General features: G+C 55.0%; 1 protein-coding gene across 5 annotated transcripts; it reads left to right on the forward strand.

The window, feature by feature from the left end:
* Positions 1-26,710: 26,710 nt before the first annotated feature.
* On the forward strand, positions 26,711-57,264 carry CEP170B (centrosomal protein 170B). 5 transcript variants are annotated; one of them, XM_007988007.3, is made up of 19 exons: positions 26,711-26,940; positions 29,881-30,012; positions 36,987-37,076; positions 39,091-39,169; positions 39,650-39,708; positions 41,495-41,633; positions 43,970-44,074; positions 44,277-44,750; positions 45,070-45,788; positions 46,125-46,298; positions 46,798-46,888; positions 47,045-48,748; positions 50,386-50,524; positions 53,495-53,654; positions 54,046-54,189; positions 54,286-54,374; positions 54,827-54,920; positions 55,079-55,130; positions 55,253-57,264. In XM_007988007.3, the coding sequence occupies exons 2-19, from the start codon at positions 29,908-29,910 to the stop codon at positions 55,498-55,500; spliced, it is 4,665 nt and encodes a 1,554-aa protein (XP_007986198.3). In that variant the 5' UTR covers positions 26,711-26,940; positions 29,881-29,907; the 3' UTR covers positions 55,501-57,264. The 5 variants fall into 5 exon arrangements, with proteins under 5 accessions (XP_007986198.3, XP_007986197.3, XP_007986199.3 ...); XM_007988006.3 differs by having other exon boundaries at positions 26,724-26,940; positions 50,281-50,524; positions 53,495-53,705; XM_007988008.3 differs by lacking the exons at positions 26,711-26,940; positions 29,881-30,012 and adding an exon at positions 30,019-31,287 and having other exon boundaries at positions 50,281-50,524; positions 53,495-53,705.
* The last annotated feature ends 12,351 nt before the right edge of the window (positions 57,265-69,615 follow it).

Consider the following 69,615-nt stretch of genomic DNA (forward strand, 5'->3'; position numbering starts at 1 on the left):
TCCCTCCCCTAGCCCCCCAACCCCCGACAGGCCCCAGTGTGTGATGTTCCTCACCCTGTGTCCAAGTGATCTCATTGTTCAATTCCCACCTATGAGTCAGAACATGCGGTGTTTGGTGCTCTGTCCTTGTGATAGTTTGCTGAGAGTGATGGTTTCCGGCATCATCCATGTCCCTACAAAGGACATGAGCTCATCCTCTTTTATGGCTGCATAGTATTCCGTGGTGTATATCTGCCACATTTTCTCAATCCAGTCTATCATTGATGGACATTTGGGTTGGTTCCAAGACTTTGCTATTGTGAATAGTGCTGCAATAAACATGTGTGCATGTGTCTTTATAGCAGCATGATTTATAATCCTTTGGGTATATACCCAGTAATGGGATGACTGGGTCAAATGGTATTTCTAGTTCTAGATCCTTGAGGAATCGCCACACTGTCTTCCACAATGGTTGAACTAATTTACACTCCCACCAAGAGTGTAAAAGCGTTCTTATTTCTCCACATCCTCTCCAGCATCTGTTGTTTCCTGACTTTTTAATGATTGCCATTCTAACCGGCATGAGATGGTATCTCATTGTGGTTTTGATTTGCATTTCTCTGATGACCAGTGATGATGAGCATTTTTTCATGTGTCTGTTGGTGGCATAGATGTCTTTTTTTGAGAAGTGTCTGTTCATATCCTTTGCCCACTTTTTGATGGGGTTGTTTTATTCTTATAAATTTGTTTGAGTTCTTTCTAGATTCTGGATATTAGCTCTTTGTCAGATGGGTAGCAAAAATTTTCTCCCATTCTGTAGGTTGCCTGTTCACTCTGATGGTAGTTTCTTTTGCTGTTCAGAAACTCTTTAGTTTAATTAAATCCCATTTGTCAATTTTGGCTTTTGTTGCCATTGCTTTTGGTGTTTTAGTCATGAAGTCTTTGCCCATGCCTATGTCCTGAATGGTATTGCCTAGGTTTTCTTCTAGGGTTTTTATGGTTTCAGGTCTAACATTTAAGTCTTTAATCCATTTTGAATTTATTTTTGTATAAGGTGTAAGGAAGGGATCCAGTTTCAGCTTTCTACATATGGCTAGCCAGTTTTCCCAGCACCATTTATTAAATAGGGAATCCTTTCCTCATTTCTTGTTTTTGTCAGGTTTGTCAAAGATCAGATGGTTGCAGATGTGTGGTGTTATTTCTGAGGCCTCTGTTCTGTTCCATTGGTCTATATCTCTGTTTTGGTACCAGTACCATGCTGTTTTGGTTACTGTAGCCTTGTAGTATAGTTTGAAGTCAGGTAGCGTGATGCCTCCAGCTTTGTTCTTTTTGCTTAGGATTGTCTTGGCAATGCAGGCTCTTTTTTGGTTCCATATGAACTTTAAAGTAGTTTTTTCCAATTCTGTGAAGAAAGTCATTGGTAGCTCAATGGAGATGGCATTGAATCTATAAATTACTTTGGGCAATATGGCCATTTTCATGATATTGATTCTTCCTATCCATGAGCATGGAATATTCTTCCATTTGTTTGTGTCCTCTTTCATTTCGTTGAGCAGTGGTTTGTAGTTCTCCTTGAAGAGGTCCTTCACATCCCTTTTAAGTTGGATTCCTAGGTATTTTATTCTCTTTGTACCAATTGTGAATGGGAGTTCACTCATGATTTGGCTCTCTGTTTGTCTGTTAATGGTGTATAGGAATGCTTGTGATTTTTGCACATTGATTTTGTATCCTGAGACTTTGCTGAATTTGCTTAGCAGCATAAGGAGATTTTGGGCTGAGACGATGGGGTTTTCTAAATATACAATCATGTCATCTGCAAACAGGGGCAATTTGACTTCCTCATTTCCTAATTGAATACCCTTTATTTCTTTCTCTTGCCTGATTGCCTTGGCTGGAACTTCCAACACTATGTTGAATAGGAGTGGTAAGAGAGGGCATCCTTGTCTTGTGCCGGTTTTCAAAAGGAATGCTTCCAGTTTTTGCCCATTCAGTATGATATTGGTTGTGGGTTTGTCATAAATAGCTCTTATTATTTTAAGATATGTTCCACCAATACCTAGTTTATTGAGAGTTTTTAGCATGAAGGGCTGTTGAATTTTGTTGAAGGTCTTTTCTGCATCTATTGAGATAATCGTGTGGTTTTTGTCATTGGTTCTACTTATTTGATGGATTGCATTTGTTGATTTGCATATGTTGAACCAGCCTTGCATCCCAGGGATGAAGCCCACTTGATCATGGTGGATAAACTTTTTGATGTGCTGCTGAATTCGGGTATTTTATTGAGGATTTTTGCATCAATGTTCATCAGGGGTATTGCTCTAAAATTCCCTTTTTTTGTTGTGTCTCTGCCAGGCTTTGGTATCAGGATGATGCTGGCGTCATAAAATAAGTTAAGGAGGATTCCCTGTTTTTCTGTTGATTGGAATAGTTTCAGAAGGAATGGTACCAGCTCCTCTTTGTACCTCTGGTAGAATTCGGTTGTGAATCTGTCTGGTCCTGGACTTTTTTTGGTTGGCAGACTATTAATTATTGCCTCAATTTCACAGTCTGTTATTGGTCTATTCAGAGATTCAACTTCTTCCTGGTTTAGTCTTGGGAGGGTTTATGTGTCCAGATGGAGTCTCACTTTGTCACCCAGGCTGGAGTGTAGTGGAGTGATCTCGGCTCACTGCAACCTCCACCTCCTGGGTTCAAGCAATTCTCCTGCCTTAGCCTCCCGTATAGCTGGGATTACAGGCGCGTGCCACCACGCCCAGCTAATTTTTGTATTTTGGTAGAGACGGAGTTTCACCATGTTGGTCAGGCTGGTCCCAAACTCCTGATCTCATGATTTGCCCGCATCGGCCTCCCAAAATGCTAGGATTACAGGCGTGAGACACTGCACTCGGCCTTATTCTACTCTAAAAAACATATATCTTTTTAGAGACAGGGTCTCATTCCATTGCCCAGGGTGGAATGCAGTGGTGCAATCTTGGCTCACTGCAACCTCCACCTCCTGGGTTCAAGCCAATTCTCCTGCCTCAGCCTCCTGAGTAGCTGGGATTACAGGCACGTGCCACAACACCTGGCTAATTTTTGTATTTTTAGTAGAGACAGGGTTTCACAATGTTGGCCAGGCTGGTCTCGAACTCCTGACCTCAGGTGATTCACCTGCCTCAGCCTCCCAAAGTGCTGGGATTATGGGATTATAGGTGTGAGCCACTGTGCCCGGCCAAGTTTTATAGTTTTAGTTCTTAAGTTTAGGTTTTTAAATCCATTTTTGAGTACATTTTTGTATATAGCATAAGGTTAGGATCCAACATCATTCTTTTGCATATGGATATCCAGTTTTCCTAGCACCATTTGTTGAACAGATTGTCTTCCCCCATTAAATGGTCTTGGCAACTTTGCCAAAAATCATTTAACCAAATATGTGAGGGCTTATTTCTAGATTCTCTAGTCTACTCAATTGGTCTATATGTCATTCCTTATGCCAATACCACACTGTTTGAATTATTGTAGCTTTGTAGTAAGTTTTGAAGTGAAGACATGTGAGTCCTCCAACTTTATCTTTCTCTTTTACAAACGATTTTGACTGTTTGTGGTCTCTTGCAATTCTATATGAATTTGAGGAAAATTTCTATTTTTGAAAAAGTAAAAAAGGCTGTTGGAATTATTTTTTATTTTCTTGGAGATGGAGTTTCACTCTTGTACCCCAGGCTGGAGTGCAGTGGTGCGATCTCAGCTCACTGTAACCTCTGCCTCCCGGGTTCAAGCAATTCTCCTGCCTCAGCCTCCTGAGTAGCTGGAATTACAGGCATCTGCCACCATGCCCAGCTAATTTTTGTATTTTTAGTAGAGATGGGGTTTCACCATGTTGGCTAGGCTGGTCTCGAACTTGTGACCTCAGGTGATCCGCCTGCCTTGGCCTCCCAAAGTGCTAGGATTAAAGGCATGAGCCACCACATCCAGCCCAGGCTATTGGAATTCTTATAGAGACTGAGGTAAATCTGTAGATCACTTTGGGTAGTAGCGACATCTTAACAATGTTTAGTCTCTCTACCCATGAATATGAAATATCTTTCCATTTATTTCTCTCTTCTTTAATTGTTTTCAGCAATGCTTTATAGTTTTCAGCATCTAAGTCTTTCACCTCTTTGGTTAGATTTATTCTTAAGTACTTAATTATCTTAGATGCTATTGCATGCAGATGGAGTTGTTTTCTTAATTTTCTTTTCTTTCCTGGATTTTTTTTTTATGTTAGTACCTGCTACTACTTAACATTTTAAATATATTTATTTGTTTATTTCTGTCTCATTTACTGAATAAATCTTCCATAAGGGCTAAAGGTTTTTTATTTGCTTATTGCCTTAGTCTGGGATCTTAAAACAGTGTCAGGCACATGGTCTAGTACATATTTGTTGAGTGCACTAATGATGAAGGTACCATTAACTAATATTGGCATTTTCTTTATTTATGATTTTTTTTTCTTTTGCCACTACAAAAAAATGCCTCAGGGATTGCTGGGTCAATGTCCATCTGTCTTCTTAATTGTGTTTGCAGTTGAGAGACTGCTTCCCAAGGTGATTGTTGTAATGATTCTCATTTCTGCCATCAGCAAATGAGGGTCCCTGGGCCCTCACACCTCTGGGAGCACTAGGTGCTAGGCTGTCTTCTATGTCCGGCACCTGGGGGTAGATCCCTGTGTCAGCAGTGCTTTAGCTGACACTTCTCGGATGACTAGTGAATTAGAACCTCCTCAAATGTTTGTCAACCATTTCATTTTGCTCTTCTATGAGTTGCTTATTTATACCCTTTGCTCATTTTTCTATTTCCCTCCCTCCCTCCCTTCCTTCCTTCTCTCTCTCTCTTTCTTTCTGACAGGGTCTTGCTCTGTCACCCAGGTTGGAGTGCAGTGGCACGATCATGGCTCACTGCAGCCTCAACCACCCAGGTTCTAGCAATCCTCCCATCTCAGACCCCCAGATAGCTGGGACTAAGGGTGTGCGCCATCGCACATGACTCATTTTGGTATTTTTTGTAGAGATAGAGTTTTGCCATGTTGCCCAGGCTAGAACTAGTCTCAAACTCCTAGACTCAAGTGATCTGCCCACCTCAGCTTTCCAGAACGCTAGGATTACAGGCGTGAGCCACCACGCCTGGCCACACTTTGCTTTTTTGTTCTTTTCTTGACTGTTCTTCAGCATTTATTCTTCCATATACACTTTAAGGTAGTTTTAGTCATTGAAAAGATCTGAGGTTCTACCTGGTATTGCTCTTCTTTTGTCCGGATATTGTTTCATATCATTCCATATTTTCTTCCTATAGGTTCTGTGCCTTCCTTAGTGATTTTCTTAAGCTTTTAATATTTTTTTGTCACTCTTCTGGATGGAATAGATTTCCCATTGCCTTTGCCAGAAGTTCATTATTGGAATGGAAAGAAAGATCGATCATTGAACATACTTCTCTTGCCAGTTTACCAGATTATTTTATTAAGGCTAGTAGTTTCTACTTGAGTCTCTTAGATCGTTCAGGTATTCAAGCATATCATCATCAAGAAGGAGAGCTTGGCCGGGTGCCATGGCTCACACATATAATCCCAGCAGTTTGGGCTGCGGATAGAGAAGGATCACTTGAACCTAGGAGTTTGAGACCTGTCTGGGCAACATAGTGAGACCCCCATCTCTATTTAAAAAAAAAAAAAAAAAAGTAAAAGTAAAAGTAAAAAAAGAAGGGGAAGCTCTGAAATCCTTCTTTTCCAATGTTTGTGCCAATTATTTCACCTTTATTATGTGCACAAGTGAGTGACCACCTTCTCCTTTTCTGTACCATCTATTATTGGGGGCTGGGGGCTCTCGCCTTTCCTTATGTTGTGGAATAAGTGCATTGGGTCAGACCTGTCTGTTGTCTGCAGGTAAGCAGAGCCCTGCTCCTCCTCCTCCTCACTGCCTTTGCTCATCGCCTGGGCCGGGCCCTGCTGGAAACACCAGGTGCTCGCTCCAAGCAGAGGTTTGAACCTCTGTCCCTGCAATCTTGGGGGTTGGGGTCCTGGGAGATGAGGTACCAGGAGGCCCTTTGGGGGCGGCCCAGGCTCTTTGACTGATGGTCTGTGGGTGTGAGCCCCCAAGTTCTAGGCCTGGGGGGCGAGAGGAAGAATCTTCGAGAAAGAGTCAAGCGGGCCACCTTGGGCACACGTGCTGTCACCCCGGGATGCCCGCCCAGCACGCCAAGCCCCCCACACTCACCTGTAAGTGCAGGCGGTGCTGGACGCCCGGGGCCCTGCAGGGGCAGGTACACAGGTCGCCGCAGTGCCCCGGCGGCCTCCTCCTGGCCGCTGGCCCTCCCCTGCAGCTTCCTCATCCTAAAAAGCAAGTGAAGCCAAACGAAAGCCCTGTCCCTCCCGCTGTCCCCTCCCTCCTGGCCTCCGTCCCCCGGGCTCGCCTGCCCTGCCGCCCAGCGGACCGGTCCCTTCCTGCTTTCCCTGGCGGGTGCTTTCGGCTGCTCTGTTACCAGGAGCCGGGACGCGCACATATTCCCAGAATCCGCGCTCAGTGCGTTCCGTCCCCCAGGACACCTGTTCTCTGCACAGGCGCGTCTGGGCCCAGCCAGGGCAGGCACGCGTTCCCGGGCAGCCACTCCGGAAGGCCCGAGGGAGTAAATCTGGCCCTCCTGGTTCAGCACAAAGCTCCCCTGGCCTCCTTTTAAAAACGACCGCCTCCCAACTCCCCGCGGGCACGAGTGGCGGCTGCCTCCCCTCCCCTGGGGCCGCGCGCGCCTCCCACAGGGTCTCAGTGCCTCCTGGGTGGGGGGCAATTCCTGTCCCCACCGGTGCCCTGCGCCCGCCGGGTCCCGGGAGTAAGTTCTGGGTCCCGGGCTGGCTCCTTAGTGAGCAAAGGCGCATCGCTCGAATTCCAGAAACCCTTCTCGCCCAGCGCCTGCCTGGCTGCTGAAAGCCTGGAGACCGCGCTCTCGGAGGTGGATTCCGGAACTCAGGAGAGAAGAATGCGACGCTGGTCCGCTGGGCTTCCTAGTCCCCCAGGGGTGGGAGGGGGCTGTATCTCAAAATAAGATTCTGCAACTCGACTCTTATAGGGGAAACCAGGCACGCATTTCAAAATCTTCTCATCCGTCCCCACCTCCTTGTGCCACTTTTCCGCGCCTCCTGTGCCTCGGAAGCTGCTCTCTGCTCCTGCTGTTTCCAGCCCTGCAGCCCCCAGACAGGAACTGGCTTGGCCCAGCCGGGCCCGCTTCCTCTCCCTGGGGTCCTCAGGCCATGCAAGTGAGGAAACCCAGGATCAGAGGGGCCATGTAACTCTCCCCAAATCACCAACAAGCCTGGTGCAGCCATGGTGGCGCGCATTCGCCCACTCGGAGACCGAGAGGCAGGATTTCTGCCTGCACAGCCTCCCACCCAACCGCCAGACCTGCTGGAGGCCCGGGCCCTGGAGGTGGCTGTCTTCAGGGAGACTTTTTTTTTTTTTTTTTTTTTTGAGACGGAGTCTCGCTCTGTCGCCCAGGCTGGAGTGCAGTGGCGCGATCTCGGCTCACTGCAAGCTCTGCCTCCCGGGTTCACCCCATTCTCCTGCCTCAGCCTCCCGAGTAGCTGGCACTACAGGCGCCCGCCACCACGCCCGGCTAATTTTTTTTTTTTTTTTTTTAATTTTTAGTAGAGACGGGGTTTCACCGTGTTAGCCAGGATTGTCTCGATCTCCTGCCCTCGTGATCCACCCGCCTCGGCCTCCTAAAGTGCTAGGATTACAGGCGTGAGCCACCGCGCCCGGTGAGACTCCTTATGCCAAAGTCATTCACTCCCGAGCGCCTCTTGCTGGCAACGGATGTGTCGGGCGTTCAGGTCTCTTAACTTAAGGTCTCTGTTTTTCCAAGTTTGGAAATAAGCTCAGAGCAGAGCAGGCAAAGAGGGACTTTCACTGGTGCTCAGAGCACCCTGGCTGCCTACTGCTGGCTGGCTGACCCCTCCCCTGCAGATTCCCCCTCACCCAGCCCTACACAGGCTGAGGGCCTCACTAACCCGGACCATACGGTGTGACAGATGCACACTGAGGGGTTATGGAGGAAGAGCAGAGTTGGGATCAGAAGGCATTTAGGCTGAGAAAAAAGGGCACATGGCACGCAACCCATGAAGGGAAGGGAGAGGAACAGCATGTGCAAAAGCTCAGAGTCAAGAGTGGTGGCCTGGAGCTTAGTTAGAGTCAAAGGCGATGGCAGGAGTTGAGGGTCTGGTGCAGGTGGTTCTCCGAAGCTGGGCTGAGCTGTATGACTTGACCCTGAGGGGCACGCGGGCCAGGCTGTGTTTTGGGGGGAGGCAGGAGCCAGGACACAGACTGGGGGAAAGGGGTAAAGGAGCCTGGTCCCTGCTGCCACCTGCTTACCTAGGACCCCAGGACTTGGGGGGTAAGTGGCCATCCTTTGGAATGTTCTCAAGGGGTCTCAGATAAGTAGAAGCAGTAGAGCGTTCTGGAGAAAGCAGGGCCCATCCTCCACCCCACAACCCTCTCCCCATGTCCCTGGAGCTGCCTCCTCTCCCACAAGCCAGGCCTGTCCAGCCTCTTGTATGTCACCCTGCCAAAGAGCTGAGCAGTGGTAGGTCCACACCCTGTGCCCGCCCCCCACCCCACTCCTCCCACAGTGAGGACCCCCTGTGTTGGGGACACTCTGGGTCTGTGAGATTTCTCCAGAAGCAGACTCAGACAAGGATTGGAGCCCACACTGAGAAGTTAACAGTCTAAATGTGTGTGTCCCTCCCCAAGTTCACTTGTGATAGTGCTATTAGGGGGTAGGGCCTTTGGGAGGTGATTTGGTCATGGGAGCAGAGCCCTCAGGAATGGCAATAGTACCTTTATAAAAATGGCCCAAGAGAGATCCCTCATCCCTCCCACCATTTGAGGACACTGTGAGAAGCCCCATCTATGGACCAGATAGCAGCCCTCGCCAGATACTGCTGGAGCCTTGATCTTGGGCCAGTCTCCAGAACAATGAGAATAAATTTCTGTTGTTTATAAGTTGTGCAGTCTGTGGTTTTTTTGTCATAGCAATGCCAGAAGGTGGTGGATGAGTAAGATGGGGATGGAGAGGTAGCTATGGTAGACAACTGGAGTATAACCTCCAGGGGAATTTTGGGAAAAATGTAAAACATGCAGAGCTAGGAGGAAGGGAACTGGGGTGTTTATACACCAACTTCCAGCCTGTGGTTGAGAGCTCTCCAAGGTGCCAAATCCCCACCTCCAGTCCCGAGCAGAACCACAGGGGCCTTTCCTTCCCAGGACTTAGCCTCTAGGTGATGAGATGTTGCTGCCGGTGGGTGACAGGCAGGACAGCTGAGGGAAGGCCCCAGGAATCTGGCCACCAGCCAAGTCTGCTGTAGCACATTTGTGCTCCGAAGCCCAACGCAGTCAACAGATGACTAATAACAGCCAAATGGGAGATTTGCCCTTTTTGGCCCCAAAATGTAATTGAGTTCTTTGTTATTCAGGGTTCTCCAGAAAGACAGGATATAAGGAAGGGGGTTTATTAGGGGAGCTGGCTCACAGGCTTACAGAGGTGAGGTCCTATGACAGGTGGTCTGCAAGCCGGAGAACCAGAACATGGATCAGTCCAACTTCCAGAGCCGCAGAACCAGTGAAGCCAGCCGGGTTCAGGGAAGCCAGCTCAGGTCCAAGAGCTCCCAAAAGGCCGCTAGCACAAGTCCCAGAGTTCAAAAACAGAAGAGCGTGGAGTCCACTGTACAAAAGCAGGAGGAGAAAAAGCACTGCTCTCCGACAGGTAGAGAGGAAGAGCAGAGAGAGAGTGAATCCCCCTTCTTCTGCCCATTTGTTCCAGCTGGGCCTCCAGCCGATGGAATGGTATTCTGTCCACACTGAGGATGGGTCTTCCTCTCTCAGGCCACTGACTCACAAGTCCTCCCAGACACACCCAGATACAATGCTTCACCAGCCATCTAGGCATCCCTCAATCCAGCTCAGCTGACCCCTAAAATTAACCATCATAAGCTCCCTAGAGGGACAGATTGGGGAAGGAGGACATTTCAGGGTCTAGGTCTATGCAGAAGTTTCCCAAACCATTTGAGAACACAACAGTTGAAAACCAAACATGAAAATCAGGGCTCTACTTCAGCCTGAGAAACAGAGCGAGGTTCTGTCTCTTAAGAAAAAAAGAAAAAGAAAAACCAGGGCCAGAAGCGGGGGCTCACGCCTGTAATCTTAGCACTTTGGGAGGCCGAGGTGGGAGGATCACTTGAGGTCAGGAGTTCAAGACCAGCCTGACCAACATGGCAAAACCCCATCTCTAACAAAAATACAAAAAATTAGCCAGGTGTGGTGGTGGGTTCCTGTAATTGCAGCTACTCAGGACGAGAATCTCTTGAACCCAGGAGACGGAGGTTGCAGTGAGCTGAGATCTCACCCCACTGCACTCCAGCCTGGGTGACAGAGTGAGACAAGAAGAAGAAGGAGGAAGAAGAAAGAAGAAAGAAGAAGAAGGAGAAGGAGAAGAAGGAATAAGAAGGAAGAAGGAGAAGGAAGAAGGGGAAGGGGAAGGAGAAGGAGAAGGAGAAGGAGAAGGAGAAGGAGAACAACCCAAGACTGACCGTGGAAATGTGCATTCAGAAAAGCAGAACCACCACAGATGTACAGTTCAATTAATTTTCATAGCCTAACACTCACATGTAACCAGCGCCCAGATCAAGACAAATGTACAGTTCAATTAAATTTCATAGCCTAACACTCATACGTAACCAGCGCCCAGATCAAGACACAGAACATTTTTAGTAGTCCAAAAGCCCCTGTTAGATGACTGACTTTTGGCTCTTCTTTTTATCTAATATAACTATTCAGGGCTATAAACTTCCCTCTAAACATGGCTTTAATGGTATCCTTGTATCCCACTTTGTTTTAGTTTTTATTTTTTTACCGACAGTCTTGCTCTGTCACCTAGGCTGGAGTCCAGTGGCATAATCATAGCTCACTGTAACCTCAAGTGATACTTGTGCCTCAGCCTCTTCAGTAACTAGGATTACAGGTGCCCGCCATGACTCACAGCTAATTTATTTATTTTTGTAGAGGTGGGGGTCTCCCTATATTGCCCAGGCTGGTCTTGAACTCCTGGCCTCAAGTGATCCTCTACTTCGGCATCCCAAAGTGCCGGGATTACAGGCATGAGCCACCATGCTTATCCCCATCCATCCCACAGTTTATAACATATCTTTGTTATCAGTTTAAAATATTTTGTAATTTCTACTGTGGTTAATTCCAGACCTGTGGTTTATTTAGAAGTATTTTTGCTTAATTTTCAGATACTCAGGAATTTTCTAATTATCTGTTAGTTTTTTAAAGCTTAATTTCACTGTAATCAGAGGACATATTTTATTATTTCAGTCCTTTAAAAAGTGTTGAAACTTGCTTAATGTCTCAGCATATGGTCAATTTTGGTAAAATTTCTACACATGCTTTAAAAGAATGTGTATTCAGCAGTTTGTTGGATGAAGTGTTCTATATAAGTAAATTACATCAAGTTTGTTAAAACTTGTGGTTTAAATATATTGTATCTCTATTGGTATTTTGTCCATTTATTCTATCAGTTACTGAGAGAGATGTTTTAAAATTTCCCACAGTAGTTGTGGATTTGCTGCTACTTTTTTAGTTCTATCAGATTTTGTTTTCTATGTTTCAGGGCTGTGTTATCAGGTGTATACAGATTTATGATTGTTAGATCTTCCTATTCAATTGACCCTTTTATAATTGTGAAATGGTTTTACCATCACTGCAACCTCCGTCTCCCGGGTTCAAGCGATTCTCCTGCCTCAGCCACCTGAGTAGCTGGGACTACAGTTGCGTACCACTATGCCCAGCTAATTTTTTGTATTTTTAGTAGAGACAGGGTTTCACCATGTTGGCCAGGATGGTCTCAATCTCTTGACCTCGTGATCCGCCTGCCTCAGCCTCCCAAAGTGCTGGGATTACAGGCACGAGCCACCATGCCTGGCAATATTATTAAATATCAAGTCAATGTTCACTTTTCCAATTGTTTTATAAATGTTTGTTTGAATCAGAACCCAAAAAATTTTGACACTTTATGACTGGTTGGTAAGTCAGGTCTTCTTTAATCTACATTTTTCTTATTCACTCTTTTTTCCCCTCTAGCAAAGGAAACCAGGTTGTTCCCCTGTAGCTCACCAGTGTGGATTTTGCCAACTGTGCCCCCTGCTGCTGTTTAACATGTGTCCATGCCTCTGTATTCCCTATAAGCTGGTAGTTTGTATTGAGGAGTTGGACTCAATTTCTTAACGTCTGGCTACTGACAGCTTTTTTTTTTTTTTTTGAGACAGAGTCTCACTCTGTCTTGTTGCCCAGGCTGGAGTGCAGTGGCACCATCTCGGCTCACTGCAAGCTCTGCTTCCTGGGTTCACCCCATTCTCCTGCCTCAGCCTCCTGAGTAGCTGGGAGTAGAGGCGCCTGCCACCATGCCGGCTAATTTTTTTGCATTTTTATTAGAGACGGGGTTTCACCGTGTTAGCCAGGATGGTCTTGATCTCCTGACCTCATGATTTGCCCACCTCAGCCTCCCAAAGTGCTAGGATTACAGGTGTGAGCCACCGTGCCTGACCTGGCTACTGACAACTTTTAAGTTTCACCCCTCCCTCTTCCCGTTGAGCCCATACTTGGACAAACTGATAAGACAGCCTGGGTTCTCCCCCTTTGGTGCAGGCGGGAGAGTCAAACCAAGCGAGCTGCTGCCCTGTGTGAATTCTCACCTGGCCCCACCTCCCAGCCCCAGCCTCCAAAGCCACCCAGGCCTGTCTCCTTTCCTGGCTCTCACAAGCCATTTTGGACCTGCTTGCAAGGCCTGCCCTGCTCTCCTGCGCCACCTCCATTATGTGAGTCATAACCCTCTTCATACCTTCTTGGTGTGTGCGACGTCGTCAGTTTTGGGATCGCAACCGAATGTTGGGTAGCAGATCCCTGCTGCTTTTGCAGGGTTACGGTGACACTGTGGAAGCTAGAGCTGGGCTGTTCACTCTGGTAGTCATTAGTTACAGGTGGTTTCTAGTTTGCTGGAATGTCACATTCCAGGGACCTTATCTGAAAGGCTGAGTGGTTTACGGGGTCCCTTCTTCCTGATGCCTGGACCCCAATTCCTTTCTCCCTAACACCGTCAGACAGCTAAAGCTTTTTTTTTTTTTTTTTTTTTTGAGGCGGAGTCTCGCTCTGTCGCCCAGGCTGGAGTGCAGTGGCGCGATCTCGGCTCACTGCAAGCTCCGCCTCCTGGGTTCACGCCATTCTCCCGCCTCAGCTTCCGAGTAGCTGGGACCACAGGCGCCCGCCACCACGCCCGGCTAGTTTTTTGTATTTTTAGTAGAGACGGGGTTTCACCATGTTAGCCAGGATGGTCTCGATCTCCTGACCTCGTGATCCACCCGCCTCGGCCTCCCAAAGTGCTGGGATTACAGACTTGAGCCACCGTGCCCGGCCAGCTAAAGCTTTAATTAAGTTAATAACATTAAATAAAAGTAAAAATTCAATTTTTGGCACCAGCTGCTAGTGCAGTAGCCATATGTGGTTAGAGCCTCTAGTTTTTTACACAGTCTCACTGTGTGGCCCAGGCTGGAGTGCAGTGGCACAGTCATACATAGTTCACTGCAGTCTTGAACTGCCTGGCTCAAGGGATCCTCTGACTCGGCCTCCAGAGTAGCTGGGACTACAGGTGCACACCACCACATCTCACTAATTTTATTATTTTCTGTAGAGATGAGGTCTCATGGCCCGGCGTGGTGACTCACGCCTGTAATCCCAGCACTTTGGGAGGCCAAGGTAGTTGGATCATTTTAAGTCAGGAGTTCGAGACCAGCCTGGCCAACATGGTGAAACCCTGTCTCTACTAAAAATACAAAGAAATGAGCCAGGCGTGGTGGTGTGCACCTGTAATCCCAGCTACTTGGGAGGCTGAGGCACGAGAATCACTTGCACCGAGGAGGCAGAGGTTGCAGTGAGCCGAGATTGCACTCCAGCCTGGGTGACAGAGTGAGATCCTGTCTCAAAAAAAAAAAAAAAAAAAAAGGATTAAAAATGAGATGAGGTCTCGAGGTCTTACTGTCTCAAGCTCCTAGACTCAAGCAATCCTCCCACCTCAGCCTCCCTGAGTGTTGAGATTACAGGCATGAGCCACTGCGCCTGGCCTGTGCATGAGAAATTGAATAGGGCTGGGAAGGTTTATTTGGTTCCTAGTTTGCTGAAGTGTCACATTCCAGGGATCTTACCTGAAAGGCTGAGTGTTTTACAGGGTCCCTTCTCCTTGGTGCCTGGACCCCAATTCCTTTCTCCCTAACACCGCCAGACAGCTAAAGCTTTAATTTCGTGGGCTTTCAGCGGCCATTTTCTGCTTGACTTTGTAACCTCCTACCCAAAACAGCTTAGAGACTGGCAAATATCTTGAGGGGAAAAGCAGCACAGAAGATTGAACGGTAGTTTCCAATGCCAATATTTGCCTCCCCAGGCCTGTAAGAATCCCAGAAGATCTGAGCTGCCACTTCCCGCTTGGTCTCTAAGCACATGCCAGGCTCATCTCAATGTGATTCCCTCGTCTCAGGTTGTCAGTCCCTCAAGTCCTGGCCGACCTGGTTGCTCGCCAATGCCTTCAAACAGCTGTTGATGTTGTTGCCGTTGTTTTGAGATGGAGTCTCGCTCTGTTGCCCAGGCTGGAGTGCAGGGGCGCCATCTCAGCTCACTGCAAACGCCGCCTCCTGGGTTCACACCATTCTCCTGCATCAGCCTCCCAAGTAGCTGGGACTACAGGCACCTGCCACCACGCCTGGCTAATTTTTTGTATTTTTAGTAGAGACGGGGTTTCACCATGTTGGTCATGCTGGTCTTGAACTCCCATCCTCATGATCTGCCTACCTCGGTCTCCCAAAGTGCTGGGATTACAGGTGTGAGCCACCGCGCCCGGCCTGTTGTTTTAAACCTAGTTTTTAGAGTTGCTTTTGGTATACGATACTCGTTATTCACCACAGCCACAAATAGGAGTTTTTGCTTTGTGGGAGGCTTTATTTTTGAGTGCATAGAGGTTCCTGATTACCATAAAGAATTAAATGGGCCGGGCGCGGTGGCTCATGCCTGTAATCCCAGCACTTTGGGAGGCTGAGGCGGGCACATCACCTGAGGTCAGGAGTTTGAGACCAGCCTGACCAACATGGAGAAACGCCATCTCTACTAAAACTACAAAATTAGCTGGGCGTGGTGGCACATGCCCGTAATCCCAGCTATTCGGGAGGCTGAGGCAGAAGAATCGCTTGGACCCCGGAGGTGGAGGTTACGGTGAGCCAAGAACCGCCATTGCACTCCAGCCTGGGCAACAAGAGCGAAACTGTTTCAAAAAAAGAAAAATTAAATGGCCTAATAAATGATAATGCGTACTTATAGACTTGCCTGGTAGACAGGAAGAATGATCTACTAGATGATTTGATTGATATAAGAAATTATTAAAATTAGGGCCAGGCGTGGTGACTCACAGCTGTGATTTCAGCAGTTGTGGGCTAAGGTAGGAGGATCGATTGAGGTTAGGAGTTCAAGACTAGCCTGGGTAACATAACAAGACCTCATCTCTACAAAAAACTTTAAAATTAGCCAGGCACAGGCCAGGTGCGGTGGCTTATGTCTGTAATCCTAGCAATTTGGGAGGCAGAGGCGGGTGGATCACCTGAGGTCAGGAGTTGGAGACCAGCCTGGCCAACTTGAAAATCCCGTCTCTACTAAATATACAAAATTAGCCAGCGTGGTGGCACACGCCTGTAATCTCAGCTACTCAGGAGGCTGAGGCAGGAGAATAACTTGAACCTGGGAGGCAGAGGTTGCAGTTAGCCAAGACCATGCCATTGCACTCCTGCCTGGACAGCAAGAATAAAACTCCATCTCAAAAAAAAAAATTGTACAAAGACTGCATGTGCATGAGTGAAAAAACACAGGGGGAAATGTAGTGATATGAAAGGAATATAAAATCTGAGACATGAACAGTTCTATCTGTGTTGTTTTGGATAAAATGAAAAGGCATTTCGCTTACTACAAAGGTGATATTTCAATATTCTAAGAAGACGTTGATTAGGAATATAGCAGAAGACTTTTCTGCAACTGTCCATCAAAAGATCAGATCCTGGCCAGGTGTGGTGGTTCGCGCCTGTAATCCTAGCACTTTGGGAGGCTGAGGTGGGTGAATTGCCTGAGCTCAGGAGTTTGAGACCAGTCTGGGCAACACAGTGAAACCCTGTCTCTACTAAAAATGGAAAAAATTAGCTGGGTGTGGTAGTGGGCACCTGTAGTCCCAGGTACTCAGGAGGCTGAGGCAAGAGAATCGCTTGAACCTGGGAGGCGGAGGTTGCAGTGAGCCGAGATCACGCCACTGCACTCCAGCCTGGGTGTCAGAGCAAGACTCAGTCCCCCCCCCCCAAAAAAAAAATTTTTTTAAAAGATCAGATTCTGTCTCCCCGAATATAGAATGGATGTTCTGTTATCTTACCAGCCCTGGCAGGCCACTACGCGTGTGTGTGTACATTACCGCGTCTGTGGGGCATTGCAAGGAATACATTTTTTTAGCCACTCAACACCTGTAGATGTCACTGTCTCGGCATTCAATGGGAAGACCCCGTCTCCAGCCACTGTTTTCCTCCATGACCCTCAGCGAGTGTTTTCCACATTTAATGATGTGGGACCCACGGCTCTGGGGACAGCTTTGTGCCATCTTGTGTTTCTTCAGACCCTGCCTGAGTTTCAGGAGAATTTGTGTGACCATGGGAAAGGTTACCGGTGTGTCCAAATGCTACCAGGTCTCAGGCACCTGACCTCGGGCGTTAGCTCCCTTCTGCTGCTTCCTGAGGGAACTCTCAGAAACCCTGTAGCAGGCCTCACCCAGGAGAGTCTGAGGGAAGAGATGGGCAGTGCCACCAGAAGCCCCTGGGAGAGGCGCTTCAACAGCTTCATTTATGCTGACAAAGCAGCCGTGGTCAGCGCCGTCGTTAAGGCGAGTGGCCATCAGTGGCGGCTGGCATGCAGCATGTGCACGAATTAACACATCAAACACAAAAACCACCAAAAGCAGTAAAGTGAATGAGGATGGTTGGCTGCTCCTCACCCCTCCGATGCCAGTGCCCCATCCCCTCTCAGTGCCTTCGTTCACCTCTAACTCCTTTGTCCACAGTGATGTTCCAAAGAGGAGCTCCACAGGGTGGACACACAGAAAGTCCTGCTTACTTCGAATGTGTCGTCCTCTGCCCTTCCTTCCTAGGCTTGCCCTGGCCATGCGATGTGCATGGCTGCTGGAATGAGCATTGCACAAAGGTTCTTGAGAGCTCAGGGCCCCCATGAGTGTTCTCTGGGTTTCTGGCATGTGGTGAAGGAGGTTTAAAGGAGTCTTCTCTAACTTCACCATCCTCAAAGAAAAGACACCTCACTGGGTGGCTCCTGACTCCATGGTCAGTGGCTTTGACTGCAGGGGTGGAGGTGGGGGGGGGCGTGGAGCAACACATTTTTATTTTAAAAAATTATATATACACACACACACACACATCTCTCTCACAAAATATACTTTTTTTCATTGAAAAAAAAAGTTGTTTTTTTTTTTTTTGAGATGGAGTTTCGATCTTGTTGCCCAGGCTGGAGTGCAATGGCGTGATCGCAGCTCACCGCAACCTCCGCCTCCCGGGTTCAAGCAATTCTCCTGTCTTAGCATCCCGAGTAGCTGGGATTACAGGCATGAGTCACCACACCCAGCTAATTTTGTATCTTTAGTAGAGACAGGCTTTCTCCATGATGGCCAGGCTGGTCTTGAACTCCTGACCTCAGATGATCCGCCCACCTCTGCCTCCCAAAATGCTGGGATTACAGGCATGAGCCACCACTCCTGGCTCATAGAAATATTTATTACCAATATTCCAAAGAACAGAACTTGGAGAAAGCATATCTAAGCACATGTGCAGGGCGAGGTACAGTGGTTTACATCTGTAATCCCCAGCACTTTGTGAGATTGAAGCAGGAGGATCGTTTGAGGCCAGGAATTCAATAACAGCCTGGGCAACATAGTGAGGCCCCATATTTACAAAAATTTAAAAAAATTAGCTGGCGTGGCAGAGTGCACCTGTAGCCACTTGGGAGGCTGAGGTGGGAGGATCACTTGCGGCCAGGATTTTGAGGCTGTGGTGAGCTGTGATTGTACCACTGCACTTCAGCCGGGGTGACAGAGCAAGAGCTTGTCTCTAAAATAAATAAATAATAAATAAATAAAAACATCCTATGCTACATGGGTGATTCAGCTGTAATTAACAGAACATCCAACCCAAGGTAGCTTAAACAACACCGTTTAAGTTTGTTAGCTTGATCTGCTTCATAAGATTAAGAAGTCTATGGTGCAGGGCCCAGTTCAGCTGTGGCAGGGATCTTGGTCAGCTTGTCTGCTCTGCTCCTGGTCTTCTCTTAGTCTCAAGATGACTCTGCAGTCCCAAGAATCATGTCCTCACCCAGCAGAGGCAGTGAGCGGAGGCAGAGTGTCGTACCCCACACCAAATCTTTAACAGAAGGACGGCATTCCTAGAAGCACCCTTTCCCACACTCTCCCCTGCAACAGCACACTTCCTCTCATATCTCCTTGGCCCCAAATTGGTCATGTGCCCTTGCTCAGTCCTGGACCTGGCCCCTTCCCCGAGATCAAGAGAGCACCACAGATGGCTGAAAGCCCCTGGTTCTGTTGGAAGGAACAAGGAGGAAAGGCTTCAAGGCAGGTGGCCCACAGTGCCTGTCACGCTGGAGAGCTGATCTGTAGAAGGCGTGCAAAAAAAATTCCATTTTCCCTGAAGAACCACAAAGAAAGGATTCCCACTGAAGTAGGAAGGAGATGACAACCTCAGTTCTCCTCATCTTGTCCACCATGGGTCCTGCAGAGCTTAGGGGGTGTGTGGGTGCTGAATGGCAAAGATCCAGGACCTGGGCAGAGATGGGATCCACCCTTAGCCCAGGGTTATGACAATACACTCGGAAATTCCACTCGATTGTTCTTCTGCCTCCTCATCATTGTCCTACTCTGTGCCATGGGACACAGAGCACTGCTCCACAGGAGGCAGCCAGGAGCAGTGGAGGGATGAATGGAGGGGGCAGTGAAGGGATGAATGGAGTGAGGGAGTGGAGGGATGAATGGAGTGGGCAGGGGAGAGATGAATGGAGTGGGCAGGGGAGGGATGAATGGAGGGGGTAGGGGAGGGATGAATGGAGGGGGGAGTGGAGGGATGAATGTAGGGGGAGTGGAGGGATGAATGGAAGGGGAGTGGAGGGATGAATGGAGGGGGGAGTGGAGGGATGAATGGAGGGGGAGTGGAGGGATGAATGGAAGGGGAGTGGAGGGATGAATGGAGGGGGAGTGGAGGGATGAATGGAGGGGGAGTGGAGGGATGAATGGAGGGGGGAGTGGAAGGATGAATGGAGGGGGAGTGGAGGGATGAATGTAGTGGGTAGTGGAGGGATGAATGTAGTGGGGAGTGCAGGGATCAATGTAGGGGGAATGGAGGGATGAATGGAAGAGGGAGTGGAGGGATGGAGGGGGAGTGGAGGGATGAATGGAGAGGGGAGTGGAGGGATGAATGGAGAGGGGAGTGGAGGGATGAATGGAGGGGGAGGGGAGGGATGAATGGAGGGGCGAGTAGAGAGGTGAATGCAGTGGGCAGTGGTGGCTTGAATGCAGTGGGTGGGGGGCTGGTGTGTGTCTGGGAAGGCTACTGTGCTCTCTGCTCTTTGTAACCCTGTGTCAGGGTGATTTCTAAGAAGGGTGCAGGCAGACACTGTTTTCTTCAGCAGGGAAGCTCCAAGTGGGATGTAGGGAACACAGCCCCAGAGCTAGGAAGCACTGAGCTGGTCCCAGCCAGGCCCTGGAGGGGCTGTTGGCACCATTCTGGAGCTGGGGGGTGTCCCACACCCCTCAGCTGCACTTGGGTCTCAGCTGGGATGAATAATTGGATGTGGACACAGTGCCGGGCAGGCGATTATCTTTATGGGCCTGGGCGCTCCTGCTGTTGTGGATAATTACCTTGGCAGTAAGGCTGGGTCCAGTAGTCCGGGTCTCAGAAGGGAAAGCAGGGAAGCCTGGGAGAGCAGCCAGGGAGAGGGGAGGGCTGAGGGGAGGGCCTGCCCGGGCCGCTTTCCCTCTTTGAGTCCTGTTTCTGCCCCAGGTGCACAGGCTGGCGACCGGCAGAGAAAGACCAGTCCCACCAGGGCCTCTCCCTGGGGCTGACAGGGGCCCAGGCTACAGATGACTTCTGTTGTCTCATGGGCTGGACAGGCCTGCACAGACCTGGGCGGCCACACAGAGGACACTTGTAAAACGGGGGAGCGGGTCTGCTCCAGTGCCTGCTCCCGGAGGAAGCAGAGCTTGCCCTCACCTCCAGGAAGCCCCTGTTCCTAGCCACAGATGATCTCGGCTAACCTGTGGCTCCTGGTCACTTGCAGAGTTGTGAAAGGCCCAGACAGAAGAGGGCAGGAAGAGTGGGTGTCACGGCCTGACTGTGGGGACCTGCACGTCTTTTGTGGCCTGTCGTGGTGTGGTGTATCGCCAGCAGGAAGCCTCCTTTTCCCGTTAGAGCAAATGCTCCAGTTCCAGGACTCTGCAGGTGGCTTGAAGCTTTTGCTGCCTGAGACTAGCAGCTAAGCACAGAAACGCAAATGCAAAGGGACATCAGGGGTCCCACAGTCTTTGCTCGCTGTGGAAGGCGGGGGCAGGCGCTGATGCAGGCAAACTCCTGCCATCTTCACCAGAGCCCTGGACCAAATCCTGCAGAGCATGGGTTCAACAGACAGGTGGGAACCTGAACCCATGTCCCTGAGAGTGGTCACAATCTCAGCCCCAGGTGGAGTCTGCTGAGTGCTGTGGCTGCAAAGCAGGACTCTGGGTCTGGGGGTCAGCTGTGCGGGGCAGGGAGGCCTCTGACCCGCACCGCACCCGACTTTTTCCCTCCCTCCTCTCACCCCCTGGGCCTCACCCTTGTTCACAGAAGGGGGCACCTACACCTTCTGCCTGTACCTCCAGGCACTCACTCCGGCCTGCCAGGCCCCAAAACCTTGGCATCCTTGTCCTTAAGCCCAAGGGGCCTGCTGGGCACTCCCTTGGCGCCACCACATTGCACAGGGGGTCCCATGCCCCTCCTGACCCTCTCTCCCCTACAGAGTACTGTGAATTTTGTAATTGTTAGTACAGCTGGTGTCCTCATTTAAAACCTTCTAGCAGTACCAGGCTACAGTGGAAACAACATTCCAACCCCTCACACCCCAAATTCACACACCTGCTGGGAGTTGTGGGAAGTGCCTGTCTCCCTGCTCCTTTCCTCCCAGTCTCTCATGAAAACGTCTGACAGGTGAAAATACCATCTTCGGGTAGGGCCAATTTGCTCATCCCTGATTACAATGGAGGTTCAGCATCTCGCAGTCAGCAGCCATTGGGGCTTCCTTTGTGCAGCGTGTCCGGCGGCCTGGACCTTTCCTCGTTGATTGATAGCAGCCCTTTGTTGGGAGAATCGGCCCTTTGTTAAACCCTGAGTTATCACGGGTTCTCCCCAGCTTGTTGCACATCCTTCGATTTTAAACATGTGGTCTAGGCAAAATGTTGCCATTTGTAATTTAATTAAACTTTCCAACAATGTTCTCAGTAGCTTCTGCTTTTTTGTCCTGCTCAGAAAAGCCTTCGGGATCCTGAGATTATTAAATAGTCTCCTGTGTTTTTTTCAAATGATTTCTGTGGTTTTGGGTTTTTGTATTTATATTTCTGCTCCATAAGGAATTTATTTCTGTGCGAAGAGTGGGATCAGGATCCAATATCATGTTTTTCCAGACACCAGTGCTGCCCAGTTGTTCCACCACCCTTTATTATTATTATTATTATTATTATTATTATTATTATTCTGAGATGGAGTTTCGCTCATTGCCCAGGCTGGAGTACAATGGCACGATCTCAGCTCACTGCAATCTCTGCCTCCCTGGTTCAAGCAATTCTCCTGCCTCAGCCTCCCAAGTAGCTGGGATTACAGGCACCTGCCACCACGCCCGGCTAATTTTGGACTTCTTTTTTTTTTTTTTTTTTTTTTTTTAGTAGAGACAGAGTTTCACCATGCTGGCCAGGCCATTCTCGAACTCCTGACCTCAGGTGATCCACCTGCCTCGGCCTCCAAAGTGCTGGTTATAGATGTGAGCCACCGTGCCCGGCCACACCACCCTTTTTAAAATGATGTCCTTTTCCTCACGAATTGATTGATTGAGACAGAGTCTCACTTTGTTGCTCAGGCTGGAGTACAGTGGCACGATCTCGGCTCACTGCAACCTCCACCTTCCAGGTTCAAGTGATTCTCCCACCTTGGCCTCCCCAGTAGCTGGGATTACAGGCGCCCACCACCATGCCTGGCTATTTTTTGTATTTTTAGTAGAGACAGGGTTTCACCATGTTGGTTAGGCTGGTCTTGAACTGCTGATCTCAGGTGATCCACCTGCTTCGGCCTCCCAAAGTGCTGGGATTATAGGCATGAGCCACTGCGTCCGGCCTTTTGTGGATTTTAAATGCCCCATTAATCATATGCTAAACAATCACACCGACCTTCTCTGATGTGTGTGTCAAGTCAACTGCCCATAGCAAAATGTTCTATGATGGATTCTACTCTCTGGCAGGGCTAAAGCCCCCTTTTTTATTTTTCAGAATTTTATAGGTTTTTCGTTTTTTTAATTGTAGTAAAATATGTGTAACATAAAAACTACTATGTTAGCCATTTTTAAGTGAACAGTTGAGTGACATCAAGTGCATTCACATTGTTATACAACCATCACCACCTTCCATTTCCACCGTCCATCTCCACTCTACATTACCATCATTTAACTCCACCCTCCATCACCACCCACCGTTTCCACCCTCCGTCTCCACCGTCCATCTCCACCGTCCATCACTACCATTCATCTTCACTGTCAATCTCCACCATCCATCACTACCCTCTATCATCGCTCTCCATTTCCACCCTCCTTCTACCCTTCATCTCCACCATCCATCACCACCCACCATTTCCACCGTACATCTCCACTGTCCATCACTACCATTCATCTCCGCCGTCCATCTCCACCATCCATCACCACCCTTCATCCCCATCCTTCATCACCACCCACCATCTCCACCCTCTACCCTCCATCCACCCTCCATCTCCATCACCACCCACTATTTTCACCCTCCATCTCCACTGTCCATCACCACCATCCATCTCTGCCGTCCACCTCCACCATCCATCACCACCCTCCATCTCTACCCTCCATCATCACCCTCCATCTCTACCCGCCGTCTCCACCATCCATCACCACCCTCCATCTCTACCCTCCACCATCACCCTCCATCTCTACCCGCCGTCTCCACCATCCATCACCACCCTCTATCTCCACTGTCCACCACCACCCTCTCTCTCCACTGTCCATGTCCAGTGTCCATGTCCACCATCCATCACCACCCTTTATCTCTACTGTCCATCTCCACTGTCCATGTTCACCATCCATCATCACCCTCTGTCTCCACTATCTCCATTGTCCATGTCCACCGTCCATCACCACCCTCTGTCTCCACTGTCCATCACCACCCTGTCTCCACTGTTTATCTCCACTGTCCATGTCCACTGTCCAAGTCCACCATCCATCACCACCCTCTATCTCCACTGTCTATCTCCACTGTCCAAGTCCACCATCCATCACCACCCTCTGTCTCCACTGTCCATCACCACCCTGTCTCCACTGTTTATCTCCACTGTCCATGTCCACTGTCCAAGTCCACCATCCATCACCACCCTCTATCTCCACTGTCCAAGTCCACCATCCATCACCACCCTCTATCTCCACTGTCTATCTCCACTGTCCAAGTCCACCATCCATCACCACCCTCTATCTCCACTGTCTATGTCCGCTGTCCACATCCAACATCTATCACCACTGTCCATCTACACCATCCATCATCACCATCCATGTCCACTGCCCATCTCCAATGTCCATCACCACCATCCATCTACAGAACTTATACCTCTTCCCAAATTTCAAGTCTGTATTCACTAAACAGTCACTCCCCATGCTCCTCCTGTCAGCTACTATCTCTATGAAAGTGACTACTCTAGGGACCTCACATAAGTGGGATTGTACGGTACGTGTTCTTCTGTGACTGGCTTATTTCACTCAGCATAACGTCCTCAAAGTCCATCCATGTTGCAGCCAGTACTGGAATTTCTTTCCTTTTTAAGACTGAATACTATTCCATTTTGTGTTGTGTTGTGTGTGTGTGTGTGTGTGTATGTGTATCTCAGTGCAGCAGGGCTCTGACACCCCCCATTCTCACCAAGACTCGTGTTGGTTTGCCAGGACTGCATCCGCCCAGTCCCAGCAGGTGGGAGGTGGGATCTCACTTTGGTTTTGCTTTGCATTTCCTGGAGGATGCTGGACATCTTCCCATGTGCTTGTTGGCCAGTGTGTGTCTTCTATGGATACCTGTCTATTCATTCTCCTGGCACCTTTAGTTTCCTAGGGCTTTGGAATCATCATGTAGCTACTTTTACTGGGGATCATGCAATGTATGGATCAATTTGGAGGCATTGGGGCCTCACTCCTTCTTGGTTTTCCTTTCCTTGTCTCCTCTGTGGGTTCCTGGCTTAGTCTGAGTTGTCCTCTCTACCCCTCCAATTCCCTACCCCCACTCCGTGGCTCCAAGCATTGCCCATACTTGCCCCCTAGCTCTGTCCTGGGTTCCCAAATGCCATGGGAGGACTGACCCGAGTGTGCTCAGGTCTCTCAACCTCTCAACTGCCGACCTCCACAGCTGCAGCTGCTCTCCTGGCCTAGCTTCCCAGCCTAGTGACAGCCACACACACTGGCCAGTCCAGGCAGAGCACTGGGCACCAGCCTTGCCTTCCCCCTCTTCCCATCGAGAAAGTCAAGGGTCCTGGCAGAAGAAAAGCACAAATAGAGAAAATGACTTTTGTGAAGGGTCATTTACCAACGTGTGAACAACGAGTAGGCCAAGCCAAGAGGGTGGAGAAGCCCTGGGTAGGGCAGGAAAAGATGGGCAGGGCTGGGGCCTCAGAGGGACGAGTCTGGCTCCAGCTGGGAGGAAGCCTGGGAAATTCCTAAGCTCACCTGGAAGCAGGTAGTGGGGCTGGAGGGGCAGACCCAGAACATCCAGTCCCTCCCTGCCACCTACCCACCCTTCCAAATGGGCAGCCAGTTCGTGCCCACTCTTCCTCCCAAATTTCCTTCTCTCTCCTTCCTCTGCTTCCACCTTCCCCAGCCCAGGACCTCTGGTCAGATGCCTGGTTGCTCCCTCCAGGCATGTTTTGCCATCCGCTTACTTTGACACCGGGAGCTCTCTCTTTCAAACCCTCATCGGAGCGGATCTTAGCCAGCATCAACTCACATTATCCTTAGGAAGAAATCCAGGCACCCGATCACCTGGCTGTAGGTCCCTCCCCGGTCTCTTCCTCAACCTAGCAATCCAAGCTCCGGCCGGAAGGTCTTTCCTGGGAGCCAGCTCAGAGCGCTCATTGCCCTGCCCTCTCCCCAGGCAAGTGAGTTTCCACCACGTGCTTGGGCTGGGGCTCCTGCCACACTCAAGGGCGCGTCTGACCCCCTCTGAACTCACAATCCTGCCCCAGGGTCCGGCACAAGGGCTCTGCTGGGGCTGAGATCCGTGAAGGCAGATGCGGAGAGGCGCCGCTGGATTGCGAGCAGGCCCAGGTGCGGGGCCGGGTGGGAGCTGTCGCAGCCGGGAATGCCCAGCCGCTCCAGCTGCCCACAGGACAAAGCCCGGGGTTCCCCGGCCGGGCGCACGCCTTCCACATTCTCCCTCGTCTCCACGCCTTCGCTCACAGCGTTCCCCAACACCTGGAAGGCAGGAATGCCCTGCGGGCACGCTGCCCCGCCCCACGTTGATCCCTTCCCCCCACTTGGCTCCTGGGACACCGGATACGCCTATTGTGGCGCCCGACGAGGAGCAAGCAGTCCGCGGGAACTTACCCCAGGAACCCCGGGCGCCTCCGGAGTTCCCAGCCCCAGCCCCACCCCTCGGTCAGGCCCACTGTGGGTGTCCAGGTAAGACGGCGTTGATGTCCACCACCCTCACCCCCAGCTCAGCCCAGAGCGCCCGGGGTCGGAGGTGGAGCTGTCGGACACACGCCCAGTCTGGCCAGGCTCGGGAGGGAAAATCCGGGTGCGGCCTCTGGGACTCACCCTGACTCCTTCACCGTCCGCTCCTCTTTGGGGCTACCGGGGTCAAAGGTTGGGGACTCGGGGCGCGGCTGGAGCCTACAGCTCCCGGAGCGTAGTTAAGCGTTAACCCACTGGCCCTGGGCCAGGGCGCACTGGCTGCTGTGGGCACCCGGTTCCGCCAGTCGAGCTGGGGCCTGACCTGCAGGCGAAGCGGGGGGCGGGGCCGAGACCGGAGGGAATGGGGTCTGCGCCGGGTGCGAGATAAGCCGGGGAGGCCAGCGGGGCCTGGGCGGTGGGGGAAGGTGGGCCTGGGGCAGGGGCGGGGTGGGGGCCCGCCGAGCCTCTGCCGACCGGGCCACGCGCGGGGCTGCCGGGACGCGCTCACCTGGCGACTGCGGACCCGCCCTAACCTGGTTTCAGTCGGGGCGGGGCGCGGCGCGGAGCGGCGGGGGCGGGGCGGGCGGGGGCGTGCCCGGGGCGGGGCGTTCCGGGGGCGGGGCTGGGCCTCCCGCAGACGTCAGGGACCCGCGCGCGAGGCCGCTGGCGGCCGCTCTGCCGTGGGCTCGGCCAGGGCTGCCGCGAGCGTGCGGGCCTCGCCGGGCATGTCCTAGGCGGCGGCCCCGCCCAGCGCTCGGCCGGGCGGGCCGGGACCGAGCCGGGCCGAGCCGGGGACCGAGCCGGGGACCAAGCCCGGGACCAAGCCGGGGACTGAGGCGAGCCAGAGACCGAGCCCGAACCGCAGGTAGGACGCGCCGGCCCAGCGCTGGCCGCGGCCCGGGCCTCCCATCACCCGCACCTGCACGCCTGTGGGGCTTCACGGGGCGCGGGATCCCGGCCGAGGCCGGACAAAGGCGCGGGGGTGGGGGGCCGCCCGGCGCACCTGGTCAGGCGGGTCCCCGCCGCTGCGGAGGCGGCCCTGGTCTGCGCCAGGCCGGGAGGAGCCGCCCCACGCGCGTCTACGCGACCCGGCCGGGTACGTGTCTACGCGGCCTGCGGAGGAGCCGGCAAGCCTGGGCGCCCGGGTCCCCGCCCCGGCACCGGCTCGGCCATGGCCGCCCCCGGAGAGCGCTGATTCAGAAGGCGCCGCTCCCTCCCCCGCCGGGCCCGGCCGCCTCCCTCCTGGCCTGGTCTCTCCTCCCGCGGTCCCTCCCTCCGTCTTCCTCCTCCTCCCCTCTCTCCTCATTTCCCTTCGCCGCCGTCTCCCCGCTGTCCCTGCCTCTCCCGGCCTGTGCGCTCCTTCCACCGCCGGACTGCCCCGCCCGGCTCGCTGCCCTTCCCTGCCCCTGGGCCCAGCCACCTTTCCCCGCCTCACCTCTGACTGTGGCCCTTCTGGCCGGGGCGGCTGAGGGGGCAAGTTTGGGGCGTTTATTATTCTTCCTCCTAGCAACGATGGCCAGCCCAGCCCCTAGGCAGCCGAAGGCCGTTTTGGAGCGTCGCGGGCTCCCAGGCCTTTTCAGGGTGGGCGGCCGGGGCAGTGGGTGGCCTGGCTCTGGTACAGCGGCATCACCAGGCTCTGGGGCTCGGCTTCACTTTGCCTTAAACAGGGACTGTGGACTCCTCAGGGCGGGCTGCGGCAGGTGATGGCAGAGTGTGAGGCCTAGGAGGGCTGGCTGGGGGCCGGAGCTGCAGTGGTGGGGTGGGCCCTGCCGAATAGAGCACCCTGTGGTCCCCCAGCAGCCCAGGGGAGGGTGGGGCTGTAGAGGCCTCCTGGGGGCTTCGCTGTCTGGGGCTGCAGGGGCATGGAAGTCCCACCCCCTTGGCCTCCAGTGCCTGGCTGTCTGGCCCGAGCCTGGGTGCCTGGCTTAGGAAGGGCAGGGCCCCCAGGGTGAGAGGGTCCTGGCTGCCTGGAGCTGCCTTCTCCTGGTGAGGATTTTTCTACATCTTCCCACCTCCCTGCCCAAGGTGAGGGTTTACTATGGGGCACGTGGTCAGTTGGGCATTCATGCCAGCCGGAGCTGGGTGTTGGTGTTCCCTGCTGCTCACTGAAGGGAGCTGAGATCTGGTGAAGAGCCTCAAAGCTGAAGACCTTGGGTGTGGGCACTGAGCAAAGTAGGGACAGGGAGCCACTCACTCCTCTGCCTGGCACCCTCACGTGGTGTGGCCCTGCCCTCAGGACGCACTCAGCCCGGCAGCCTCTGCTTCTCCTCTGCTCCACTGGGCCCCAGCTGCTGTCATCCCTGTCCCAGGTTATTGTCCTCACTTCTTGACTGGCCTCCTGAGTCAGAGTCCCATGCCCACTCAGGAGCTCTGGGGCCGGCCTCTCAGGTGTGTGACCTGGAGACCCCCATGGAGCCCTTGCTTGGACCCCACACTTGGCATCTTGCTCAGCTCTCCTTCTCAGGTTTTGAACAAGGGCACCACATTTTCTTTTTGTGCTGGACCCTGCAGTGATGGAGTCAGTGCTGGGCCCTTTAGGGACTTCATCCGCTTGCAGGACTAGCCACAGGACTCCCAGGGACGTGTGAGGCCCTCCATCCCTCTGCCCTGTCCCTCTGCCCTGGTGGCACCGACTGTTCCCTCTACCTGGAATGCAGTCCCGCAAGTGTTCATGCACTTACTTCCACCCCTGTCCTACGGAGCCCCGGAGGCTGTCTCCCAGTGAGCCCCCCTCTGTGTCCTGCGTTGTGTTCCCTGTATCCCTCTTTGCACCTTCTCATAAGCCATTTCTGTTCTTTGTGCCTGGCCTCTGCTGAAGGGAGCCCCAGGACTCTGAGACTCTGGGTCTTGGTCATAGCTGGCTCAGCCCAGGCTGCCTAGCCCATAGCAGCACTCAGGATGTGCTGGGCAGTGGGGTGGAGTGCCCAGGGCATGTGTGCTCGCATGCTCTGGGTGTGCAGGGTGAACGTTGGCTGGGTATAGGGCTGCCCAGGGTCATCAGCCCTGGCCATTACTCAGGCTGTCCCCTGTTACCCACTAGGCTGCCACAGAGCTCCCTGCCTGCCTATACCAGCCCCTGACCACACCGGCCCCTCAGACCACCTCCTTTTTGTTGATGTTGCTGGGACTATGGGCACCAAAGTCTCTCTTCCCTCTTGGGCACTGAAGGGGCTGCTTGATGCTGTCCTTGCACCATGGCCACCAAGGGACATTTGGCCTCCTCTCGGTGGTAGACATATTGATGACTCAGGGCCCCTGTCTCCAGCTCTGTCCCTGCTGCCCCTCACCCCAGGCCCTGCTTGGGGCTCAGTCTCAGAATGTCCTGCTGAGGGGAGTGGGTCCTCTGGTTCAGTGTGTGTCCTGGGGTGGGTCTGGTGCTGTGGACCTGGCATCGTGGGGACCCTGGTGTCCATGCTGGGTCCTACCCATGAGCTGCTCCTGGTGGGTCACATGGATGTGGGGTCACTTACAGGCAGTGCCGCCAGTGTCCCTGTAAACTTCAACCCCTGACACCTGGAAGATAGAAGAGATTAGGTGTGCAGGGGCCTGGAGGATAAGGGAGGACCAGGCAGCCTTTGCCGGGGATGGACGTGATGGGGAAGGCCGGTCAGGAGGGCAAAGGCCTGGCAGTGGGACTTGGGACCATTCCCAGGGAGGGCGGGTGGCCTGGTGAGGCTGGAGTCCAGCTTCTCCGGAAGCTGCCAGCTTCCCTAAGAGGGACAGGATCTGGGCTGGGCCTTGGATGTGTCCAGGGGGCTAAGGCCGAGGCCAGGGAGCCCCACTCTAACAATCCCTTTTTCCCCAGGGCCAGACGGGCCCAGCCAGCACCAAGATGAGTGCCACGTCCTGGTTCCTGGTGAGCAGCAGCGGCGCCCGCCACCGGCTCCCTCGCGAGCTCATCTTCGTGGGGCGTGAGGAGTGTGAGCTCATGCTACAGGTTCGCAGGGGGTGCTTGAGGCCAGGAGGGTAGGGGGTGGGCAGTCCAGTCCCTCTGGGGGCCAGGAAGGTGCCCACCCCACTTGCTGCAGGCCACCCTGGTGAGGAGGCTGCCATGCAGCCCAGGCCTGGCCTCTTAACTTGGGTCCCAGATGCACCGAGGGCTCTGGGGCTCCCGTGGGCGCGTGCAGGGGTACGTGTGTGCTCACAGGCTCAGGTCCCTGCCCCGTACGTATCCCTATCTCTGGCAGGAGGGGGCCTTAGGCTTTTGTCAGCTTCTCAAAGTTGTTGGGGTCCCTGGAAGCATGAGTTGGTGTCTTTGTGCAGAGAGGGAGCTGAGGCCTGGCTTTGGAACGTCCTGGAAAGCCGGTCTGTCCATACTCTTGTTGTCTGGGGACCCCACCTACGCTGTGAGCGCTGCCTGAGTGGGGGTCCCAACATCTTGGTCCCAGCTGCACCCTGGTGAAGGCTCGTGCCTTTTGGTGGTCCCCAGGCATGAGGGAGCTCTTCTCAGGGCATGAGAGCCTGCCGAGCACCAGCACTGACTATCAGAAGTTTCTCTGACCCTGGTTTGAGGTCTGAGTTTGGCTTCATGGGGCTTATGATCTGGCTGTTTGAGAACAAAGAGCAGGGGTGGCGAGCTAACCCATAGGCCCATCCTGGCCTGATGTCCTTCCTCTGTGAACAAGTTGGACTCCCTATCCTGGCTCACCCCCCAGCGTGACACGTGGGCCCCTGAGCCAGGTGGATGGCACTGTCCAGTCTAGCCGAGGGGCCTGCAGGTGCAGGGAGCTGCCCTGCCCACTCGGACATTGCCTCCTGGATGCAATGTGCTGCTGCTGCACATGCCCGGGCTGTGCCAGGCTCTGACGAGGTGGGCAGTCCCCAGGCTGTGGTGAGGGGTCCTGGCCATGTGCACATTCGCTGGGGCAGACAGTGTTTGTCTGCCTCTACCCAAGGCAGTCCCACCCGATATTGCTCCATGTGTCCTGCTGTGGTGGGAATGTTTGTGTCCCCTGCAGTTCAGAGGTTGAAGCTTCATTTCCAGCGTGGTAGCTTCGAGAGATCGGGCCTTGGGGGGAGGTGTCCAGGGCGTGAGGCTTTGCCCTTGGGAATGGGATCAGGGACCTTAAAAAGAGGCCGGAGGAAGCTGGCTCATCCCTTCTGCTCAGTGAGGATGCAGCATTCAAGATACCATCCTTGAAGCAGAGACAGGACCCTCTGCAGACACCAAATCGGCCGGCACCTACATCTCAGGCTTCCAGCCTCCAGAACTGTGAGCGATACATTTCTGTCATTTCCACATTACTCAGGAATTTTGTTACAGCAGCTGGAATGGACTCAGTCCAGACATCCCAGCTTCTCCCCAGGCATCCTCTGATCCTCTTGAATCTGGACCCAGCAGGTCTCTCACCTTATGGTTGGTTGTTCCGGCTCTGAAGTTTCTTAATCTGGAACATTCTCTCCCCTTTTTCTCTTTTCTTCATGCCTCTGATAGCTGGAGAGAGTCTGTGGCTGGGGGCAGGAGTCGGCAAATGTTTTCTAAAAAGGGCCTGGTAAAGATTTTAGGTTTTGCGGGCCACAAAGTATCCACTGCAGCCCAGCCCTGTGGCCGTGGTGAGGGGCAGCCAGGGAGCGAGCGTGGGTGGCCAAGGTGGGTGTGGCAGCACCTACACTTCATTTACGGATGTTGAAGTATCAATTTCCCATAATTTTCATGTGTCATGAAATAGCCTTTTGATGATTGTCTTTCTTTTTTTATTTTTTTGAGACGGAGTCTCGCTCTGTTGCCCAGGTTGGAGTGGCCGGATCTCAGCTCACGGCAAACTCCGCCTCCCAGGTTCACACCATTCTCCTGCCTCAGCCCCCCGAGTAGCTGGGACTACAGGCACCCGCCACCTCGCCTGGCTAGTTTTTTGTATTTTTTAGTAGAGACGGGGTTTCACCGGGTTAGCCAGGATGGTCTTGATCTCCTGACCTTCCGTGATCCGCCCGTCTCGGCCTCCCAAAGTGCTGGGATTACAGGCGAGAGCACCGCCGCGCCCGGCCGATTTTCAATCATTTAAAAGTGTAAAGGTAATTCTTAGTTCTCAGGCCATCCAAAGACAGGCGGCAGGCTGTAGGCCATGCCCCACATACCCCACTGCCTCATAGGGGCCACTGCTGTATTTGGCCGGTTGCTGCCATGGTCCACCTGCAGGGGTGGCATCAGTGATAGCTGCGCTGCTCTACCTAGGGTGGCCCGGAGGGCTTTTCAGAGGCGGCGGCACTTTGGAGCCTCTGGAAGAAGCCAGAGCCAGCCTGCAGGCAGGGGACTGGTGTGGGTGCTCTTCCTGCCCAACCCCTGCACCACACCTGCTCTGCCTGCTTCTCCCTGGGGTGGAGGAAAGGTGCTGGGGCAGGGTGCTCAGGCTGAGTTTGGGGTCTGATTCCAAGTTTCTGCACCTCTCAGTGGAGCCCTGAGCAGGTCGGGAGCATTGGGGGCTTCCCAGCTCTCCTCCGTGGCCGCCCCTGGCCTGGGTGGGGCATGAGGTGGGTGGCCCTTGCTGTTATGGGTGGTGTGGCCATTGTAAGATATCTCCATGGGGAAACTGAGGCTTAGTGAGGCCTTGCAGGTGTGGCGAGTGTGGGAAGGCTGGCTGCCTCCCGGTGTCCCTGCAGCGGCCTCCAACCTGCCCACCTCTGCCCCCTGCCGGCCTCTGTTACCCCTCACTCCCTGTGCAGCTGCGCTAGAGGCTTCTCACCCCCACCCTATAGCCCCATGTCCAGCCCCTTGGCCCCTCTGTTGCCCCCCACCTCAGGATGTTTGCATCTGCCGCCCCTCCCTGCAGCAACTTCCTTGGCACCTGCGTCAGGACCCCCGCCCTCTCAGCTCATGCTCAGGGGCCTCAGCGGCCCTTTCTGAATGCTGCTTCTTCTGCGAGGCCCTGTCCACTTCTGCTCAGACGTCCACCCACTGCCTGGAGCCTGCCCTGTCCTCAGCTTCCAGCCTCCTACTGGATATGGCTCCTGCTGCACTGGGGCCTCTCAGAGGCATCCCAAGCTCGGTGGCTGAACCAAACCTGTCACCCTCCGTCCCTTCCACCTGGGTCTCTGCCAGGGTCCCCTTCCCTCCATCCAGTGCCACCACCACCTCAAGCACAGACAGGAATGCAGACCTCCACCAGACCCAGACTCTCCCCACACCTGCCCTGGCTCTCCGGACCTGGCTCACACCCACCTTCCTGCCCTGGAACCTCCACACCCTGTCCCAGCTCCCCCTCTGCAGTCCTTGCTTTCAGCACCACATCTTTCCACTGGGCAGGGTGCCAAGCAGAGACCCTGCCCTCCCTTGGTGTCCACTGCAGGGGGCCAGCAAGGTGTCCAGGGTCCAGTCCTGTGTAAAGAAGGTGGTGCTGGGAACTGAGCGGTCAGCAGACACCTGCCTCTGTTGTGCTGGGGCTAGGGGGAGGGGACGTGGAGGGGAGACAAACAGAGTGGCGGCCCCAAGGCCTGGGCTTTCCCTAGGCAAGAGGGACGGTAGCTTGAACCGCAGCGGGCAGACTGGTGGGGGAGTCATGTTCCGGGCAGAACTGCCACCCACGTGCTGTCCCATGGACTACGCTTTCCAGGGCCCTGCCTTTGCTCCTCACAGCGTCCTTGTGCCCAGTGCAAGCCTGGCACAGAGTTAGTTCCCAGCGAACAGGCATTAAATGATGCAGGAACATGGACCCAGGCAGGACTTCCTGCTGTGGCTCCTGTGGTGGCCCAGGCTGTGGTACAGGGTGTGCAGTGTGTGTGTGCTTGTGTAAGTGTACATGTGCGTGTCTGTAGGTGCACACATCTGTGTGTGTGTTCTGTGCGTGTGTGTGCTGCATGTCTGTGGGGAGGTGTCCTCTGTGAGCGTGTGTGACAGCCGGGATTTGCACTCTTGCATGCTGACCCAGAGACCACAGCCTAAGCAGGCCCTGGCCCTCTGTGCCCAGCACATCCAGCCAGTTTGCTGTGGGTGCCTGTGGCTGCCAATGGGAAATGCGGGTGAGCTGGCAAGAGGGTGTGCCCGGAGCCCTGGCTGCTGCCACTGCCACTCAGCACAGCTTGGCCAGGCTGTTGCCACAGAGGGCATCAGACGTGAGCTTTGGAAACATCTTTATTTTAAAGTGAGTACACATTATTAGACACTTTCCCCAAAATCCATGTGTTTGGGGCGTCTTCCGGCCACGTCACACATCTGTGTTTGCCTGGCTGTTTCTGCACCGAGTTCCTTCCACAGGCCCCGGTTTCTGTTGTTTTAAGTCTTGAGCCCTGGGCCAGGGGTCACTTCTCATGGGTGGCTGCAGGCTTGGCCAAGTGAGGGGCTGCTTCTGGCTGAAGAGGGGAGTTTCTGGAAGGGGGTTCCCCATGTGTCTCCATCGCTTCCTGCGGTCTGGGGAGGGGCTTGGCAGGAGCGGGTCTGGTGAGAAAGCCCTGGCTGTGGGGGGAGGCTCAGCCCTGGGAGTGGGCGGGGCAGCTGGGCTGTGGGTGTTAACAGGACCCTGTGCTGCGTCAAAGGAGCCAGAAGCTAGTGTGAGACTGGGTGGGGTGGGGAAGGTTGGTGCAGGGAGGGGAGGGGACCTGGACTGAAGGTGAGGCCCGGGCAAGGATGTGATATGCCCAGAGCTGGCAGAGTCATCTGCTTGAAGCCTGACTGTGGCCTGGGTGGGGTAAGGAAGGTTTGGAGAGGCCTTGGGGCCTGCAGGAAAAGGGGACTGTGGAGAAGGAGGCTGACTGAGGGCTGCCAAGAGGAAGACCTGCGTTGCTGGAGCCTGTGGTGGAGAGGAGCTTAGTGGTGAGCCCTCCAGGGAAGGCCCAGGGCAGGTGGGGCTCAGAGGGCCTGGAAGGTGTCCAGCAGGCCTCGAGGCCCGGGGGGGTCTGAGGCTAGGGGAGCAGCGGGGAGGTGTCCAGGCTGGAAATCCCTCCAGGGGGTCACTCCTCAGCAGAGATGACATCCAAGTCACCCACCCCCAGCCACCTCAACCCCTTCCAGAGGGGACAGGGGCAGTAGCTCCCTCCTTTGTGCCCCTTCTGGACCCCGTCCCCTTGGGGAGGTCTCAAGCTGGCAGGGAGGGGCTGAGCCCGGCCCCAGGCCTCAGTACTTCCTTTCTCCAAGACAGTAGCAGGTCCCTCTGGCACCGTGGAGCCCATGTATTGGGCGGGCTGAGGTGGGGCTGCTGCCCTGTGCACAGGACAGGGTTCAGGAGGAGGTGAGCCCGAACCCCCTGAGGGAGATCCAGGCCTCCTAGCTTCCAGGCTGCACTCTCAGGCAGGAATCCTGAGGCCTGGCCCTCAGGGCTGTCGATGGGGCAGTTAGTGGCCTGAGGTGTCTCCAGCAGCCATCCTAGAGTTGGGGAGGGGGTCTCAGGACGGGCTTCTTGGAGGAGGTGAGTGCTGGGGATCGCCTGTGTCTGGAGACCTTCGGTGACAGGTGGGAAGTCCAATGGAGGAGGTGATGTCTGGCATCACCCCCCTGGCCAGGATCCTCCCCCAGCCCCTCTGGCAGAGACTGCTGCTGGGGTGGCCAGGAGCCATGCAGCTGTGGGTGCCACCTTCGGAGGAGGAATTTGAACAGGGTGGACCTGGAGGTGGGTGGTGGCTGTCAAGGTCAGACCCACTCTACCAGAGACCTGTGGCTTTGGCTGGCAGGTGAACTGGCACCAGGAGCCCCACCAGTATCCGCCTTCCCAGGGAGGGCATGTGAGGCAGGTGGAGCTACTCACCTGGTTCCTGGGAAAGCATGGGCCATGTCCAGGCAGGCAGCTCAGGAATGGCTGCACCCAGGACCCTACTCTCCCCTTTAAACCCTCCTGGCATCCCTGCCCACTTCCTGGGGGGACCCAGGGTCCTGACAGGAGGTGTGGGCCCTGTCCACCCCACTCGCCACCCTCTACTGCAGTCCCCCGCTGAGTCCTCCTCCACTGCAGTATGCCTCCAGTCCTCCATTGCAGTCCTCCCCCTGGTCCTCTACTGCCATCCCCCCCAACCCCACCCCCGGTCCTTCACTGCAGTCACCGTCCTTGGTCCTCCACTGTAGTCCTCCCCTGGTCTTCCACTGTAGTCCTCCCCTGGTCCTCCACTGCAGTCCTCCACCAGTCCTCCACTGCAGTCCCCCCCAACCCCTCCGCACCCGGTCCTCCACTGCAGTGCCACCACCGTGGCTTGAGCCAGGCACCCAGGGCTTCTGAGTGCCCACTCCTGGGTGGCAGTGGCACTAGCGTGAGGCTGGCTCTCAGGGCTGCTGGCCACCACCAGCCCCACCCTGCTGCAGCTTCCCTGCCCTGGCACCTCTGTGGAAGCCGCAGTCAAGCTGGGCCATCAGAGCCCATGCCCCCAGCTAGCCCCTGCTGTGCGATCTCCTCTCTGAGTGAGGAAGGAGGCCCTGCCCTGAGGGCTTCTAGCCCTTGCTGGGGGAGGCCCCACTCCAGCGTTTCAGGACAGTGCCCGGTGGTGGGGCAGTGATGGCCAGCTGCCAGGGTGGACTGCACATGGCAGACTGAGAGTGACCAGCCTGAGGGGTGGGAGCACCAAGGGTGTGGACACTGGCTGAGAGTTGTGTGTGTCCCTGTGGGGCTGGACCAGGAGTAGGGGAGGGCTCCCTGAGACAACGCCTCTCACTGCCAGCCTGGCTGCCGCCACCTGACCTTGGGAGGGAACAGTGTGTGCCAGATGACCAGAGGGCTCCCACCACTCCCACAGCCCAACGGGGAGCAGCACTGGGGAGGGCGGTCATGGGGGGAGGCCTGGGGTGGCAGCAGAGGGTGGGGACATGGCCCTGGCATCTTGGTGAATCATGCTCTGGAGACAGGGTGGGCACACCTCTGTGGTCGGAGGCCTGGGGGCCACTGCTGGTGTTGTGCTGGGGGCAGGGGTTGGGGCAGGGGATGGGACAGGGGTGCCTCTGCCTCTTGGGTGTCACCTCCTTGCCTGGAGCACCTGAGGGCCGATCGTGTGCCTCCCCAGTCCCGCAGTGTGGACAAGCAGCATGCCGTCATCAACTACGACCAGGACAGGGACGAGCACTGGGTGAAGGACCTGGGAAGCCTCAATGGGGTGAGTGAGAGACCCTGGCCTGGCCTTTTAACAGCGCTACCCTTCAGCCCTGGCCCCTCCCTCTCAGCTCTGGCTCCTCCCCCAGTCGTGGCCCCTCCCTCTCAGTCCTGACCCCTCTCTCCCTGCTCTGGCCCCTCCTCCAGCCCTGGCCCCTCCCTCTCAGCCCTGGCCCCTCCCCCAGCCCTGGCTCCTCCCTCTCAGCCCTGGCCCCTCTCCAAAATCTGGCCCCTCTCCCAGATCGGGCCCCACCCCCACCTGCAGAGGCCCCCAGGCCTCCCCAGAAGTTTCCCCCTGGCGGGGACTCAGGGCCCCCAAAGGTCAGGCTGCTCTCAGGGAGAGTGGGCCCTGCAGATGGGGAGGGAAGCACTGGGCTGGGAAATGGGGCCCCTGAGATGGAAGGAGCTATGCTTGGGTACCCAGTCTGGGTATGGGTGGGGCCATGTGATCCTTTCTTCTGTAAGTTGGGGGTGGCAGGGGTAGGAAGGTAACCAGGAGGGAACCCCTGGCTGCAAGAGCAGGGTGGGGGTCAGGTGAAAGGAATGGGGAATGGGGTAGAAGTAGGCAGGAAGGATGGAGGCCCCTCTCTGTGGGGCGTGTGTCTGTCCCCAAGGTCCCTGTCTGGATGTCTCTGTCTGTTGCTGAGCTTGGTGGACTCCAACATGTCCTGGGAGGTTTTTTTTAACTGCGCTCTGCAGTCCTGAGCTGGGGGGCCCTAGCAGCCCTTCAGCAGCCCCTCAAGGAGCTCCGGCCAGGGGGTCTCAGGCTGCTGGGGTCTGTCCTGAGCTCCCTCCTCCCGCAGCATGCCTGTCTGATGAAGTGGCTGTCCCAGAATGACTGCACAGCAGTGGCCGCTCCTCTGCCTGTGTGGGCTGCGTCACCCACATGGGCTTTGAGAGGGTCCCCGGGGCTGTTGGCCCGGGTTGCATGGCACTGGCCCGGTCCGTGCTCCTGGGCCCTGCGTGGCTGGCTACCTCTGAGGCCTGTGATACCCACAGACCTGCCTCCCACCTGCCTGTGGGACTGGCGCATCGACACCCCTGCCAGCAGGCAGCTTGGAGGGGGGTGTCAGACCCGTGGCCAAGAGCCACCACAGGGCAGGCCTGCCTCTTCTGTTCCCAAGGGCATTATCGGGCCAAGGTGGGAGTTGGGGCCAGGGTGAGGCTGTGTAGGAGGAAGCATCTCTTGGAGTCCACTTCACAAAGATGCTCAAAGACTTCTGTTCTGGAGGTTTCCATCATGGTCTCTGCAGTGGTGGGTGGGCCCCAGTGCCTGGGTGCCCCGGCTGGTGGCTGTGGAATTTATGGTGGAGAGGAGCTTAGTGGTGAGCCCTCCAGGGAAGGCCTGGGGCAGGTGGGGCTCAGAGGGCCTGAAAGGTGTCCAGCAGGAGGCCTCGAGGCCCAGGGGGTCTGAGGCTAGGGGAGCAGCGGGGAGGTGTCTAGGCTGGAAACCCCTCCAGGGGGTCACTCCTCAGCAGAGATGACATCCAAGTCACCCGCCCCCAGCCACCTCAGCCCCTTCCAGAGGGGACAGGGGCAGTAGCTCCCTCCTTTATGCCCCTTCTGGACCTCGTCACCTCGGGAGGTCTCAAGCTGGCAGGGAGGGGCTGAGCCCGGCCCCAGGCCTCAGTACTTCCTTTCTCCAAGACAGCAGCAGCTTCCTCTGGCACCGTGGAGCCCATGTGTTGGGCGGGCTGAGGTGGGGCTGCTGCCCTGTGCACAGGACAGGGTTCAGGAGGAAGTGAGCCCAAACCCCCTGAGGGAGATCCAGGCCTCCTAGCTTCCAGGCTGCACTCTCAGGCAGGAATCCTGGGGCCTGACCCTCAGGGCTGCCGATGGGGCAGTTAGTGGCCTGAGGTGTCTCCAGCAGCCATCCTAGAGTTGGGGAGAGGGTTTCAGGACGGGCTTCTGCACAGGCCATCGCTCACCATGGGCTCCAGAGAGTTGGTGCCCCTGTGGCCCTGCCCACAGCCACCCACCCACTCAGCCCCACCACCCTGCCACCTGTTTTCCTGCAGACATTTGTGAATGACATGCGCATCCCAGACCAGAAGTACGTCACGCTGAAGCTCAATGATGTCATCCGCTTCGGCTACGATATCCTGCCCCTGAGTGCCCCCCCCTCCTGGGCTTCTCCTCAGTCCCCAGGGCCACGGTGGCTCTGTTACTCCAGAAGCAGGGCTGTCACCGCTCGGGCCGCTGGGTTACAGAGCATGGAGGATGACCCTAGGGCTGGGCTCCACCTGCTGATGGGGCACCCCAGGGAATACTAGTCCCTGCAGCCCGGCCCCCCATGGACACCCTGGCCACCGGCACCTGCTGCTTGCTCACCCACCCAGCCTGAGGTCATGTGGGGCCTGGGGAACTGGTGACCACTTCCTGGGGCCCCGAGTCCTGACCCGACCTTGGGACTGTCTGAGCAAATGGGTGGGCATGGCTGTGCCTCTCCGGGAAGAAAGAGTCCCCTCCTCTGCCTGCCTCGATGGGCCCTTGAGCTGGCACACCTGTTGCTGGGCGTAGACTTCAGCGCTGGGCTCCTGGCTCTTCTGCTGCGCGTTCGCCTTAACACATGTCCACATTCCAACATGTATGTGCTGGAGCGTGTGCAGCACCGAGTCCCAGAGGAGGCGCTCAAGGTTAGTGCTGGCCGAGCCTGGGAGACTCAGCCAAGAGGGCTCAGCCCCCCATCCTCCCTACGATGCTCCCACTGCCATCTCCCCAGCAAACACTCCCCAGGCCTTTGGGGCGCCCCGTTCAGGCTGTGGGTGCCATGAGTCAGGCCAGCCTGTCCTGCCCTGCCAGATGGCCCAGTCTGGCAGGTGGGAAGGTAGTCATTACCCCCAGCCTGCTGCAGTGACAGATGGCGGGGGCACCGGGACGCAGGCGCCACTGTTGTGGATGCAGCAGGATCAGGGCTCTGGGAGGGGCCTGGGAGGATTCGGGCTGCATGGTCAGCCTGCTGGAGCTCCTGGGCTTTGTGAGCTGCAGCGTTGGGTGCTGGCGGGTTTAGCTCTGGCTTACAGAACAAACGGCTCATCGGGTGAGCTGGGTGGCCAGAGCCCAGGAAGCTGCTGGGGTCACCCTGCAGGAGAGTACAGGGGGGCTGAGGCAGGGGCCAGGAGCCTCCCCAGGAGGAGAGGGCCCCGTTCAGAGGGCCAGGAGGGTATAGAGCCCCTGAGCCCCCCCAGCATCTTTTTGGGAGTATCTCTCAGGTTAAGGAGCTTTGGGGTCTCATAAGGGGCTTTAGATTCTCTGACGTTACAGTTATTTGGAGTCTTTGAAGCTGAAGGGATTAAGAGTCTCTATACAGTGTTTAGGGTCTCTGAGGCTGGGGAAATTTGGCCTCTCTGTGAGTGAGATATTTAGGGCTCCTCAGGCTCGGGGGATTTGAGGATCTACGTGTTAGAGGATTTGGCGTTCCTCTGGGTGAAGGGATTTGAGGTCTCTGAAGCTGAGGAGGTGCTTTGGGGTCTCATGCCCAGGGGATTAAGTGCCCTCCAGGTTAGCGGATTTAAGTCCTTCAAGGTGGCAGGATTTGGGGTCACTTCAGGCTGAGAGGATTTATTGCTTCTCAGGGTGAGGGGATCTGAGGTCTCCCAGGCTGAAATCTGAAGGTCTTAGGCTGAGGGTTTGTAAAGGTTTTACGCTGCATGACCAAGGCCCCCCGAGTTCCTGTCAGTCTCTCCGATCTCCTCCCGCGCAGCCCACCCTTGCCGGGCGCCCTGTCGGAGCCCCTTGGGAGGTAAAAGCTGCCCACAGCATATTGATGAGACCGCCATCGGGGGGTGGCCAGCGGCAGGAAGGAAGGGTGCTGGAAGCTGATGGTGACAACCTTCAAGGGTGGGCATCCTTGAGTGCCCTTTCCCCCGTGTGCTGGGGACACGCACGGCCAGGGCCCCTGTGGGGGCGCGAGGGTCCTAGGTGGGAGGGGCGTCTCCTCGCCCTCACTTGTTCATGTGGGAGTTATGGAGCACAGATTCAGGGCTGGGCTCAGAGCACCCCAGGAGCCCTGTGGGGCCAGGGTGCTTAGCCTGCTCCTCAGATGATCTCTGAGCAGCATGGGGTCCCCCAGCCTGCAAGGGGCAGGGCCTAAGGGAGCCAGGTTCTGTCTGATGGCACAAGCGGCCCTGCTGCCCACCCGACGGCCCCCACTCTGATGATTGCGGCCTGCTCTGCCCTGCCCCACCCAAGCAAGCCCCTGCTTCCCCTGGAAGCTGCCCCTCCCCAGGCTTGAGCTGGACCCGAGCTGTGTGACCTGGGCAGGCTGAGGCTCTGTCTGCTCTTTTAGGGAGCGTTAGGGAGAGCTTGTGACATGCAAAGTCATAGCTGGGCCCTGTGCATGGAGAGGAGAGGCTGGGTCCACCCCAGTGGGGTCCTCCTGAGGCTGGGCCCAGTACCTCACCCTGCCTGGCCTGCCCACAGCACGAGAAGTACACCAGCCAGCTGCAGGTAAGTGTGAAGGGCTTGGCACCCAAGAGGAGCGAGGCGCTGCCAGAACACACACCGTACTGCGAGGCCTCGAACCCCAGGCCGGAGAAGGGGGACCGGAGACCAGGAACAGGTAGGCCCAGGCAGTGTGGAGCAATTTTACGCGCACACAGGGCTACTGCCAGGCCCTCTGCCCTGCACCTGCCTCCCTGCCCTCCTCACCCCTGTGCATGCATATGCTGTGCACACCCATACCCTCATCCATTGCACACACATACTCCTGTACACACACACCCCTCACCCATTGTGCACACCTACCCTTGCACACCCACATTCCTTACCCATTGCACACACCTACCTGTGCATGCTTGCACCGCTCACTCCTGTACACACCTACCCATGCACGCCTGCACCCCTCTTTGTTATACACACCCTACTCATGCACACCCACACCACTCACCCCTGTGCATACCTACCCATACATGCCCATACCCCTCACTGCTGTACACAGGTCTATCCATGCACGCCCATACTGCTCACCCCTGTGCACTCACACCCCCACCCCTGTATACACATCTACCCGTGCACGCCCACATCCCTCACCTCTCACCCCACACACACAGCTACCCATGCACACCCACACTGCTCACCCCTGTGCACACCTACCTGTGCATGCCTGCACCCCTTGGGCCCACAGTTCTTGTGGGGTTTGTGGACCACCAGCGGGCACCCTGTGTCCCTCGTGGTGACAGGCAGGGGATGGGGGTTGCGGCTTTGCTCCCTAATATCAGGCATTTGGACTCGATTCTGTGGACCGAGCCAGCAGGGCTCAGGGGTTGGTGGTTTCTGATGAGACCTGATATGTGCCTTCGGCAGTCGGTGCAGCGGGTGGGCAGAAGTCTGGGAGGAAGGCAGCTACACGAGGGTCCGGGTCTGCATCGGTCCGGTGGGCACAAGGGGAGGGGAAGGAGCTGAGAGTGAGAAAGTGCCTGGTCGTATGTGGTGGGGTCGGGGTGGGGGATCCAAGCCTGAGGCCCCAGTGTATGACTTGAGTTCTGGTTAGACAGGGGTGTATCTGGGCGCCCTTTCTCCTGCTCCCACCTTGGTCCAGGAAGGGTCACCCTGCCGCCCCCAGCTTTGGCCCCACGTCTGCCGTGTTCTGCCGTTAGCCCACACATCTGTGTTGTACAGCCGCAGCTGCCGGCGTCTGGTTGGGATGCAGGCCCGCCCAGAATGGAAGACCGCTGGGGACTGGGAAGCTTTCCAGAAAGCCATCTGAGCTCCCCCGGGCACCTGTCGGTGTCCAGGCTGTGAAACACACGCAGCTGGTGACGGCGGTGCGGAGCCGTCCCGGAGGTTGTGACAGGTGCAGCCAGCTGGGCAGCCTGGCTCCTTGGCTCCGTTAGAGTGAGGGCAGCACATTTTGGGGACTAAGGAGGGGTTCAGGGCCAGCAGCAGAGGGGAGACTGCCTGGTAGCAGATGCCCCTGCCTCAGCAGTCCCTGGGCGTGACCCTGGGTCAAGGGTGAGTTCCCAGGGAGGGATAAGGCGTGTGTGACACCTCTTAGGGGGCCTGCATCCCCAGCGCAGTGTGCACATGGTTCCTGACAGGTGACCAGTCTCTGACTCTCTGTCCACCCAGCAGCGTAAGCAGCTGGTGGCCATGATGCAGAGGCCCCCTGGGCTCCAGCAAGTATGGAAAGAGCTTGAGTGGAGGACCCAGGAAGGAGACTGTGGGCATGAGGGCCAGTGCCCTGACCTGAGGGCACTGGATGCTGCTTCTGTTCACTGCTGCCATCAGGAAGGGCTGGGCTGCCAGCTTCGCAGAGGGAGTCAGAAGTCAGATTCCATCTGAAATACACAATTTCACTTTGGTCATTAAGGCAAACAAACTAAAATGCCACAGGGACCATGTAGACTGCGGTGGCTGCCCACTCGCAGGGCCACCCATTTGTGGCCTGAACTGTTTACCAAGCCTTGGAGGTGGCTGGACCCAGGTGTGGGCTCCCCCTGGCCTCCTGTCCTCTCTGTTCAGTGGGCTCTGGGGTCGAAGGCTAAGGCATGGTTGCAGGATGGTGTTGGAGGGGGTGCCCACCATGCCCCAGGGGATGAGCCTTTGAGCACCTGGAGGGGAGGAAGGAGGGGCCAGGCAGGCAGGAGGGGCCAGGCAGGCAGGAGGGGCCAGGCAGGGAGGCGGGGCCAGGCAGGGAGGAGGGGCCAGGCAGGCAGAGAGCCTTTAAGCACTTGTGGGGGAGGGTGGGGCCAGGCAGGGAGGGGCCAGTGAGCCACTTCGGAACTCTAGGTAGTCAACATTCCCCACAGAAGTAGGGCCCTGGGCTGCCACAAGGCCAAGCTGGGAGGCGATGCCAGGGCCTGCCCCAGAGTCCAGCCTATCCTAGGGTGCCAGTTCTCTGCTTTTCACACTAGGGGCCCCAGCAACACAGGGTCTGAACTCTTGCTCCCTCCACAGAGGCAGCCTCTTACCGCACGCCCCTGTACGGGCAACCCTCCTGGTGGGGTGAGGACGATGGTAGCACGCTGCCTGACGCCCAGCGCCAGGGAGAGCCCTACCCAGGTTGGTCCTGGGGCCAGGCTGGTGAGACCCTGAGGGCTCCCAGAGGGTGGTGTGTGAAGGGGATGGCCTAGGTTTGAGGAGCCCACTCAAGGGGACATGGGGCCTCTCTCCCCCTCTTGGGTGGAGTTGATGGTCCTGGCTGAGGAGGGTGGTAGCAGGTGGCTGCCCCGAGGCTGGGTCTGAAGACATCTTCCCACACCAGAGCGTCCCAAGGGGCCGGTGCAGCAGGACGGGGAGCTCCACGGCTTCCGCGCCCCCGCTGAGCCTCAGGGCTGCTCGTTCCGGCGGGAGCCCAGCTACTTCGAGATTCCCACGAAGGAGACCCCGCAGCCGTCGCAGCCCCCCGACGTGTTGGCACACGAGATGCCCACGAAGGATGCAGAGGCAGGTGGGGTCGGAGCGGCCCCTGTGGTGCAGAGCCACGCGTCCTTCACCATTGAGTTTGATGACTGCAGCCCTGGCAAGATGAAGATCAAGGACCATATCACCAAGTTTTCCCTGCGCCAGCGGCGGCCCCCGGGCAAGGAGGCCACGCCTGGCGAGATGGTGTCAGCTGAGACCAAGGTGGCCGACTGGCTGGTGCAGAATGACCCGAGCCTGCTGCACCGGGTTGGCCCTGGGGACGACCGCCACAGCACCAAGAGCGACCTGCCTGTCCACACCCGTACCCTGAAGGGTGAGTGCCCAGCTGGCGGCCGTGCCAGTCCCGGGACAGGCAGGGGACCAGGCGTTGGCTGGGTCACCGTTGCCATGCAGAGGGGCCCATTCAGCTGGGTTGACTTCCCGTTTTTCAATTAATTGCCCAAGAACCACCTGCCTGATCAGGGGTCCGGTCCTGTGTCTTCCCGTTGCACTTCTCTGCCCTGTGTGGGGGCGCCCTGAGGGCTAGGGTGCTCTGTCAACTCAGCTCAGGCGTGGGGTGATGAGGCTGTCTGAGATCCACAGCTGTTTCCTTTCTCTTGGCCTGACAAGGTGGGGTCCCCTGTCCCCCCCAGGCCACAAGCACGAGGATGGCACGCAGAGTGACTCAGAGGACCCCCTGTCCAAGGCGGCCTCAGCCACCGGGGTGCCCTTGGAGGCCAGCGGGGAGCAGGTGCGGCTGCAGAGGCAGATCAAGCGGGACCCCCAGGAGCTACTACATAACCAGCAGGCCTTTGTCATCGAGTTCTTCGACGAGGACACGCCCCGAAAGAAGCGCTCCCAATCCTTCACGCACACCCCGTCTGGGGACCCCAAGGCTGACAAGCGCCGTGGCCCGACGCCGGCCGATAGAGACCGCCCTAGTGTCCCAGCCCCAGTCCAGGCGGGGGGCCGCAGCTCGGGGCCACAGAGGGCCGGCTCACTCAAGCGGGAGAAGACAGAGGAACGGCTGGGCAGCCCCTCGCCTGCCTCCCGAACCCCTGCCCGCCCCTTCGGAAGCGTGGGGCGCCGTTCCCGCCTGGCCCAGGACTTCATGGCCCAGTGTCTGCGGGAGAACTCCCCAGCCGCCAGGCCCAGCCCCGAGAAGGTTCCTCCCGTGCTGCCCGCTCCCCTGACACCCCGTGGGACCAGCCCTGTGGGCCCCCCGACCCCACCGCCCGCCCCCACCGACCCCCAACTGACCAAGGCACGGAAACAGGAGGAGGACGACAGCCTCAGTGACGCAGGGACATACACCATCGAGACCGAGGCACAGGACACGGAGGTGGAGGAGGCCCGAAAGATGATCGACCAGGTTCGGCCCGGCGGCGAATGAGAGCCCTCATGGGGAACAGGGTGGAGGTGGGTGGACGTTGTCCTGCTCCGACCCAGCCCTGGCTCCTGCCTCTGGCCCAGCTGGGCAGGAGGGAGCCTGGGGTGCTGCCCACAGCCCTGCCCTCACCTTCCCAGGGCTGGGTCTATATCCCATCCGCATGTCCCGCTGATAGCCAGGCTGTGTGTCCTGGCCACCAGCCACTCTGGCCAACCAGGTCCCTGCTCTCCCCATGGCCTGGGGGTGGCCGGTGTCAGTGGAGGGTTGGGAAGTGGGCTTCTCTGGCCCTCAGTGCCTGGGACCATTTCCTCTTGGCAGGTCTTTGGGGTGTTGGAGTCCCCTGAACTCTCCAGGGCATCTTCGGCCACCTTTCGCCCAGTCATCAGAGGGGACAGAGATGAGTCTGGTGATGGGGGCGTGGCCCAGCGGATGGCGCTCCTGCAGGAGTTTGCCTCCCGGCCACTGGGTGCGGCTCCCCAGGCGGAGCACCAGGTACAAGCACAGATGGCCACCCCAAGGAGGGGCTGGGAAGGGAGAGGGCAGCATCCAAGCCGGGCCTGGGGACAGTAGACCCCTCATGGGGCGAGACTGGACTTTCCTCTGAGGGGCATGCTCACCTGGAGGGTGAGCGGGGGCTTCCACGAGGAGGGATCGGGGCCAGGTGTCAGACCCAGTGTTGATTTGAGGTCCTGGGCAAAACAGGCTCCGAGGTCAGGACAGGGCCACGGCTGCTCTGCCAACCTGGAACTGAGTTCTGTGGTGCTGCCTGGGCTGGGCCGGCAGGGGTCACGTTGGAGCAAGTCCAGGCGAGGCAACTGGGACCCCTGGCTGCCTTTGCCGGGGCATGTGCTCGCTCGAGCGGCAGGCCCAGGGTGGCGTGCATGCATGAGGCTGGTGATGGCTGCTCTGGATGCCCCTCCTGTTCCCTGGCACCCCCTGCTCCTCACCGTTGGGCTTGCACGTGGAAACACTCCCACCCTCCTCTCCACAGGGCCTCCCGGTGCCGGGCTCCCCTGGGGGTCAGAAGTGGGTGTCCCGCTGGGCCAGCCTGGCTGACAGCTACTCAGACCCGGGCCTCACAGGTAAGTAGCTCCAGTGCTGCAGGGGAGTCAGGGGCCAGGCTGGGGGGCTCAGGCCACTGACCACGGACACAGGCTGCCTCTTCCTGTGCATGGAGGCTGTGCGTGGAGGTCCTGCAGACCAGCAGCCCTGTAAGCAGCTGCCTTTGTGCTCCACAGAGGATGGCCTGGAACGTAGAGGCGGGGAGCCGGAGGGTTCCCTGCCTGTGCGCACGCGGCGACGGCTCCCTCAGCTGCCCAGTGAGAGGGCTGACAGCCCTGCGGGCCCGGAGAGCAGCAGGAGGAGTGGGCCTGGGCCACTGGAGCTGGGCAGTGAGCAGCCCGGCCACCTCTTCGGTCAGGAGGAGTTGGACCCTGACAGCCTCAGCGATGCCAGTGGGTCGGACGGGGGCCGAGGCCCTGAGCCAGGGGTGGAGCCACGGGACAGCAGACGCAGGAGCCCCCAGGAGGGGCCCACATGGAGCAGGGGTCGGTGCTCACCAAGGGCCCCCGGGGAGTCAACTCCCACCTCTTTCTTCATTGGGGACCAGAATGGGGATGCTGTGTTACCTAGGAAACCACTTATGGCTCCAGGGGATGGGGAGGGCTTGGGGCAGGCAGCCCAGCCCAGCCCCCCAGCACGGGATGGCATCTATGTCAGTGCCAATGGGAGAATGGTCATCCAGCTACGGCCTGGACGATCCCCAGAACCCGATGGCCCTGCCCCACCCTTCCTCCGGCAAGAGAGCTTCACTAAGGAGCCAGCCAGTGGTCCCCCAGCGCCCGGCAAGCCCCCCAACATCTCCAGCCACCCACTTCTACAGGACCTGGCTGCTACCAGGGCCGCACGCATGGACTTCCACTCCCAGGACACCCACCTGATCTTGAAGGAGACAGAGACGGCCCTGGCAGCCCTGGAGGCCCGACTCCTCTCCAATTCTGTGGACGCCGAGTGTGATGGGGGCAGCACTCCAAGGCCGCCGGAGGACGCCATGTCTGGGGACTCGGACGTGGACACTGCCAGCACGGTCAGCCTGCGCAGTGGCAAGAGCGGACCCAGCCCCACAACCCCACAGCCCCTGCGGGCACAGAAGGAGATGTCGCCATCCCCGCCAGCTGCACAGGACCCAGCAGGCACCGCCGTGAGCAGTGCCCGTGAGCAGCCCTCAGACAGACAGCGTCACCCACTTGGCCCGACGGACATGGGCCGTGGAGAGCCAGTACGGCGCTCAGCCATAAGGCGTGGCCACAGGCCCCGAGGGTCCCTGGACTGGCCCAGTGAGGAGCGTAGCCCTGTCCTCGCCCACCCACCCAGCTCAGAGGTGATGGCCTCCAACCATGAAACCCCTGAGGCCACCGGGGCAGGACGGCTTGGGTCTCGCCGGAAACCAGCAGCCCCACCGCCATCCCCCGCTGCCCGGGAGGAGCAGAGCCGCAGCTCAGCCAGCTCCCAGAAGGGGCCGCAGGCCTTGACCCGCTCCAACAGCCTGTCTACCCCTCGCCCCACACGGGCCTCCCGGCTGAGGCGGGCCCGGCTGGGGGACGCTTCAGACACTGAGGCCGCGGATGGTGAGCGGGGATCCCTGGGCAACCCTGAGCCTGTGGGCCGGCCAGCTGCTGAGCAGGCCAAGAAGCTGTCGCGCTTGGACATCCTGGCCATGCCCCGGAAGCGGGCCGGCTCCTTCACAGGGACTAGTGACCCCGAGGCAGCCCCTGCCCGCACCAGCTTCTCTGGCCGCAGTGTGGAGTTGTGCTGTGCCAGCCGCAAGCCCACCATGGCCGAAGCACGGGCTGTCGCCAGGAAGGCTGCCACCACAGCCACCAGCACGGGTCCCCGCCAGCCCTTCAGCAGAGCCCGCTCGGGCAGCGCTCGATACACCTCCAGTGAGTGCCAGGGCAGGTGGGAGGCCAGGGCCAAGGCAGAGCTGCCAGTAGGTCTGCAGCATCCTGGATGCCAGCTGAGTGTTGGCTGTGGGCCCCTGGTCCTGGCATGAGAGGAGCCTTTGTTCCCAAAGCTGGGGTAGATGTGTTGCTGGACTCACGTACACACACACATGTGCATGGCTGAGGGCAGGGCCCACAGTGCCCTGATGTGGGTTGAACACCCTAACCATCTCTGGCGTGGTGGGGGCCTTCTATCCCCCAGGGTGGGCCTCAGGACCCCGAAGCCCAGGCTGGCCCTCCCCACTCTTCTGTACTCCTGGCTCAGGCCCCTGGTGCCTTGCGGTCCCCACGCCATCTACCCATGTGCCTGGGGCCCTAGGCCTGGGGAGGACACTCCCGTGGATCTCTGCCGCAGTACTGTGGCTCAGTGAAGGGTGCCAGGTACACCTGTGCCCCCTGCTGGTAGCTGCTCTAACACCTTTCTGAGTCCGCAGGCCCCATGGCCAGGGAGGGAGGGAGGGCTGTGAGCAGAGCCCCGCCCCGCAGATGTCCATGGGCACAGCAAGCAGGGATGGTCCTCTGTGGCCACCAGAGCTGGCCTCCTACCTGGGGTGGCCAGACATCCGCGTCTACAGAGCGGGGCCCACCCCGCCCGCCGAGGGAGCTGAGCTGTCCTGCGAGTGGATTGGTTTGAGGCCAAGGTGTTGCTGCTACTGCCTTCTGCCCTGTGCTCCCACCTACCCACCCATGATCCCAGTGGAGCCTCTTCCCCAACTCCCAGGGTCCTCCCATGGCCCCGCCCCAACTGCTGGCTGCACTGGGCAGGCCCTGCACGTGGCTGGAGGCTGAGGCAGGGTTCGCTGGAGGAAGGGGTGGGCTGGGGCCGAGGGTCACCCCTGCTTGGTGGAGCCTGCCATCCCTACCCCACGTGGTGCACTGGTAATGTTTGATCCAAGCATGCGGCTGGCCATCATCCCCACCTATGGTGCAGGTGCGCAGCTGCTGCCGGGCTCTCAGAGCAGGGCTGGTGAGGAGGCTAGGACTCCGCCCAGCAGGGGCAGAACCTGAAGCACTGGGCCTGACAAACTGAAGCAGGCAGCAGGGAGGGGCTGCAGTGGCCTTGCTCGGGCTCTGACTGGTCCTTGCCTGTCTGTCTGGTCCAGCCTGGGCCGCAGCAAGTCCTGGTGGGGAGGTTTACTCTGTTTTGGCGTCTGCCAGGCACTGCTTTCCCACCACCTGTAAAGGGGTTTCCCACCTAATCAGGTGCAGACTGCTCCTGGGTCGCAGCCTCTGGCCTGGGAGCACCAGGCTGCCTTCCCCGCATGTGCCCCTGGGCTGGTGGGGGCTTTGTGGCCCCTGGAGCTCAGCAGCTGTTGATGTTTCAATGAAGGGCTACTGGGTCGGGGCACCAGCCTTGACGCTGCCCAGCCCTGCAGCACTGAGCCCTCACCCACAGGGACCCTGGGACTGCCACAGGGTGCTGAGTGCTGCTTTGTTCTGTTCTTGCTTCTGAAACCAATTCACTCACCAAGACACGCGGCGCCGGCAGCAGGGCTCGGATTACACGTCCACCTCTGAGGAGGAGTACGGCTCCCGCCACGGCTCCCCCAAACACACACGCTCCCACACCTCAACAGCCACTCAGACCCCGAGGGCTGGCAGCTCCAGTCGGGCTCGTTCCCGGGTCCCCGGTCCCCGGGACACGGACGATGATGAGGAGGAACCTGACCCTTATGGTTTCATCGTGCAGACGGCAGAGATTGCGGAGATCGCCAGGTGAGCAACCCATTCAGAGTATATCCCCTGGGTCAATCCACTGAGTGCTGGTGCCTTTTCTCGAGTGAGAGCACCTTGAGGGCAGGGACCAGGCTGGGAGCTCCCTTCTTGAGTGGATAGATGGTACGGCAGATGGCTGGCTAGCTGGATGGATGGATGGATGGATGGATGGATGGATGGATGGATGGATGGATAGGAGGGTGGGTGGGTGAGTGGGTGGATGGATGGATGAGCAGGTAGATGGATGAATGGGCAGGTGGGTGGAGGGATGGATAGGTTGCTGGATGGCTGGGTGGGCAGGTGGGTGGGTAGGTGGGTGGATGGATGGATAGGACGGTGGGTGGGTGGGTAGATGGATAGATTTCTGTGTGGGTGGATGGCTGGGTGGGTAAGTGGTTGGATGGATGGATGGATGGATGGACAGGTTGATAGCTGCATGGATGAATAAGTGGATGAATGAATGGATGGGTGGAGGTTGGATGGATGGATAGAAGGATGGATGGAAAGGTTGGTGGGTGGATGGGTGGGTTAATGGATGGGTAGATGGGTGGGTAGATGAATAGGTGGATAGATGGATGGATGGGAGAGGTTGGTGGGTGGGTGGGTGGATGGGTAGGTAGATAGATGGGTGGGTAGATGAATAGGTGGATGGATAGGAGAGGTTGAGGGGTGGATGGATGGATGGGTCAATGGGTGGGTTGATAAATAGGTTGATGGATGGGAGAGGTGGGTGGGTGGGTGGATGGGTAGGTAGATAGATGGGTGGGTAGATGAATAGGTGGATGGATAGGAGAGGTTGGGGGGTGGATGGATGGATGGGTCGATGGGTGGGTTGATAAATAGGTGGATGGATGGGAGAGGTTGGTGGGTGGATAGATGGAAGGATGAATGGATAGGAGGGTGGGTGGGTGGATGGATGGATGGGCGGGTGGGTGGGTAGATGGATAGGTTGCTGGGTGGGTGGATGGGTGGTTGGATGGGTGGGTAGGTGGGTAGGTGGATGGATGGATGGATGAGTGAGTGGGTGGATGGATGGATGAGTGAGTGGGTAGGTGGATGGATGAGTGAGTAAGTGGATGGATGGATAAGTGAGTGGGTGGATGGATGGATGAGTGAGTGGATGGATGGATGAGTGAGTGAGTGGATGGATGGATGAGTGGGTGGATGGATGGATGAGTGGGTGGGTAGATGCAGATCTTCCCAGGAGGTGGAGGGCCTCCTCAATGGTTTTTATTAGAAATGAACTCCTTCATGTGGTCATTCAGTAACAGGGCCCTCTCCAGGCCAGGCACTGGGGAGGATGGGGTAGGGAGTTGGGTGGGAGTGAGAGTGGTCTTTGCCAAGCAGTGGTCAGTACTGCAAAGGCAGGCCCTGAAAGGCTGTGAGGCAGGCAGGGGAGGTCCCAGGACCAGGGGGATGGCAAGTGTTTGTTGTGGGGGATGCTGAGCTGAGCTTGAAGCCCATGAGGCACCTGGAAGGAGGTGGCCAGGAGCAGGCAGTCCTTAGAGAGTGGCCCACACTGGGTTGGAGGCGCAGGCACCTGAGGCTGTGAGCAGCATGAAGTTGGTGGGGAGGACCTGGGGGGCTTGGAAGGATGGGGACTGGGGACAGGGCTCTTGGGATGCTTGAGGTATTGGTAGGAGTGTAGGGAAGAAGGCTGCCATCAGCTGAGGAAGTGGGCATAGGGTTGGGGCTCTGGACAGAGACACTGCACCTGGGTGAGAAGGGGGTTTCCAGGCCTGAGAACAGAAGGGGACCCATGTGAGTTTCTGGAGTTCTCTGCCTTCCACAGTGGGTGAGCTGGAGCATGCGATGTGCCAGGGGCAGTAGGCCAGAGAGTGCTGGGCAGGGGCCCAAGGGCCAGGGGCACGTGCCAGTTGGTGTCACCCGGAGGTGTAGGGATGGCTTCCATGTTTTGTTTTGATGTGGAAGGGTGGACCCAGTCCTGAGTGAGGCCAGGGCAGCCAGTGGACTGCGCAAGGCCATCTGGGCAGAGGGCGCTGGGGCTGTTTCTCTGGTCGTGCCAGCATCTGGCAAGGGAAGGGGGAGGGCCCTCAGGGTGGTCTGTTCCTTGGGTGACTGCCAGTGTGGGGGCCGAGGAGGCTTGGAGTAGGGCCTGTCCCCATGAGGATGGGTGGTTGACAGTGACAGGGAGCCTGGGTCCCCAAGGCCTGGGCTGAAGGCCTAAGTGGGGCAGGACCTGCTGGTGGCCCAGGTACTTAAGGGGCCGGCAGGACAGGTGACAAGGCTGTGTGCTCCAGCAGAGGGCGGGAAGCTGCTCAGGCCCCCACAGGCCCCTGTCCTCGCTGGGAAGTGTCTGTTACCTCGGCAGGGTGGAGGCCTGTGCCCCCTAGGCACATCCTAGGGGGAGTGAGCTGGCAAGGCTTGAGCAGGGGGCTAGGCTGAGCTGCCACTGGCCTCACTGACCTGCAAGGGGTCCACTGCCTCTCTGGATCTGCCTGCCCCACCCTCTGCCCAGCCCCCACCCTCAGTGTGAGGAGTGCCAGGCTCTAGTTGCTGTGACCTCAGCCCACTCCCTTCCTTGCCTCAGTTTCTCTGCCTGCAGAGCTGGACGCCTGTGGCACCCACATGTTCTATGGCTGAGTCCCATCCATCCCATTTGGGCCCCGCAGCTGTGATGCTGACCCTGGGGGGCCAGAGAGGGAGGAGGTGTGGCCTGCCCCAGAACCAGCAGGGGTCTCTGTGCACCCTTCTTTTCAGGCTCCATCCCAGCCCCTCACCATCCCTCCTTGTGACTGTGGGGAGTTGGGCCTCCCTGTAGGGCCATGGCCAGTGCCTGTGTAACCAGTGGCTAAGCCAGTGTTTGGGGCCAGGCTGGGGAGCACCTCCCCCAGGCCCCACCTCTGGCCGGCAGCTGCCTGGGAGCTGGGAGGGACTTTGAGGCCTGTCTGGCCCCTGCTGCCCCGACTTCCTCTGTGCAGAACCTGCCGTCTTTCCTGCCGGCTGCAGGCTGAGCCAGACGCTGGTGAAGGACGTGGCCATCTTAGCCCGGGAGATCCATGATGTGGCTGGGGACGGTGACACACTGGGCTCCTCGGGGCCTGCCCACAGCGCCTCCCTCAGCACCATGCCCAGCACCCCCGCCTCGACCATCTCTGCCCGGGAGGAGGTGAGCCCCAGGCTTTCTGAGGCCCCTGTGCCAGAGCCACCCTCGAGGAAGGTCAGTCCAGGTCCCCACAGCCCTTTGCATGCCTCAGCTGAGGCCCTGCTGCGCATGCCCCCTTGGTGAGCTGGAGCGTGTCTCCCTGGGTCAGCGGCCCAAACGGCCACTGGAGAGCTCAAGGTCTGGGGAGCTCGCGGTGCCTGAGTCAGGCTTGACTGTGCCGTCATCCCCAGCCCAGCTGCCTTCACGGCGGGGCAGGGACACAGGAGGGACCCTGCACAGATGGAAGGTGGGTGTGCTGTGTCCACCTGCCGGGCCGGAGCAGGGAGGTGCAGCTGGCCACAGTCTAGCAGGAGCCTCTGCCCGGGGCCCACGGTGCCGGCCCTCCCTTTTGCAGCTGGTGCAGCGCATCCCTGAGGCCAGCCTCAACTTCCAGAAGGTGCCTCCTGGCTCACTGAATTCTCGGGACTTTGACCAGAACATGAACGACAGCTGTGAGGACGCCCTGGCCAACAAGACACGGCCTCGGAACCGAGAGGAGGCATGGTGCCCACTGCCACCACAGAGCTGGGTGTTGGGGGGAGCAAGGGCGGGGCTCCTTGAGGGCAGGGACCATGCTGATGCCAGGCTCTTGTAGGTGATCTTTGATAACCTGATGCTGAACCCGGTGTCCCAGCTGTCGCAGGCCATCCGTGAGAACACGGAGCACCTTGCCGAGAAGATGAAGTGAGTCAGCTTCCTGACTGAGGTGGATGCCCGGACACCAACAGAGCTGCATGAGCTGAGACTCAGGCCTGGCTGAATCCCTCAAGGGCAGTGGTTTTATGGGTACACCACTCGTGTGCACCTGTGCAGCCAGCCCTCCCGTGTGCACGTGTATGTGGCTCCCAGCAGGCAGACCCTGGACTCAGAGGAGCCAGCGCCTCCAGGGTGGCCCTTCCTCCCCATCTCTCCTAGCCCTCATCCTGGGCGCAGCCCTCCCCACCACCCAGTGTTAGACACACAGATGGGAATTTGGTGCCCGTTAGCCCAGGTCATGCATCAGGCCTCAGTTTTCCCCTTAGGCCCAGGTGGGGTGGGATGAACTTCACCATGGCAGAGGAGGTCTGGAGAATTGTGCCTCAGCTCTGTCATCCCTGTCCTTGTCCCCCCATTTCTGCCTCCCCTACCTCGGACAGGATCCTCTTTCAGAACACAGGGAGAGCCTGGGAGGACTTGGAAGCCAGGATCAACGCTGAGAACGAGGTGCCCATCCTGAAGACGTCTAACAAGGTGAGCGCCGGGGCCCGGTGCCCCTGGGCCCGTCCCCAGCCAGCCTGACTTTGCCCGGCTGGCCCTAAACCTTGTCCCAGCTCCTGTACCCAGAGCCCCGGGGCGGGGCTGCGGCCCCTCAGAAGTTGACTCCACCTCCCTTCCTGCCATGTTTCCAGGAAATCAGCTCCATCCTGAAGGAACTGAGGCGGGTGCAGAAGCAGCTGGAAGGTGAGTGTGGCCCAAGCCCAGGACCGTGAGGGAGGCTGGCAGGGCCTTGTGGGGAACCCTGACTCACAGGGTGGCAGCAGGTGAACTGGATCCACAGCCTGACCCTCCCTCCCCACCTCCAGTTATCAATGCCATCGTGGACCCCAGTGGGAGCCTGGACCTGCTCACAGGAAACAGGAGCTTGGCCAGCTCTGCACAGCCGGGGCTGGGGAAGGGCCGCGTGGCTGCCCAGAGCCCACCCTCGCCCGCCTCAGCTGAGGCCCTGCTGCCAGCCCTGCCGCTGAGGAGTTTCCCACAGCGGGTCAGCTGTGGGCCTCCCAGCCTCCCGGACCCCACCTTCCTCCCTGATGCCGAGAGGTTCCTGATCTAGGCCCTGGACCTGGCCAGGCTGGCCTCCCTGTGCGTGTGCGTCTCTGCCTCCCGTCCGCCGCACGCCCGCCTGCCTGGCCGCAGGTGGTTCTTCCTGAAGACCCCCACATGTGCCATATCCCCGTGGGCAGGTGCCTCCCACGCCCTTGCTCCCTCGTCAGCTCCCAGCCAGCACCCTACTCACCCTGTCCAGCCCTGTGGCCACCCCCACCCCCTACAGGTCTCTGGCCCAGCTCCTGGCCAGGCTGCTGCCAAGGTCAAGCCCTCAAGGGCATTACCCCCACCTCCTCTTCATCACTGTTATTTTTGTCTTTAGCTTTAAAGGAAAGAGTTGTTGGTGCCATTGCAGGTGCCCCCTCCAGGCCTGACTGGCTCCACCAGGCACTAACCTGCCATACCCCTTTGTACTGGCCTGCGGCCATGCAGAGGAAGAGAGATCGACTGTGGGGTCATTTGGTGCCAGACATGGAGCTGGGGCAGGCTCACCTGTCCTGGGACTATCTAAGATGGCAGGGCACTTGCCCTGGTGGCTCCCACCTGGCCCCAGGCCTTTTATAGGCAGGAGCCCCACTGCTTCTAGCCTTTGGTGCCAACACAGTTGCCAAACCCATTGAGCTTGGGGCTGCCCCATGGAGCCCTCCTGGGTGTGGACTAGGGGCTGGTTGAGAGCTGAGCCATGCACACAGGTACAGATACCCCCCCACTCCCATGCACTCGGCTAGTCCAGGCGCCTCCATGCTGCAGTGTGAGGAATGTGGGGCATGTCCCCGTGAGGGGCTGTGGGCCTCTGTACTTGGGCTTCCAAGGGCCTGGGCACAGCCGGGTGCGTGGCAGCCCTTCAGGCGGGGGTGAGTGCACAACCAAAGTGACTGGAAGCCGGGTTTCCGGAAGCTCGCAGCTTGGCCTGCACCACACGCCCTCCCCTTTGGTTTCATGCCATCAGGCCTCAAGTGGGCATGGGGGCAGGGACGGGCCCAGGAACTGTTGTTTTCTCAGGATTCTTTCAGCTGGGAACATGGCAGGTGAGCAGAGCTTGGCCCCTCTGCCGTGGCCCCTGCTGGGGCAGCCCGTGTTGCCAGAGCCTCTAAGCCAAAGAGCCCATTGGCCGTGGTTGGTGGGGATGGATGTGGGGGGTGTCCCACCTGGACCAGACTGGCGTAGGTGAGCTCCACACCCCGCCTGGCATTGGTACGAGAGTCGGACCTGGACAGGGCCAGCTGCTGGGGGAGTGGCGCTGGGGGCTGGAGGCTGGAAGTGGGTGGTTTGTGTCCCCTGTTTACTTTTAGCTGATCTGGGGTTGGGTGTACGGGTTCTGTGCCTCTGAGCCCTGCGGCCCACCTGATGTTTACGTGTGGGGGGGGCGGGGGGGGCAGGTGTCTCCCCCTGGTCCCCGCCCCAAGAGCCTGCTGTCTATATGGAGGAGGTGCTAGTCCGGCCCACCGGGCTGCTGCCCACCCCTGCATGCCTCAGTTGCCCACCCCGCCTGCCCCTGGACATGAAGTGGTCACTCTTCATCCACGGCTCCTTCCCACCCCTCAGCAGTGGCAGTGCAATGTTTTGAATTCACAAGTTCCTGCTCCTCCCCGCGCTGAGCTCCTTTGTTCCTCCCCTTCCAGCCTTTGCCTGGGAATGGTCCTTGTTTGCCAGGCTTCTCGGAGGGTTCACTGTACATTCGTTCTCAGGTGGTCTTGTGGCTGTCTTTCGGAAAATGGTTATTTTATATTATTTGTCATGGAATTTGTTCTAATAAATCATTCTTCTATCACATGGCAGCACGCTGGAGCCTGTCACCTTGGCCTTGCTTCTCTATCCATGGTGTTTGGGATGGGTGGGGCCCTGCATGTAGGACAGACCAGGGGAGGCTGCAATTCAGAGATGCTGCCACCAGGGGGCGGCCTGGGCTAGAAAGCAGCATTTCCAGATGTTTACTCCTAAGAAACAGAAGAGCTAATTTATGAAAACTCTTCAGTGAGACAGCATCCAAGAGCACTGTTTTTTTGTTTTGTTTTGAGACGCTGTCTCACTGTCTCCCAGGCTAGAGTGCAGTGGCGCGATCTCGGTCACCACAAGCTCCGCTTCCCGGGTCCACGCTGTTCTCCTGCCTCAGCCTCCTGAGTAGCTGGGACTACAGGCGCCCGCCACCACGCCCGGCTAATTTTTTGTATTTTTTAGTAGAGACGGGGTTTCACCGTGTTAGCCAGGATGGTCTCGATCTCCTGACCGTGATCCGCCCACCTCGGCCTCCCAAAGTGCTGGGATTACAGGCGTGAGCCGAGCCGAGCCACTGCGCCCGGCCAAGAGCACTGTTTAAAACTTCGCTCATCCTGCATAAAAATAGGCAGTGAGCAGGCACACAGCCGCTGTGCGGTGAGCGCCACCTCCTGCCGCAGTTCCTTCTCCCTGCTATGGCTTTGGAGGACACCCACTGCCCGTCATTACGTCCCATCACTGGCACCCATCACACCTGGGTCACTAGGTGACGGAGGTCACTGTCCACCTTCAGCCACAGGGCGGGCCCCATGGCACTGATGTGCTGTCGGGCTGCCAGGCTACCAGGCAGCGGCTCAGGTCCTCAGCGAGGCTGACCTTGAGACCCTGGCGGGAGTAGCAGGGCGGGCTTTTTACCTCTGCAGCCCAGCTGTCCAGCTGCTCCGAGCCCCTCGTCCTTCCATTCCCTGTGATGGTTGTGCATCGCCACATGTCCCTGGGTGGACCTCCTTTATGATGCCACCCTCGCCTGTCCTTGGGGACGCATCTGAGTTTGCAAGGGGATGGTTGAGCCGAGCGGCCCACCAAGAACTTGAGGATGGGGCTCCACAGGCCTCAGGCAGCCACTCGGGGCCTCCACGCCTTGCCTTGCCATCTGAACCATCTCAGTGCCACTCCCAGGGCCACACTTGAGGTGGTCACTGCTGGCCTGGTCACTGAGACCTTAGTCTGGGCAGCAGACCCCTGAGGGCCTTCTGAGCGGGGCCCTTCAACGGGCCTTCCCAGAGACCCAGGGCCCACTGGAAAGTCAGCCTGAATATACACCCCGGGGCTCATGGCTGCAGAAGGTGCAGGGGGGCGCTGGCCTTAGGGTGGTGCTGGGCCCAGGGGGCCAGTGGGCAGAGATTTGTTTTTGTGGGCTCAACATTCCAGGACCTCCCCTAAGGAGTGCGAGCTTCTCTCATTCCTTGTCTGGTCAGAGAGAGGAGGGCTTTGACTGGGAGTAAGGGCACAGGGGCTGCGGGAGGAGGCGGTGGAGGGCAGATGGGCCGCGTGGAGAGGCTGGAACCTGAAGAGGCTGCATCCCTGGTGGAGGGGCAGAGAGGGCCAAGGACATGCCCAGCTCCTGGCCCAAGTGGTCCAGAAGTGGGGACAGTGGGTGAGCCGCTCAGGTGACAGTTGGAGAATGCAGTCAGGGAACTGGAGCTGAGGAGAGAGATCCCTGCGGGACACGGGGTGCTCGGTGGCTCAGGGCCTGCTTTGAGTCTTGGGTCATTTGCAGGAGTGAGTGAAGCACACATGTGGTTTGTGTCCAATTAATCTTGCTAGTGACAAATATAAGAAACCGTTAGACAGAATGAAGCCCACACCTTTTCCATGCAAAAATTAATGGTTTCTTTTTCAGATAAATTTTTCAGAAAAATTCAAAGAAATGATGGCCATTCAAATCATGACCAAAAAAGATAGTAAACTGTTTTTACTCTCAAATATAAAATTCTGCTTAAAATAAAATTTTACTGAGAAGGTTGTCATGATTTAGCTTGAAGAAGAACTTAAAATCATGCCACAGGCCATTTCTGCTTTTGGCCGTGAGTAACGGGTACAGGATGGATTTGCCCTCTCACCTTGAACAGTGAGAAAATGACAAATATGTGAAATGGCAGTTTTCAGACACTGGACAGCAGGCAGCACAGGACCGTGATGCCAAGAAAGGAAAGAAATGAGGTGAGCCCGACTGCCCTGCCTTCCCTCCTGCAGCAAAGCTCGTGTCTGGTTTTCTCACTGGTCCAGGTGAGAAGGCGAACCCATCCTGTACTCCTGTCGCTCATGGCCAGAAGCAGGAGTGGTCTGTGGTGTAAGTTTAAGTTCTTCCTTAAGCTATCAATTATAAGGGAATTTCTTTCCTTCTTTCTTTTCTTTTGTTTTTTTTTTGTTTGTTTGTTTGTTTTTTTGGAGATGGAGTCTCGCTGAGTGCAGTGGTGTGATCTTGGCTCACTGCAACCTTCTCCTCCCGGGTTCAAGCGATTCTCCTGCCTCAGCCTCCCGAGTAGCTGGGATTACAGGCACGCACCATCACACCTGGCTAATTTTTGTATTTTTAGTAGAAATGGGGGTTTTGCCATGTTGGTCAGGCTGGTCTCGAACTCCTGACCTCAGGCGATCCACCTGCCTCAGCCTCCCAGAGTGCTGGGATTACAGGCGTAAGCCACCGCACCTGGCCGGGAGTTTCTTAGTAAATTGGGCTACCTGAAAACTAAGAACCTCTATTCATCCAAAGACACCTTGAAGAGAGTGAAAAGGACAAATAATCTGGACTCAAAATGTATAGTAACTATTACAAGTCAGAGAAAAAAGACAGGCAACACAATAGAGCAGGGAGAGTGAACAGGCGCGTGCAGGAGGGGGTCCCGGTGACCGAACGCCTTTATGAAGTGAACAGGCACGTGCAGGAGGGGTCCCGGTGACCGAACGCCTTTATGAAGTGAGCAGGCGCGTGCAGGAGGGGGTCCCGGTGACCGAACGCCTTTATGAAGTGAGCAGGCGCGTGCAGGAGGGGGTCCCGGTGACCGAACGCCTTTATGAAGTGAGCAGGCGCGTGCAGGAGGGGGTCCCGGTGACCGAACGCCTTTATGAAGTGAGCAGGCGCGTGCAGGAGGGGTCCTGGTGACCGAATGCCTTTATGAAGTGAACAGGCGTGTGCAGGAGGGGTCCCGGTGACCCAACACCTTTATGAAAACATGCCCAATATCATTTGTCAAAAAAAGAGACGTGTAAATTAAAACCATAATGAGATACAACCATACCCACCAAGGTAGCTAAAACTAGAATCCTTAGTTTGGCAGGTGAGAGTGCAGTGGTTCAACTGTTTTGGCAAAAGTGGCAGAATTTACCAGCACTATACATATGCTTACCTAGGACCCAGCAATTCTACTCCCAGCTTTATACCCAAGAGAAACAAGTGCCTTCAGCCCTTCAAAGGCATGTCCAAGACTGCTCATAGCAGCTGTATTGGTAAAATCACCACGTGGAAAGCAACCTCATGGCCCTCGACAACAGAATGGGTAAATAACATCTAGTATGTTTGAGCCTTGGGCTAGGACATTGCAAGGGAAACAAAAAATGACTACACTTCTTAAAACATGGATGACTCTCCAGACATCACAATGAGCAAAAGCAGTCAGACACCAAAGTCTACATGCCATAGGATTTCAAAAGCAGGTAAAAGCAATCTATGACAGCAGAAGTCACAACACTGGTTACCTCTTGGGGAGAAGGTATTTACTAAGATGTGCAAGGAAATGTCCTGCACCTGTCTCAAAAAAAAAAAAAACAAAAAAAAACACAAAAAAACGGCCAGGCATATGGCCCCAGGCTTCCAGGTAGTAGATGGATTCAGGGACTTTCTGGTTGCCAGTTGATTGAAAGAGTTATCTAAAGACCTGGAATCGGGCCGGGCCTGGTGGCTCACGTCTGTAATCCCAGCACTTGGGGAGGCCGAGGTGGGTGGATCACCTGAGGTCAGGAGTTGGAGACCAGCCTGAACTGGTGGAACCCCATCTCAATAGCCGGGTGTGGTGGTGAGTGCCTGTAGTCCCAGCTCCAACAAGGGCTGAGGCACGAGAATCGCTTGAACCTGGGAGGCAGAGGTTGCAGTGAGCCGAGATCGTGCCACTGCACTTCAGCCTGAGTGAGAGAGCAAGACTCTGTCTCCTAAAATAAAAATAAATAAAATAAATAAATTTGGTCACTCTACATATGTATGTTATACTGAAATACAAATTTGAAAAAAACTAGAGAATATCTAAAAGCATCAAATTGTTCCTAATATCCTCTTGTCTTTCTCGCCTCTGTGGGAGCCGCTGATGCTCTTGTTTTCACTCCTGATGCTGGTGATGGTGTCTTTTCTCTCTCTTGTTTCAGGCTTGCTGTGGTTTGCCAGTTTCAATACTCTTTTCGTGAAACCAACTTTTTGGTTTTACATATTTTCTGTTACCTGTTTATTGTTTTCTCTTTCGTTGATTTCTGCTGTTAGTTTTAATTTTATTTTTGTTTGTTAGCTTTTTTCTTTTCTCCCCCTATCTGGGTGTTTCTTTCCTATTTCTTTCTTTCCTTCATGATATGGACAGTCACTGATTTTTCTGCGAATCTTCTTTTCTAATATACAGATTTAAAGCTATACATTTCCTTCTAAACATCATTTTAGCTGAACCCATAAGATTTGATATATTTTCATCATTGTTTAGGTAAAAGAATTTCTAGCGTTTTATGATTTCTTTCTTGGCCTGTCGGTTATTTAGATGTGTATTGCTAAATTACCAAACATTTGAGAATTTTCTGGTTATTCTTTTGTTATTGATTTGTAGCCTCTTTTCACCATGGTCAGAATATATACTTAATTTTTTTTTTTATGTTCTAGATCTGTATTCTTTTTTTTATATATACTTTAAGTTCTAGGGTACATGTGCATAATATACTTAAAATTATTTCAGTCACTTGAAATGTATAGAGAATGCCTTACGGCCCAGTATATGGACACTTTGGATAATTATTACATATGCCCTTGAAGACAATATGTAAACTCCCAATTGTTTTTTGGAGAGGTGTTATTTTTTGTCAATTTGACCAACTTCATGATTTATGTTCAAATAATCTGTATCCATGTGAAGTTTCTTCCATCTGCTTATTCTACTAGTTACTGAAAGGACTGCATTAAAGTTGCCGCCATGATAGCAGATCTCTCTATTTCGCTTTTCAGTTCTGTACGTTTCTATTTTATTTTATTTTGTGAGACGGAGTCACACTCTGTCACCCAGGTTGGAGCGCAGTGGTATGATCTCAGCTCACTGCAACCTCTGCCTCCTGGGTTCAAACCATTCTCCTGCCTCAGCCTCCCAGTAGCTGGGATTACAGGCTCCCACCACCACACCTGGCTAATTTTTGTCTTTTTTAATAGAGACGGGGTTTCACTATGTTGGTCAGGCTGGTCTCAAACCCCTGACCGCAAGTGATCTGCTGCCTTGGCCTCCCAAAGTGCTGGGATTACAGATGTGAGCCACTGCGCCCAGCCTTTAAGTTTTTCTTTATGTATTTCAAAGCTATGCTATTAGGTGCATGCAATTTAGAATTATTAACTTACCGGTCGATGAGCCGTTTTATCATTATGAAGTCTTCTGTAGTTATTTTTTAATCTGAAGTCCATTTTGTTTCATATTATTATAGTTATGGCAGCTTTTATTCTAGTTAATGTTATCATGATTTATCTTTTCCATCCTTTTATTTATTTATTTAAACCAACTCACTTCAAAGAATTTCTATCCTTTTAACGAAATTTCTTGTGGGGCTTGTTTTAAAATATTCAGTCTGACAATATTTCTTTTAATTGAAGTATTGTTAGTATACACCTATTATATTTATCAATGTGCTTAGGATTAAATCTGCTGTATTACGTCTGCTATTTGTTCTTTTTTCTCCCTTTTTTCCTTTTTTAGGATTAATTAAAATTTTTTATTTTACATCCTCCGATTTGCTTGTTAGTCATACTTTTATTGTACTAGTAGCAATTACTCAAACAATTATAAAATTAATCCTCCACTAATTATGGTTTAATATAAATTGTTCTTTTACTACTTCCTGGCAAATATACAATTACAATTATAAAATCATTTACAATTATAAAATTCATCCTTCACTTCTCAGGGCCTAAAGTAAATGTGTACTTTTATCACTTCCTGGACAATGTAAAGACATTCTAACGCTTTATTTATTTATTTATTTATTGAGACAGAGTCTTGCTCTGTTGCCCAGGCTGGAGTGCAGTGGTGCGAACTCGGCTCACTGCAACCTCCGCCTCCTGGGTTCAAGCGATTCTCCTGCCTCAGTCTACCAAGGAGCTGGGAGTACAGGCATGTGCCACCATGCCCAGCTAATTTTTTTTCATTTTTAGTAGAGACAGGGTTTCACCATGTTGATCAGGCTAGTCTCGAACTCCTGACCTCGAAGGATCCACCCGCCTCGGCCTCCCAAAGTGCTGGATTACGAGTGTGAGCCACCGCGCTCTGCCCTTCTGATGCTTTAAATCCATCGGCCTCTCTCCCGCTTTTTGTGCCGTCATTCTCAGGCATTTCAACTCTGCACATATGTTAAACCACACAATAAATCATCTTATCATTTTCTGCAGCCGGCGTGCATCGAAACGCACCAACGTGTTTCTTCTCTGCTGCTCTTTCCTTCTTTCCCTCCTGCATTTCCATGTTTCCATCCAGGACCATTTTCCAAAGGCCTCCATTGTGATTTGTCTTGTTTATTAGTGTATGTTTGCTGTGAGGAATTCTCTCAATTCACTGGGGAGGGTGTCTGAAAATGTTTTTATTTTGCCTTTCCCTTTCGCTTGAAATAGCACCCCAAGTTGGCGTTATTTTCTCTTGGTGCTTAGAGAATGTTGTTCCATTGTCTTCCGGCCTTCAGTGCTTATGTGGAGAAGTCAAGAGCCTCACTGTTGCCTCTTTGAAGGTGGCATCTTGTTTTTTCCTGGCTGTTATTTGTTTAATTTATTTTTATTTTTCTAGAGACAGGGTCCTCCTGTCTCGGCCTCCCAAAGTGTTGGGATTACGGGCGTGAACCACTGTGCCCCGCTGCCTGTTACTGATTTTCTCCTAGTTACTGAGTTTTCAGTGGCTTTACTACAATGTGCTTAGGAGTATGTTTGTATTTCTCTATCGTGAAATGTGTAGCGCTTTTTACACATGCAGTTGGTATGTCTTTCATTGGTTTTGGAAACGTTGCATTCATTTTCTCTTCAGCCTGTAATCCCAGCACTTTGGGAGGCTGAGTCGGGCGGATCACGAGGTCAGGAGATCGAGACCATCCTGGCTAACCCGGTGAAACCCCGTCTCTACTAAAAAATACAAAAAACTAGCCGGGCGAGGTGGCGGGCGCCTATAGTCCCAGCTACTTGGGAGGCTGAGGCAGGAGAATGGCGTGAACCCGGGAGGCGGAGCTTGCAGTGAGCTGAGATCCGGCCACTGCACTCCAGCCTGGGCGACAGAGCGAGACTCCGTCTCAAAAAAAAAAAAAAAAAGAAATAGGAAGAGTCGATATTCAAAGAGATAATGACTAAGATCTTTACAGAAATAACCAAAAGCATAAATCCTTAAGTTTAAGCTGCACAAGTCCCAAGCAGAATGCATAAGAATAAACCTAACCTGGACACATCATGCTGAAACTGCAGAATTCCAAAGACGAAGAGAAAACCTTAAAAGCAAACAGAGATAAGAGAAACTGTTTTCAAAGGAACGACAGTTAAGTTTGTGCATATTTCTCCATAGTCACATTATGGTTCAGAAGTCAATATCTTCAAATTTTCAGAATATAACAGCCAATACCCAACTTAAGTATTATTCAAGAGTGAAGGAGGGAGCAGGGCACAGTGACACGTGCCTATAATCCCAGCATTTTGGGAGGCCAAGATGGGAGGATCGCTTGAGCCCAGGTGTTCCAGACCAGCCTGGGCAACATAGTGAGACCTCGTCTCTACAAAGAATAAAAAAATTAGCTGAACATTGTGGCGTGTGTCTGTAGTCCCAGCTGCTCAGGAGGCTGAGGTGGAAGGATGGCTTGAGCCTGGAGGTCAAGGCTGTGCTGAGCCAGGATCACACCACACCCAGCCCAAAACTTATCAAGCAGCAATACCACACTCCAACACTACAACTTGGGCGACAGAGTAAGACCTTGTTTCCTTAAAAAAAAAAAAAAAAAAAAAAAAAAAAAAGGCGAAGGAGGAATAGCTATTTTCAGACAATAAAACCTGAAATTACCAGGTAACCTGATTTACCACTGTTAGAACCATGATGAAAGAATCACTTAAGGATAATAAACTTTAGGATGAAAAAACCCTTTAATTTGGAATTCAGAAGGAAGTTGGGGTATGCAAGAAGAAATGGTGAGTAGAGAAATTGCTAAATATGTGACAAATCTAAATAATCATTGAATGTTAAAAAGTTATAATGACTATGAAAGTTTACACCAAAAGGAAAAACTAAAATACTAAGGAATAAAAGCCAGAATCCCTAAGGAAGCAGTTGGAGCAAAACATTCTAAGCCCTTTTTGCTGTTCAAAAGAGTGGAGAGACGAAGTCTAGACTTCTGAAAGTCAAGTATCAAGTTACAAATATAAAGATAGCCACTAACAGCATAGAAAGATAATGGGTTTTTTTCTGTCAGCTGTATGGTAGCTTCCCAGGAAGTATGACAAAACCTTTAAGATTTCCTGTTCTGTCTCCTCGTCTGCATCTGGTCCTACCATTCCTCCCCTAAGATAACATGATTAAAGTAGGGAGAAGGACCACAGCCCTGAGTTCTGCACTCTCAAAGGGAAAGGGAGAAGTGAACATCTAGGTGACCCTGGAACAGCAGGTGCTGCCTGGCCTCATTATCAAGGGCAGCTTCTGGATCTCAGGACTTGATATCAACTTGTTATCTCATTAGCCTCATTTGGAACTGCTGAACCAGTGTCTTACCAAGCTACAGGTAAAGAGATGAAAGTGAGACCTTAGCCCACCTGGGTGTATCTCTCTTCGGTCTCCCCTTGTTTCACGTGGTCTCAGGGTTGGCATTCACGTTACTGCAGACCATTAAAGAATCTCTAAGTAGGCCAGGTGCAGTGGCTCACACCTGTGATCCCAGCACTTTGGGAGGCTGAAGCAGGCAGATTGCTTGAGCCCAGGAGTTTGAGACCAGCCGGGGTGACATGATGAAACCCTGCCTCTACCAAAAAATATAAAAATTACCTGGCTGTGGTGGTGCACACCCATGGTCCCAGCTACACAGGAGGCTGAGACAGGAGGATCACTTGAGCCTGGGAGGTTGAGGCTGCAGTGAGCCGTGATCATGCCATTGCACTCCAGTCTGGGTGACAGAGTGAGACCCTGTCTCAAAAAAAAAAAAAAAAAAAAAGTTAGAATCTCTAAATAAAGAATTAGAGAAATTCATTCAAAGTTTTGTGGGTTGATAGTGACCCCTGCAGAAGCAGAAAGGCAAGCATCTCCAATCCAGGGCCCTCAATGCTCCCATTCAGCAGAGCCTGGCAAATATGAGCTCACATCAAAAGTTTTTATTTTTAAATTTTGAGACGGAGTCTCACGCTGTTGCCCCAGGCTGGAGTGCAGTGGTGCGATCTTGGCTCAACGCAAGCTCCACCTCCCAGGTTCACGCCATTCTCCTGCCTCAGTCTCCCAAGTAGCTGGGACCACTGGTGTGCACCACCACACCCGGCTAATTTTTTGTATTTTTAGTAGAGACGGGGTTTCACCATGTTAGCCAGGATGGTCTCGATCTCCTGACCTCGTGATCCGCCCGCCTTGGCCTCCCAAAGTGCTGGGATTACAGGCGTGAGCCACCATACCCAGCCCAAAAGTTATCAAGCAGCAACACCAGCAAAAAATGACAGATGGACATAGTACTGGAAGATGCGAAAGGAGCAAAATGGCATGGAATACAGCCAGAGTCAGAAAAGCATCATATGGAAAACTATAGTGATTGAAAATAAAGATCTTTCAAAACCTCCATGAAAGAGTTAAACAGCAGATTAGACACAGTTAAAACAAGAATTAGTCAACTATAAGAAAGATGAGAAGAAATTACCCATAATGCAATACACAGGAACACGGTGGGAATAGAACATGTGAAAGACATGTTAATAGATATAGAAGATTACGTGGCAACATATAACATACATCTATCTGGAGATTCTGGATGAGGGAGTAGCAAGGATGAGATAGAGGAAATATTCAAAGAGATCATGCCAGACTTTTCCAGAATTTGGAAAGACACATGCCACGGGTTAAGTTGTCTCTCAGAAGATGTTGAAGTCCTGATAGCCAGTACCTGTGAATGTGGCCTTATTTGGAAATAGGGCGTTTACAGATGATCAAGGTAAGATGAAGTAATTGGGGTAGATCCTGTAAACCAAAAATAAAAATCTAAGCTCCCAACTGACTGATGGATCCTCCCCTCAGCCAAGGGCATTCCAAAGTTAACCTAAAAGACTAGCTCAGGCCGTGATGGAAATTAGGGGTCAGATGCTTCATTATGCCCTCTTCCCTTTGGAATTCTGGCACAGTGACCAGCATTAACGTTCAAACAGAAAGAGTAAAATTAAGACTGATAGAACAGACTCTTGAAGTCTGGTAAGAAACATCTGCAATCCATTCTCTCTGAAGTCTGCTACCCGGAAGGCTTCATCTGCATAGTAAGAACCTTGGTCTCTACAACCTGTTATCTTAACCTAGACACTCCCTTCTATTGATTCCAGGTCTTTAGATAACTCTTTTTTTTTTTTCTTTTTTTTGAGACGGAGTCTTGCTCTGTTGCCCAGTCTGGAGTGCAGTGGTGTGATCTCGGCCCACTGCAACCTCCACCTCCCAGGTTCCAGCAATTCTCCCACCTCAGCCTCTGGAGTAGCTGGGATTACAGGCATGTGCCACCATGCCTGGCTAATTTTTGTATTTTTAGTAGAAACAGGGTCTCATCATGTTGGCCAGGCTGGTCTCGAACTCCTAACCTCAGGTGTTCCTCCCATCTTGGCCTCCAAAAGTGCTGGGATTATAGGCGTGAGCCTGGCCTAGATAACTCTTTCAACCAATTGGCAACCAGAAAATCCTTGAATCTATCTCTGACCTGGAAGCCCCCACTTCAAGTTGTCCCACCTTTCCAGACCAAACCAATGTACATCTTACATGTATTGATTGATGTCTTATGCCTCCCTAAAATGTATAAAACCAAGCTGTAGCCCAACCACCTTGGAAACATGTCTCAGGATCTGCTGGGACTGTGTCACAGGCCATTAGTCACTCATATTTGGCTCAGAATAAATCTCTTCAAGTATTTTACAGAATTTGACTCTTTTTATTGACAACCCTAATCCAGTGTGACTGATACCTTATGGAAAGGGGAAATTTGGACGCAGAGACAGACATATACAGAAGGAAGGCATGAAGACACAGGGAGAATTTCATCTATAAGCTAAAGAACACCTGGGGCTACCAGAATTAATGAGAGAGGCACAGGATCCTCCCTCACAGCCTCAGAAGGGATTAACCTTGCTGACACCTTGAGTTTGGACTTCCAGCCTCTGGAACTGTGAGACAATACATTTCTGCTGCATAAACTACTCAGTCTGTGATACTTCACTACAGCAACCCCAGAAATGAATACAACATGTATCCACAGAAGATACAAAAACATAAAGTATGCCAAACGGAATAAATGAAAGTAAAACTACATAGTTACGTCACGGTAACATTGAGGAATACTGTAGATAATAATATTTGTTTAAAACAGCCACAATAGGCCGGGCACCGTGGCTCACGCCTGTAATCCCAGCATTTTGGGAGGCCGAGACGGGCGGATCACGAGGTCAGGAGATCGAGACCATCCTGGCTAACACGGTGAAACCCCGTCTCTACTAAAATACAAAAAAATTAGCCAGGCATGGTGGCAGGCGCCTGTAGTCCCAGCTACTTGGGAGGCTGAGGTAGGAGAATGGCGTGAACCCGGGAGGCGGAGCTTGCAGTGAGCTGAGATCGTGCCACTGCACTCCAGTCTGGGCGACAGAGTGAGACTCTGTCTCAAAAACAAAAAACGAAAAACAAAAAAAAACCAGCCACGATAGTAAAGAAAGATTCTCTACAAAAGAATGGTGTTGGTCAGGCATGGTGGCTCACACCTGTAATCCCAGCACTTTGGGAGGCAGAGGTGGGTGGATCACCTGAGGTCAGGAGTTTGAGACCAGCCTGGCCAACATGGCAAAACCCTGTCTCTAGGAAAAATACAAAAATTAGCTGGGTGTGGTAGTGTGCACCTGTAATCCCAGCTATTTGGGAGGCTGAGGTGGAAGAATCACTTGAACCTG

Source organism: Chlorocebus sabaeus, chromosome 24 (genome assembly GCF_047675955.1).
Source record: "Chlorocebus sabaeus isolate Y175 chromosome 24, mChlSab1.0.hap1, whole genome shotgun sequence".
Lineage (NCBI taxonomy): Eukaryota > Metazoa > Chordata > Mammalia > Primates > Cercopithecidae > Chlorocebus > Chlorocebus sabaeus.

Bases quoted from the DNA above. Each gene is read 5' to 3' on its own strand.
- CEP170B (XM_007988006.3), top strand. From the start codon at position 29,908: ATGAGTGCCACGTCCTGGTTCCTGGTGAGCAGCAGCGGCGCCCGCCAC. The intron at 48,749-50,280 runs GTGAGTGCCAGG...TCACTCACCAAG, and splicing joins CAGCGCTCGATACACCTCCA to ACACGCGGCGCCGGCAGCAG. The intron at 54,921-55,078 runs GTGAGCGCCGGG...CCATGTTTCCAG, and splicing joins TCCTGAAGACGTCTAACAAG to GAAATCAGCTCCATCCTGAA.